Source organism: Balaenoptera ricei, chromosome 1 (genome assembly GCF_028023285.1).
Source record: "Balaenoptera ricei isolate mBalRic1 chromosome 1, mBalRic1.hap2, whole genome shotgun sequence".
Lineage (NCBI taxonomy): Eukaryota > Metazoa > Chordata > Mammalia > Artiodactyla > Balaenopteridae > Balaenoptera > Balaenoptera ricei.
Genome location: NC_082639.1, coordinates 30,381,284 through 30,447,708, shown reverse-complemented (window position 1 = coordinate 30,447,708; position 66,425 = coordinate 30,381,284). Strand labels below are relative to the sequence as shown.

Genomic DNA, 66,425 nt, shown 5'->3' with positions numbered 1-66,425 from the left:
GCCCCTCCCAGACCTAGAAATCGGAATCTGCCTTGTAACAGATCCCCCAGGTAATTCACATGCATGCTGAACGTTTCAGAAGCACTGCCCTCAGCTTTCCTCTAAAACATCAAAGCCAAAACCCAGAATCTTAGAATCAGAGTGAGCTGGATCTTCCTGTATCTCCTGCATCATCTGGGTGATGCTAAGGCATTCCGCTTCTCCGCATCCCTCCTAAAGCCGCTCTTGATGCTTTAGGCAATTAAGGGAGGGAACTTAATAGGAGCTCCAGGGGGTCCTGAGCTTCCACATCTGCAGAATTACCGGTGGGACGGAATTCTCCTGGTACGGATATACTGGTGCGTCCAGGTACAATTCCAGTGTGTCCTTGCAAACATTCCCACCTGGATCTACCCCCATCTGTCTCACTCTGTCCTTTCAAGACTAACAATGCTTTTTTTGAGCTGGAGGTAGGGTATGGGTTTCAAGATGGGGGGGCAGTTACCTGCTCGCAGCCTTAGAAGCAGCCCACCTGAGGCCGGAGACCATAGGTTGGATGAGAAGTCACACTTTGTGATTTTCAGAGTGAGGGTGTGCTGGAGAGAGGAGTCATGTCAGGATTCCTAACCCTGGGACTTCCCTGGCGGTCCAGTGGTTAAGAATTGGCCTTCCAATGCAGGGGACGTGGGTTTGATCCCTGGTCGGGGAAATAAGATCCCACATGCCACGGGGCAACTAATCCCCTGCGCTGAGGGGCAACTAAGCCCATGTGCCCCAACTACTGATGCCGCACGCCACAACTAGAGAGCCAGTGCTCTGGAACTAGACAGAAGCCCACACACCACAACGAAGATCCCACATGCTGCAACTAAGACCCAACGCAGCCGAATAAATAAATATTTAAAAAGAGAAAAAGATTCCTAACCCTACTCCCAGGTTTAGGCAACAATAGCATGTGATGTGTATACTGCTGTTATCTGGCCACAGTGTCATTTGGAAAATGTTAAGTTTTTCCTCTACAGGGTCGCAGACTCCCTCAGACTAACACATTTCTGGCCACCTTACCCAGTGCCAGCTCTGGTATGTTTCAGATCAATCCTCCAGAGAATGCATTTGTTTTCCATTTCAGTATTTCAGGTGATGGGATTGTGTTTTCTGAGTTTGTTTTTTTAAGTAAGTTCCCCCCGCTCCACACCGGTTTGTTTGGTTTGGTTTGGTTTGGAAGGACAGAGAGAATTTAGGAAAAGGGTCAGCTTCCTGGGCCCCAATTCAAGTCCCTGACACAGGGCCAGTAATCCAGGTGCTGGCTTTTTTTTTGCCCCTGATTCCAGCTGTGGTCCAGATTAGATTTAAACGTTGAAAACCCTCATGAACAGTGGTAAGGAAGGAGAAAACAACCAGAGAGAACAGGTCCCATTTTTGAAGGATTAAATGCATTCATTGCAAAGGGACTCGAGTGCTGCCTGGCTAGTAAAAGTGAGCCGGAACAAAAGCCTAGTTATAGCGGTTTAGAGAAAATCTGGAGATTACGTGCCTCAGGGGTTGCTGAGACGGAGCATACCAGAGTTGGGTGCACCTGCTTTGGTGTGGCGTCCCTCCCGGCTCTCCCTAGGGAAAGAGCTGACACAGGGTGAAGAATAAACAGGTTTTGCCTGGAGCCTTGCTTGGCTTCAGCATCCAGTAGACCCTGGGTCAGCAGCCCTGATGGGGAGGGTGGGAGAGCCGCTCAACCTGGGTCCCTACCTTTCTCTCCCACCTCTAGCCTACCAGGTTAGTGGGGAGGAGGATGAGAGACCCAGGCCAGTGGTTGGAGAAGGTGGCTTGGGTCCTACCCTAGAGCCTTCCAGAGCTTAAGTAGGAAATTGCGAAACAGGGCTACATTTTTAAAGAGAAAGTATGTGAAATATGGTTCCTCCCTCGCCTGTTCACTCTCCCGGAGCTTGGTGCAGGGTGGTGGGTGAGATGGATTCCTGGCTGGACTCAGTCCTGTGCGGGAAAGAGGGCAGAGCCAAGCCCCCCAAGGGCCCCTCAGGCCAGGCCACAGCAGCTGCCAGCCTTTGGTTATTGATTATTGTTATTGGGAGGCACTTTTTCCATCTGCGGAGCATCAGCCTGGCCCATGGAGAAGGCCGGCTTCTTCCTCTGGCTGAGTTTCATCTCCTGAAAGGGCTGGCTTCTGAGGGCTCCCTCTGCAACCCAATATGTACCATGGGCTGCTGATTAAGTACTTGGAATGTCTTCAGGTCGAGCCAGGCCTGTCCATAAAATGGGAGGCATTTTGGCAGTTCCAAGGCCCCTGGCACCCAGTCTTGGCACTGGCCCTGCTGTCTTCTTCTAGGAGCTGGGGTGGGCCTCCCGCCAGCATGCTTCCCTGGGAAACATCGAAGTGAGTTAAAGTCAACAATGAGTTCATCTCCAAAAGGAATAAGCCGGCAGCCTTCAGGGCAGGGGAACTGGAAAAGGGGGAACAGGGATTCGGGGGCAGTGGAGGGGGTTAAGTGATGCTGGAAGAGCCAGACCAGATCCAAGCCTGTCAAACAAGCTGGCAGCTCAAGGAATAAAGAAAAGTGCTTTCCCAGGCCAGTGCTGGATGGCTCCCTTGGCAATGGTGGTGACAATGAGGGTGTCACAATCCCAGGGACCATGAGAAGTGTACTTTCAAGGATTGGGAGCTGGAGCAAGACACTGACTTGGAGAGAAGCTGGGGTAGTTGAGTTGATGGCCCCTTGAGCTCTGGCTCTGCTGGGCCCCAGGGCTGCCTGGAGGGCACGTGCCGATGGCCATGTGGGCTGTTGAACCCACTGTCTCATCTTGGAGGATTCAAAGGGGGAGGACTCGGCTGTCAAGGCCAAGAGAGGAGCAGGCTTGTGATCGCAGAACCCAGCATCTTCATCTGAACATCTCTATCGTTACATTCATCTTTGAGGGCTTGACATTTGGATAATCGTTCCTGGTTTGGGCCAGTGTGTCATTTCTGTGCTCTTCACCTGGGGCATGAGGAAACCACATCCTAAATGGCATTGGACTGCTCTCTACTCATTTGATCTGATGCGCCATGGGGCCGGGGAACCAAAGGCAGAGCAAAGCCCAAAGTGAGCCGTACTCTGGGACTGGCCTGAAGCTGGAGCCACCTCTCTTTGACCACCAAGTGGAATCCTGGCCTCTCCAGCCACCTTTCAAAGGCTGGGCTCCACACGGAAGGAGGGGAGCAGACAGAAAAGCATGATGATGGCCCATCAACTGCTTGTGCCGGTTGAGATACACAGAAAACCCATCTGGTTCAGACTTCGGATCTGACCCAGGGGCTGGGAGACCGGCAACAACTGCCTTGAATATGTACTTGGCCTGTCTCCCAAGGGCAGAACCATTGCTGAAGACTGTGTTTGATTTCTCCCATGCCCTCACATCCATTCTCACAAGGTATTTTATTGTATGAGGTATTTGTCGACCATGCATATTTACAATTCTTTTCCCACCACCAAACCAACAAAATGTCCACAGACATTGCATCTCAATTTCTCAGAAACACATTCTCTTTGCATTCCCATGGTTTCCCCTCTCCCCATTTCTCTCTTCTTCTAAAAAACCTGCTTCACCCTGTTGGTGCTTCTGATTCCTCTCCATGTGGACCAACTTTAATGTTTCTGCTCCCCCCAGAGCTTTTCCAGCCCCCTCGCACCACCATCCTGTGTCTTTCTTTCCTTTCGATGTGCAGCCCCAGGTCCTTCACAGCCAGGCCTTGCTCAGTATATATGTCCCCTGTATTTTCCACCACTTGCATTTGTCTTTTGTTATTGCGGGCTACGTGTTTGTCAAGCGAATGCAAAAAAGTGAATGAATGAAAAAGTCTCGCTTGAATGTGTTTACTCTCATATTATTCCTGGAGATCATAGCTATTGATAAGGCTTACTCCTTTTTCCTTCTGGGAGTAAAAATAAGGCCAGCATCAAAGTTCATTAGGGCACTGGACCAAGAGCAACCTGACCTTGATCTCTTTGTTATTGGCCACCACTGGTTGTGGCAACCCAGCTTACCAGAGTCACTTCCCTCCACTCCCATCCCCCATCCCATCTACTCTTCTGCCCAGAACTACTCAATGGTGCCCAGTACCAATGAACTTTCAAATGTCAGTGCCTTTGTCCATGCTGTTCCCTCCCCCTAAAATGTTCTTCCTCCATGCTCTCATCTGTGGAGCTACTCATATTTCATCCCCAGATTGAATCTGTATGTGAAGGTGCTCCCCTCCCTCTGTGTTTCTATGGACTGTCTATACACCTTTATCACATCTAAGTGTCCCCAGCCCAACGTCAGCTCCTGAAAGCAGAGACTGTGGGATTCATTCTTGCATTTCCTGTCCTTTCCCAAGTCTCACGAAGCTGCGAAGCTACGGTTATAGTTGGAGACACACTTAACAATGGCCAACATCTATATAGCACTTACACTATCCTAAGCCCTTTACTTGCATTGCCTCACTTCATCCTCAACACAGCTCTGTGACATGGGTACTTTTGTTATGCCCATTTTTCAGATGAGAAAACTGAGGCACGAAGAGGTAAAGGGAAGTGAGCAGGGACACACAGCTTATAAACAGTGGAGCCAGGACTTGAACTTAGGGAGTTTGGCTGCACTACCGCCGAGCTGTGTAAAAACTCACATTTTGCATGTCCTTTTCCCCACCAGCGTACCATGACACCCAGCCTGTTCAGGTCTCACTTGTTTATCAAGAAGAGGAGGAGGATCCAGGGCATGGATCATACGTGCTCACAAATAACGCCATAAGGTCTTCACGGGCACCCACCAGGCCCTGCCTCTCCCCTCCAGACCCTCATCAGTCATTGCTGTGAAGCTGCTCAAGGCCACCTTACCACTGCATGGCTGCCGGTATATGCACCAGCTTTGGGCCCCGGGGGGCTGCCTCAGGATGCTCCTGAAGCTGCCTACCCTGGGTGCAGACCTTGAAGATCCCAATGCACCTAAACCTCCTTGGGCAAAGCTGAAATTCTTTGCCTCAAGATCACCAAAGTCCATCTCACAAAGACACTGGACAAAGGGGCTCTTTGGATTTCTGCCTGAAGCTCCCTTCTCCTTTGGGCTCCAAAAAAAAAAAAAAAAAAATCCTTGGCCAGTGTCCCTCTTCCCAGACCCCTTTTCTCCTCCATGCAGGCTCCCTGCGCACCCCTCCCCATGAAATGTAAACCTCTGCAGAGAGCCCCCTGCTGGTCCACTAAAGCATCAGCTACACTGAGATGTGTAGGGAACCCCATCTTTTGACTTCCCAGGGCAGAAAAAAATAACTGTAATTCCATGTTGAGACTGGCAACTTTCACTCTCAGAGGGCAATGGCAACCTACCACTCTAGTCGGTTACATGCCTGTTCAATGCACGGAACACACACCAGAGCCCCAGGACTGGGTCATGGCCAAGCTTTCTCTGTAAAGGGCCAGGGAGGGAGTAAGTATTTTAGGCTTTGCAGGGCAGCTCTTCATCTCTGTCATTGTAGTGCCAAAGCTGTCGTGGACCGTTTGTAAACAAACGGGGTGGCTGTGTTCCAATAAAACTTTATTTATGAACTCTGAAATTTGCATTTCTTATCAGCTTCAGGTGTCACAACATATTATTCTTATTTTTATTTTTTTCTACCATTTAAAAATGTGAAGACCATTCTTAGCTCATGAGCCTTATAAAAACAGGCGGCTAGTGGGATTTGGTGGGAGGGCTGTAGTTTGCCTACCCCTGCCCTCAGAAATAAGCTACTTGGTTTATGCCTGGTGCACTGGTGAGGTAAGGGAGGGGGAACACAGCAGAAATCTGAGTCCCCAGGTCCTGGGCACAGTGGCCAAGCATCCTAGGGATTTGCCCAGCTCTGGCTAGAAGCGAAACTGACAGCTCTAAAGTCTCTCAAATAGACGCTTAAAGCATCTAGAAGAGTCCTCCAACCTGGTTACACAGTGAGTTGGAAGGATTGCTTTTTCCTGAGATGAGGGAGTTGGCAGATTTGTCTTTTTCTAATCAAGGCTCTAAAAAAATACAGAAATCAAGGTTTTGACCACTTCTTCCTCTGCTGCTTGAGAAGGTATTTGTCCTAACTTTCTTCCATACCTCAGTCTGGGTCTCTCTCTTGGAAGTAAGATTTTGTTCCCAGTCTAGACTAGAGCAGACAAAGGAGCAAGAGGGATACAGGAGGCCAAGGAAAATCTCAGCGTCCTGTTGGGCAGAAGCTGCCCCTAGGGCAAGGCTGACCTTCTGACAGACAGAGGTCCCCCTGACACATTGGTTTCAGGAGTTGAGTTCAGATTCTTTATGTGACATTATTCTTCTGGAAACAATCTAAGGTACCTGGTCAACATTTTTAAAAAGTGTTTCCCTAAGGAAAAGGGGGTGGTGGGCAGGAGAGGAGGGGGTAAAGAATTACACAGAGATTTAGTCTAATGGCTTAAAAATCAAAAGGATCATTGGACAGATAGCTATCAAGTGTAATAGGAAACACACTGATCCTGGGGAGATGACTTAATATGGGCCCTCCAGCCTCCTTGGAGCTTAAACACTCATCTACGATTTGGAATTATCTTTCAAATTCCCACATCAGTGTGTGTTCTGGATTCACTTCTCAGGACGCAGCCAGCAATCTTGAGTTATCTAAACCAGTTGGAAAATTAGAGGCCACTAATAGCAGCTCATAAAATTGCTTCTCAGATTTTCTTAAGCGGAATATGCTGAGGACCACAGGAATTCGGTGATAGGAAGGAGGAAAATGCTGCTAGTTATTTTTCCAAAGCTTAATCTGGGGATCTTTTTTTTTTATATATTATTATTATTTTTAATTAATTAATTAATTAATTAATTAATTTATTTATTTTCGCTGTGTTGGGCCTTCGTTTTCTATGCGAGGGCTTCCTCTAGCTGCGGCGAGCAGGGGTGAACTCTTCATAAACGGGGGGCGGGGGGGGGGGAACTCCTCATCGCGGTGCGCGGGCCTCTCACTATCGCGGCCCCTCCCGTGGCGGAGCACAGGCTCCAGACGCGCAGGCTCAGTAATTGTGGCTCACGGGCCTAGATGCTCCGCGGCATGTGGGAATCTTCCCAGACCAGGGCTCGAACCCGTGTCCCCTGCATTGGCAAGGAGGCTCTCAACCAGTGTGCCACCAGGGAAGCCCCTGGGGATCTTTTTGAAGAGCTCCTTACCCAGCAATGAGGTGAATGCCAAGACCAAGATAGACTCTGTTTTTCCCACTTAGAAGTGGTGACCAGATAAATCATCCATGAAGAGAAGTTTCTTGGGGTTCCCAGGGGTGAATCTCTCAGCTTTTGATAGCTTTCCATAGCCACCCAGCCCATCAGCTTGCTATAAGCTTGTCTAAAACTTCCCTGGCATCCTAGGTTGAAAACTGAGGGCAGTTTGGTCCATGAAGCTCCAATTGAACACACCTTATTTTTTTGTATCCCCTTGTTGAGGTTATCTGAACAAGGACTGTCTCTTTTTGTTTTCTACAAATGTAACAAAACTCTAAAAACGTATTCCTAGTGCTTCTCTGTTCTTCCAGGATCCTGGAGCCTCTGCATGGGGGCTGGTAACTGTTTCACACTGAGAAGCAGCCACTCCAGGGGCCCAACTCTTGGCCCCAGCAGGCAGGTGTCACTTCATCAGTACTAGCCAGAGAGACACGGGAAACTGAATAGAGAAGGCTCTGCTCTCAGTTCAACCGGGAAGGCTAAGCCAACAAGCTGGCACTAACTAAGAGCAAATGGCCCTACAATGGATCATTGCCAAAGGATAACGACCCTCAGGCTGTAGCATAAATATCAAGGCATTTGGGGCAGAGCCAAGACATATATTTTTAGAGTGCACAAGACACTGCCGCAGCCTTCCTCACCCTGGCTCTGCTGAGAAAAAAAGAGAGGATCTAAGATAGGTGGGAAAGGAGCTGGGTCTTACCAGGACTGCCTTCTAGTCAGCTCATCAGAAAACCTCAGGGGCACTTTGGGGAAAGACTTTGTTTTTCAGATCTCAAACTTCTGTGTACCCAGGAATCATTTAAGAAGTTCTTTAAAATGTATATTATCTGGGCCCCACCTCCAGAGGGCCAGATTTCAGTAGCTCTTGGGTGAAGCTCAAGAGCGCATTTTTTAGAGTTGCCATATGACCCAGCAATCCCACTCCTGAGCATGTATCTGGAGAAAACTATAATTTAAAAAGATACATGCACCTCTGTGTTCATAACAGCACTATTCACAATAGCCAAGACATGTAAACAACTTACATGTCCATCAACAGATGAATGGATAAAGAAGATGTGGTACATATACACAGTGGAATATTACTCAGCCATAAAAAGAACGAAATAATGCCATTTGCAGCAACATGGGTGGACCTAGAGATTATCATACTAAGTGAAGTGGATCAGAAAAAGACAAATACCATATGATATCACTTATATGTGGAATCTAAAATATGACACAAATGAACTTATCTACAAAACAGAAACAGACTCACAGACACAGAGAACAGACGTGTGGTTACGGGGGTGGGGGGGTGGGGGAGGGAAGGACTGGGAGTTTGGGATTAGCAGATGCAAAGTATTACATACAGAATGGATAAACAACAAGGTCCTACTGGATAGCACAGGGAACTATATTCAATATCCTGTGATAAGCCATAATGGAAAATAATATAAAAAAAGAATGTCTGCCCATGTATAACCAAATCACTTTGCTGTACAGCAGAAATTAACACAACATTGTAAATCAACTGTACTTCAATTTTTAAAAAAGTCTGCATTTTTTACCAACTCCCCCAAGTGTTTCTGATGCTGATGGTCTTCCGATCACACTTTGAAAAAACACCTCTTTAGAAGCTGCTGCTACTTGTCTATTAGATCCCAATGAAAAAGTTTTTACAGAATGAAGAAGGAAGTGAGGTCAAGATTCTCTGCTTCCCATGAAAACACCAGTTCATTCTTTCCTATCAGAACTTGGCACAACGTTTGGCATTTTGAACCACCTTTCTGCTCTATTCCTGTTGGGGTCTTCCCATTCACACACACCTGTGCTTACTAGCAGCAAGATTCCAGGGAGTGAGAAGCTAACCCTGGGTCTGGAGGAAAAGAGAAAGCATCCCATCTACATGGTGTGTACTGGGTATACAATGCTTTCATGTACCATAATTCATATGACCACACTGCAGTCTTTCCAGGTAGTTAAATTAATATGTCAGTTTTAAAGCTGAGAAATTATAGGCCTGGAGGTATGTCATGCCTCCTCTGGTCACCATGACTTGAGGAAGGATATGTGTGAAAAATATATTACACATGCGGTAAGCAGGGCAGGCAAACCAAACCAATAACTTTAGCTTGACTTTCCTTGATGAGGCTTTTTATCTGCTGGTGAACTGAGGTTGGTTGTTGGGATCAGCAAATACTGCTGTAAAAGAATTGATGGATCACGTTATAAAAATAGATGGAAAGTTCGTATGTTAAACACAAGCTGAGTATGAGAACAGGAGAGAAACAACCCGCCATATCATCTGGGAAAATGAAACTCCTTGGCAAGACTTCACAACAGCCTGATTCAAAATTTCATAATGAAATTATGTCACTGATCAAAGCCTGAATGAGCTCATGGGCTGATTTTTGCCATTCGTGTTTATTCTGGTTTGAACCAAATTGAGGCATCAGAAATACATTATCCTAGTCTATTCTCCGGAAGTGGGCTATGGCACCCTTGTTTGGGGGACCAAAGGGACAGAGTGAGGCAGAAGAGGACACCTTCGGATCCTCACTGGGTGTGAAGTTGCTTCTGGTCAGCTCTGAGAGACTTCCTCAAACACCATGTCAGGGTCAAGGGCGTTCAAGCAAACTTGTGTTTAAGCTCATGATACTTGCCCTGGGGGCAATAAAAGTGAGTCTCAAGGGACCGAAGGTGTTTCCCGCTCTTGTCTAGGACACGGCCTGGTTTTGCTCTAGAAAGATTGTTTTGGGGTTTGTTTGTTTCAGACTCAGAGAGATAAAGACCCAATCATCCCTCCCACAATTAGAGGACCTCACTTTATACCAAGTTGTTTGTTTTTATGGAACAAGCTACCCCACCCAGGATCCACCTTCTTCTGGCCTAACCACCTCTTCTCTGACCTAACCGGAAGGCACAGTGATGGACACTTCCTGACAACTTGAAGTGCCAAAAAAAGAGGGAGTCTTCTTGGTTGAAACACAGACATCCAGAGACTTGACTTTGGCTAGTAAAAATAGAAACTGCTGGGTCTTACTACCCTCATTCCCCCTCAGGAATGCAGAGACATTCCCATCTGCTATTCACTAAATCTATCCTCCTAAAACTCATGTATTGAAATTCTAATCCCTGATGTGATGGTATGTGTGTGTGTGTTGGGGGGGGAGAGATGATTAGGTTTAGATGAGGTCATGAGGATGGAGCCCCCATGATGGGATTAGTGCCCTTATGGGAAGAGGAAGACACCAGAGCCCTCCCCCTTTCTCCAGCATGTGAGGACACAGTGAGAAGACAGCTGTCTACAAACCAGGAAGAGAATTCTCACTAGGAAGCCAACCATATGGGCACCCTGACCATGGACTTCCCAGCCTCCAGAATTGTGAGAAATCAGTGTTTGTGGTTTAAGCCACTCAGTCTATGGTATTTTCTACAGCAGCCCCAGGTAAGACACCATCTATTCATTCCTTCATTCAGTGAATATTTATTTACTCCTTACTATGTTTAGTAGTAAGGACTTAGCCCTTACTAAGTGCTTTTTGAAGTCTTGAAGACACAGTGGTGAACAAACTTTCAAGGTCCCTGCTCTCAAGAAGCTTACATTCTAGTTTTGGGGGAAGCAGCTGATAAACTTGTAAATAACATAATTTCAGCTAGTAATAAATGCCATGAAGTAAATAAAACAGAATACTGTAACAGAGTAACTGCCAAAGAATGGGAGATTGTGATTTAGACAGATTAGACAGGAAAGACTTCCCCCAGGAGGAAGGGTTGCTGGGTAAAATACAGGATGCCCAATCAAATTTGAATTTCACATAAACAATGAATTTTTTTTAGTATAAATATGTCCCAAATATTACATGGGACATATAATATTTATACTAAAACTTATTCCATTGTTTATCTGAAATTCAAATATAACTGGGCATCCTGGTTTTTTTGTTTGTTTGTTTGGCCGCACAGCACAGCATGTGGGATCTTAGTTCCCCGACCGGGGATCGAACTCTGGGACCCTGCAGTGGAAGCACGGATTCTTAAACACTGGACCGCCAGGGAAGTCCCATGGGCATCCTGTGTTTTTTATCTGCTAAATTTTGCAGCCCTACCTGTAGATGACATTTGAGCTGAGAACTGAATGACCAGAAGGAACTAGCTATGCAAGGTTTAGGGAAATGATGATTCAGGCAGAAGGAATATCCAGTGTAAATATCAGAATAACCAGAGAGTGGAAGGTACAAATGAGGTCAAATAAATAGGCAGGGACCAGATCATTGAAAATTCTGTAGGGATAGCAAGGAGTTTCAGCTTCTCTGCCTCTCTCTCTCTCTCTCTCTCCTTTAAGGCTGAGAGTGATGATACGCTGTTGGAGTTTTCAGAAGGGTGACCAGATCTCATTGGTATTTGGCTGCTGTGTAGTCGGCCACTTTTGGAAGGGCTTAGAGGACAAATTCAGAAGATAATTGAACTTAATCTTCTGTCTTTGGCCTGGGAAGAGGCATCTACATTTGTGGGTGGACCCAACTAGGAGTTCTAGGCCGGGCGTCCAGGGTAACTGGGCGGTTGCTACGGAGGGCAGCTTGGTGGTTGCTAGGGAGGAGAGGGGCGGGGCTCGACGCAGGGCGACGTCTAAGAGGCCGGGGCGGGGGCGGAGCCTGGAGTGCGGCGGAGCCTGGAGTGCGGCGGCGCGCGCCTCGCGTTCGCAGGAAGTCGCGCAGGGGAAGGAAGGGATGCGAGCGGAAGTGACGTAGTCTCATGCACGCGGTCCAGCGTGGTTCGGGCGGGTTGTTTCAGCCCGGCTTGGGAAGTTACGAGATCTTTTACCCCACGTAGGCCGGACCCAACGCTCCGGTCCCCGTCCCGTCGGCAAGATGGTGAAGCCCAAGTACAAAGGACGGAGCACCATCAACCCCTCTAAAGCCAGCACAAATCCCGGTACGGGCGGCGGGGCTCGCGGAGGGTGGGGCTTGGAGGAAGCTTGGAGGGAGAGACACCGGGTGGCCTTGCTTGGAGTGACCTCAAGCAGAGTGGCCTTTGGGGATGAGAAGGGAGAAGATGATTACTTGTTCATAGGCCCTGAGGAGGGCTTAGTCTTGGTCGCCTGTCAAGACTAGATGCCAGGCACCAGGTCTAAAGCCGGGAAAGTGAACACTCAGGCCTGGCAGCCTTGGGGCATCTCCAATTGTGAGGTGCAGAGACTGGGAAGCTCTGAGTTGGAAGGGACACTTAAATTTGACCTCTTCTTGGGTCCCTGTGTGTGTCAGGTGTTGAAGCCCCTCCCCCCAAATAGTTCAGTCTTGTATGAGTCCAGCTCTCCAGCTCAAGGAATTACTAGAAGTACTATAAATTAGATAAAGTCAGACTAAAAGTGATGTAGGCTGACCCAGCTGGCCCTTTACACTTGGCCACACTTGCCTACCACCTTAGCTTTGACCATTTAAATGGGAAAGGGCTAGTAGATTTGGCTCTTGGAGTCATCCCATCCGGTAAAGTGCATAGAAAATGCTACAGATAAGTATGATCGTTTCATACTTACAAAAAAAAAACTTTCATACTTCAAAAACAAAAGATGTTTTTGAAGATGTGTATGAGTTTTGTTGAGGTTCCACCACAGAATGAACAAGATAGCCTTTGGGGGAGTCCCTTCCATTTGGGTTTAGTTAATAAAACATATTAAAATATGGCCTAAAGTTTTTGATTTTAATTAATGTTGAATGTTTTACCTGGACCGCTGATAAATTATTCAGTTTGTGTAGACTGGGATCTGACAGTGTTAGACCTGAAGAGGCCCTTAGAGATCATGATGTTATAGGTGAAGAGACTGAGCCAAAATAGGAGAAGTAGCTTGTCACAGCTGGCACACGTAGTGAGCAGTAGAGCCACCAGTCCTGTGATTTCTGCCTGTTTTCTATTGCATGACTTCAAGACAGATGACTTAAAGGCATCCCCAAATGAGAAGCTAAGCCGGTATTACTATGCTAATTTGTCCTTCTCTTTCTCTCTGAGATGTAAGGCAAGAATTACTACCTATTTTGCTGTTGGTAAAACTAAGATCAAACTTTAGGAAATTAAGAAACTGGTACGTTAGGAACACTTATGTGCCAGAATCGTAGTCTTCGTGATGCTTTGCCTGTAGCAGGCACTCAGTATTTGTTAAACTGAGACCCAGAGGTAGGTGTCTTAGTGGTTAAGAGCACAGATGGTGATCTGATGCTTTTGTTCAAATTCTGGCTCTTGTACAAAAAATCTTTGTACAAGATGCTTGCCTACTGTGCCGCAGTGTCTTAACCTGCAGAATGGGAATAATGCATCCCTCTTGGTAGGATTGTTGTATGGATTACATGAGATGATGCCTGTAATGTGGATAGCACAGTGCCATAATTAGTGCTCAGAAATATTACCTACTATCATTTTCAAACACAGTCCTACGGAGGGTTCCAGATTAGGTCAACTTTGTCATACCATGTAGCTTCCAGGAATGATTTTGTTGGAGCAACACGTGGAGAAAGTGGAGATTTTGCGGTGAGGTGGCAGCTTGCCTGCTTTGAGTGAACTAGTTGGTGTGTTTGAAGCAATGGCTATACTTAGACTTGTTGGCTATCAAACAGTGTGCATTCCACTTCTGTGTTTCCTAGATCGAGTTCAGGGAGCAGGAGGCCAAAACATGAGGGACCGGGCCACAATCCGACGCCTGAATATGTACAGGCAGAAGGAGCGCAGGTGAGCGTGGGCGCTGGTGTCCTCTCCTCTTCCCTTCCTGCCCTTGACTTGTAGCTGACACCTGTTAAGCCTTTGATATTCCCACCCCCACTTTCCCCAGATAGGAGTAGTGTATTTTCAAATACCGTTTTATATGATAAACTGAATTTTGGGTTAAAGACATGCGTAGTAGGGGTTGAAATAGTGATTGTGTCACTGTACTCTACAACAGCCTTGTTCCTCACAGCCTCGGCCTCCACAAATGGCATGTTAAATCTCAAGGTACATATCTGTCAGATAGAAATCTGCTTTTCTTTAACAAAGCACGTAGGATGGTGTCATGAAAGCGGCCAGAAAACTTGTTTTTTTAATGACAAACTTTAGATCACAACATTGTGGCACTTGGAAACTCATCACAACTCAGTTCTGCTGAGGCAGCCTCTACCACAGGGGCTTGCTGAGTGTGGCATTTTGCGACCTGGTCTTATTCAATTTGTTTGGTCTTATTCAATTTGTTTGGTAATTGGATTCTAAAAGATGTGTCTAAAACACAAATGTCAATGAACTTAATCTGCCTTAGTCACCTACTCTGCAGTTTGTTTTAGAATTTCGAGTTCCAGCATAAATCACCCTCTACTTAAAATTCATTTAAACCAGCCTTCAAATAATTATCCAAAAAAGACTCAAGTATGCGGTTTTCTTTTTTAAAGCAAACAAACAGTAAACAGATTTTTAAACACGGTCATTAGTTGTTATTCATCGAGCAAAAATCATTACGTGCTCTGTTGCGAAAGGTTAAGTGGCTTTGGGGCAATCTGTTTTGAATGTAAAAGTACTTTTTGTTTACCAAAATCTGTATTTCATGATCACTTAAAACTGGAAGGAGAAAAAAAAAAAAGAGGTCCTTTTGATGGAAAGCGTATTCTGTAAACCCAGCTTTGCTGTAGCCTTTCTTCTGTTGTCAACCCAAATCTGTTATTTCCTCAATTCAGGAACAGCCGTGGTAAAGTGATTAAGCCTCTGCAGTATCAGTCAACGGTGGCTTCTGGCACAGTGGCGAGAGTGGAGCCGAACATTAAGTGGTTTGGTGAGTGTTGTCCTCTGCTACTTTTACCCTAGAAAATGTGTGCTGTATGGAAAAGGGTAGAATGTTCAGGTATCTAAAAGGCAGGTATCTGGGGGCTTCCCTGGTGGTGCAGTGGCTAAGAATCCGCTTGCCAATGCAGGGGACACGGGTTCGATTCCTGGTCCGGGAAGACCCCACATGCCGCAGAGCAACTAAGCTCGTGTGCCACAACTACTGAAGCCCTCGTGCCACAACTACTGAAGCCCGCATGCCTTAGAGCCTGTGCTCCGCAACAAGAGAAGCCACCGCAATGAGAAGCTGGCACACTGTAGTGAAGAGTAGCCCCCGCTCTCTGCAACTAGAGGAAGCCCGCGCGCAGCAACAAAGACCCAATGCAGCCAAAAATAAATAAATAAATTAAAAAATAATAATAATAAAAGGCAGGTATCTGGGGTGAGGGGAACTGCCAAGGACAGTATGAGAAAGGGATGAGATAAGAAGTCCCCACCGTGGGAAAAGTGCAGAGAAAAGACGTGGCGGTGCCTTCCGTAAATGACTTCTTTTTGAAAAGAGCCCATCATTGTTCACCGTGAGTGAACCTCTTAGACAGATGAGATCATCCTTAATGACTAGCATTCATTAGAACGCTCCTCTCCTAATTTCCAGTCACCTGGAGAGGTGACTTTGAGAGGTGCCTTGCAGGTGTGTTTGTGCCTTTAGCCTAAAGTTCCTCTGAAACACTTTTTCTTAGTGGGGTTGTATTTGGACTGAGTGACAATGAAAGGATCTCTCTTTGGTCCTTCCCAGGAATGAATAGCGTATCTCCAGAGGCCTTGGGGAAGCAGGATTTCTTCCTTTGGAAACTCCACCTTCATCTCTGTCGGGGCTTTTCAGCCTTTCCCTCAGCCACTGCCAGCTGTGTGGGCACATCAGATGGTCAGACCGCATTCTTTGCCTGCTGTTTGGCCTCTGTTCTGGGGGGCAGATGGCAACTACCTTTGCACATCTTTTACGTCTCTTGGTGGGATTGGTACCCCCTAGGAAACTGCAGCACAGAAAAGTGTCTGAGAGAACTCCTTCAAGAGGCCTTTAGCATGGTGGCAAGGTCCGGTGACACTAGATCCAGACCTCCTGGGTTTGAGGCCTAGGTCTGCCATTTCTGGGACCATGGTCAGGTTCTTAAGATTGCTCATCAGTTTCTCCATCTGTAAAATGAAGATAAAAACAGCACCTATTTCGTAGGACTGTTGTGGTAATTAAATGCATAAATACTCTTATGTAAAGTGCCTAGAATAGTGTCCGGCAAGTAGTACAATAGAAGCTTTAACCGCTGTCATCGTCACCATCCCCGCCAGCGTGGTCGTCTTCACCTTGAGTTTGGCATTTGTGCTGCAATGCGCTGTTCAGTGAATACAATCTCTCACTTCCAAGGTGTTCTCCAAGCAGTGTTATATAGTTTCATTTTGTTCCCTTGGAGGGCTTTGTTGATTAATAGTGCCTTCAAACCCTTATAACCCTAAAAACCAATGCTATGACTCTTAGGTGCTGTGCTTTGGGATTCTCTGAGTATGCTAACTGATCAGCTGTGATTGGCTCCAAATTTCTTTGCCAGATCTAGCAGGAAGTAGGACATTTGTCAAATCTCAGTTCCATTCAGTGATGTTTATTTTTCAGTTTCATCCAGTCAGGAAATTGGACTTGGAAAACTATTGAAACCCTTTGTGTGTCTGGGTTGGTGGATTAGTTCTTAGTGTATGAGTGCAGGAGAGGCAGTTTCTTTGTTTTTTGGTTTCTGGTTTTTTCCTTCTTTTAAGTTTGAAAATGGCTACGTGGGATGTATGTGTCAGGTGTTTGGGTGAGTGAGGGCAATTTAAAATCTTACCTTTATAGCACAGGGAGATCAGCTTGGTGTTTTGTGACCACCTAGAGGGGTGGGAGGGAGGGAGACGCAAGAGGGAAGAGATATGGGAACATATGTATATGTATAACTGATTCACTTTGTTATAAAGCAGAAACTAACACACCAATGTAAAGCAATTATACTCCAATAAAGGTGTTAAAAAAATAAAAAAATAAAAATAAAAATAAATAAAATCTTACCTTTCACCGTGTCCCTGGGAAGATGGAGGCGGAAGTTGTAAGGAGCTATTTATTAAACAGCAACATTCTTTTGTAAAACAGGAAATACACGTGTGATTAAGCAGTCATCGCTACAAAAATTTCAAGAGGAAATGGACATAGTCTTGAAGGATCCGTACAAAGTTGTCATGAAGCAAAGCAAGTTACCCATGTCTCTTCTCCATGATCGAATCCGGCCTCATGTAAGATGGAGGATGTCCCCGGCAAACCACACAGATCCCTCTCTACCGTACTTTCCTCTTGTTTTTCCATAGAGAATAGTGCCTGAAGCAGTACTGATAAGCTTTCTGAGACGTCCCCTTTCACCTTTGTTAGGGGTCTCACCTTTAGCATGAACCGAATTCTGTCGGAGAAGTTCAGTGGCAATAGTGGACCAAAGCACAGGCTTGGGAGTCAGGCCTGAATTTTAATCTTTGCTCTGTCCCTTACCTGCAGCCTTAGTTAGGGTTCTCTGCGAGCTTTCACTTCCCCGACTGGTAAGTCAAGGTGACCCCCTCCTCGGGTGACTGGATGCAGATGAAACATCCATTAAGGCTCTTGGCACATGGCGAGCACTTAGGCCACCACTTACTTAGACCTAAAGAGATCGTGGCTATTATCAATACTGCTTTTAAATGTTTTTGGTAAGCAAACTTGTTTAAGTGGTAGTTCCATCAAACTTTGGGGAAGCATAGAATTAGGATTGGGTTGGTGGGAGGGAGACTTTCAGCTTCTGGGAGCTCCTTAGAGAGTCTTTTCAGCTGAAGGAAAGGGTGCCAGTCAGATTGGTTGTTAATCATTGAAGTTAGAAGTGCAGTAAAGACTGAATCTGGCTTGAGTGGAATTAGTTTCACACGGAACCAAAGAAATGGCCTAATGCCTGCCTGCACATTTTTACTTGCTTTGAATAGTAACTCCCAAAAATGTACATAAGTACAGCACAGAGCTTCAGTTCCAGCATGAGGAGGGGAAGAAAACACTGACATGCATACATGGATTAAACAGTTCAAAGAAAAGTGTTTACTTGCAGAACAAAGTAAAACCCAAGGCCTGGTTATTGCCTCAGGTTTTGTCAATTATGCTTTGTTTTATGACAGACTAGAAGAATGGCACCTATTAGTGGAGTGACTGTTTTCTTTCAGGGAAACACGTGAGTGTAATTCATGAACCACAGACAAGTTGCTCATTTCCTTTGTTCTCTCTGTCCTCCCTAAAGCCATCTTTTAACAAACTATTGAATCCTGTTTATGAGAAGAACAGAGAAGTTCTATTATGGATTTATTGCTTTGTTGCCCATGGCAGTTGTTCAGTGCTTCTAAAATTCAGTGCTTAAATGTCTGATACATAGAATGAAGGGCCCACAGCTGCAGCAGTTTGTATTTTGGTGCAGACGGGTACTCAGAGTAACTGATGAGTTTTCTGCTCTGTCCTTGAAGAAACTTTACCTGTTTTATTTTTAGTGCAATATCTACTACTCGTTATGAAATCTGATTCTGAGATTTGCTGCACGGTGGAGTCAAATCAGATACGCTTTTAACTTTTACACGTTCACCTGTATGTGCATTACAATTACTATGTTTCTGTAGCAGTACTACAGTGGAAATACTTTAACTTATATTGTCTCTGTATTTTAGTGTATAGACATACTACTACCTTGTACTTACTAAGGTACAGGTTTATAGACACAGATCCAGGTATAGTGTACGTTATAGGTTGAGAGATTTTCAAGGATAATTTTGATCATAATTTTCCCAGTGACATTAGAACCTAGTTCTAATGTAAAACGCGACTGTTCTGTTCGGGGATGTTCCCTTGTTGGAGCGTAGTGAGTAAAACTAAACTGAGAGATGGGTTAGAGACTCTGATAATAGCTTAAGGATCTTTAGGAGTTGAAGAGGTGTCTGTCAAGTTCAGAAGCCACTGGGTTGTTCTCTCTTCCGCGTTTTGTAGCTGGTGCTTACAGAGGAGCCTGTACTGGGGGGCAGAGGGTGTTTGTTTTTTTTGAGGATATTATTCTCTGCCGGCTGTTAACATACTGTTACGTGATAGATCCTAACTCAGAGTCTGACTTTCATCCTGATTCAAAAATTCCTCTGCCCGTAACTCCTTTACAGGCACGTCAAGTTCTAGTTAGGATCAGGTTCCTTTTATCACATCTAAACTCTTATTTTGGACTTTTGCTAGATGTTTTTCATCTGAAGACTTCGCATGTGCATTTAATAAAAACGTTACCTAAATTAGGGAAAATGTTATCTGAAACTAAAATGCATCTTACAAAACAAAGCAATTCCTTTTAGCCATGAAAGAAATTAACTTCCAAGAAAAAGTTGGCATTTACAGTTGGTTTAAAAAAAAAACACAAATTTGAGCATGATCGTCCTTGACAAAAATCTGTGAATTTGGCGAATTTTATGCACTTGTTTGAAAGCTAAAAAAAAAACAAAGGTCAGAAAAAAGTTAATTTTCAGCGTTGTAGCCGTAATTACATTTGACTAAAGTTTATGATAAATGAAATAAAGCAGAGTTTTTGGCAAGTCTTACACACAACTATTCATATTTGCTTTGACTATTTGTATTTTGTATTTCTCCAGGAAAGCTTTCAGAAGAGGGGAACAAGTGCGTTTGCTATTTAAATAAGGATTTCTGTTTTGAAGTCAGGCTGCATTCGTGTTGTAGGTTTTGGTATGGGTTGAGCTTTGCAAAAATGAAAGCAGAAAGCCTTTCCCAGATAGGTTTTGAACTTTTTGCTTTTTCTCAGTGCTTTGCTTAGTGTTACCTATAATTCTCCTTTCTCTTTAGAACTCAAAGGTGCACATCCTTGATACTGAAAGCTTTGAAACTACATTTGGCCCTAAAGCACAGAGGAAGCGACCAAATTTATTTGCAGGTGATATGCAGTCACTTATAGAAAATGCAGAAATGTCCACTGAGAGCTATGACCAGGGGAAGGATCGTGACTTGGTAGCTGAAGATACTGGTGTGAGGTACAGTTTTAAAGTTCATGCACATCTCCTCATTTGCTCTTCTGCAATAGACATCTTCTTTACAGTTATTTACCTGCCAGAAGCTCGGTGATTTATCTCATAGATGGAGATCTTCCCTTAGACTAGAAAAATTAGTGAAACTGGTTGGGGCCAGACTGAAGATAATTTAAGGTGGCTTGTTTACTATTGGTCTCTTAATTCCCCCCCAAATAAAAATAAATAACACTTTCTTCATAATAATAACAGTATATTCTATCATAGACAAATTTTTAAAATATAGTTAAATTGGAAATACAACAAAAAGAAAATAAGCACTCATAATTCCACTACTTATGTTAAGCATTGTTAATATTTTGGTGAATATCAGGGTTTACTCTGGACCACTGGGGGTGGGGGGAGCTCATTGATATCCTTTGAGGTTTCTGTGACCCTCTGAAGAGAATATGGAAAATTTATGTACATGCATAAAAGAAGTGAGTTTTGTTGTTTTTAGAGAAGGGGAGGAGAAGAAGGATCCATAACTTTGATCATACTTTCATAGGGGTTCATACCCAAAAGGTCAAGGGTCAGTTAAGGATATATATGTATATATATACATTATTCTGGACGTTTTTATTTATAAGTACAGTACTTTAAGACTGTATTTTAACTTGCTTTTATTTTAATGCATTTTTCTAAATTATTAAGAATATATTTCCATGTCAGTCCTTAGTCAACAGCAATATAATGTTTCATGTCAGAGTAGGTTTTTGTTGTGGCCAGTCCCATGGTTAGACATTTATGCTGTTCAAAGTTTTCCCCTATGGTAAACAACTCTAGGGTAAAACATCAATGTGACTAATTCTTTCTCATCCTTAATTGTTCCCCAAGGATAAATTCTAAGGGGAAATGACGTCGAAGAATATGCAGTTTTTTGATAGGCGGCTGCCTTATTACCCTCCAGAAAGGGTTTACCAGTTTTGTTCTCCTGGTTCTCCCTCATGTGTTCCTGAGGTGCCCTAGCGGAGAGGTGCTGTCCCCTGCCTGCAATGCCACTACCTTGGTGCTGTCCTCAGTCCATCGCTAGCCCTGGGCCTCCTAGAGGTCAAGTCAAGCCGCTCGAGGCCAAGCAAAAAGAGGCAGCGAGTTCATTTATTCTTAGAACTATTTGGACTTTGTATGCGTCTGCTGATTTGAGTTTTTTCCACCTCCAAAGGGTACAGTCGGCAGTGGGGGAGAAACAAAACTATTTTTGTTCCAGGGACATTGGGTAAATGTCTTTGAGGCTAATAAATAAGCAGATTCTCAACCTTAATCAGGAAAGTTTCACTCTTCATGGGAGCTGTGGAGTGTGGATTATGATTCAGATTCCTTTTCATAATTCTCTGTGACAGACTGCCTAATTATGGTTGCTTTTGTTTTTTTAATTAAATTTATTGTGGTAAAATATACATAACAAAATTTACCATTTTAATCTTTTTTAAAAATTATTTATTTATTTTTGGCTGTGTTGGGTCTTCTTTGCTGCGTGCAGGCTTTCTTTGGTTGTGGCGACCAGGGGCTACTCTTCATTGCGGTGCTTGAGCTTCTCATTGCAGTGGCTTCTCTTGTTGCAGAGCACGGGCTCTAGGTGTGTGGGTTTCAGTAGTTGTGGCACACGGGCTCAGTAGTTGTGGCTTGCAGGCTCTAGAGCACAGGCTCAGTCATTGTGGCTCACGGGCTTAGTTGCTCTGTGGCATGTGGGATCTTCCTGGACCAGGACTGGAACCCGTGTCCCCTGCATTGGCAGGCGGATTGTTAACCACTGCGCCACCAGGGAAGTCCCATTTTAATCATTTTTAAGCATCCAATTTAGTGGCATTAAGTACATTCACATGGCTATGCAACCATTACCACTATCCACTGCTAGAATTTTTTCACATCATTCCAAACTGAAACTCTGTACCCATCCAGCACTGATTCCCCATTCCCCCCTCTCCTCAGCCCCTGGCAACCACCATTCTGTTCTCTGTCTCTTATGAGTTTAACTTCTCTCTTAAATAGTACTTCATGTAAGTGCACTTGTACGGTATTTGTCCTTTTGTATCTGGCTTATTTCATTAGCATAAGGTCTTCAAGGTCATCCATGTTGTATCGTGTATCAGTACTTTATTTGTTTGTATTGCTGAACAGTATTCCGTTATGTATACGCGACATTTATTTTTATTCATCTGTCGATGGGCATTTGGATATAGTCATTTTTTAAATTAAGTCTAATTTTGGTCCGTCTACAGCTAGTTGTTTTTTTTTTGTTTTGTTTTAATTTTTATTGGAGTATAGTTGCTTTACAATGTTGTATTAGTTTCTGCTGTACAACAAAGTGAATCAGTTATACATATACATATATCTACTCTTTTAGATTTCCATCCCGTTTAGGTCACCACAGAGCGTTGAGTAGAGTTCCCTGTGCTGTACAGTAGGTTCTCATTAGTTATCTGTTTTATACATAGTAGTGTATATATGTCAATCGCAATCTCCCAGTTCATCCTACCCCCCCTTCCCCCGTTGGTAACCATAGGTTTGTTTTCTACATCTGTGACTCTATTTCCGCTTTGCAAATAAGTTCGTCTGTACCATTTTTCTAGAGTCCACATATAAACGATATTATACGATATTTGTCTTTCTCTTTCTGACTTACTTCAGTCTGTATGACAATCTCTAGGTCCATCCATGTCTCTGCAAATGGCACTATTTCATTCCTTTTTATGGCTGAGTGATATTCCATTCTATATGTGTACCACATCTTCTTTATCCATTCCTCTGTCGATGAACGTTTAGGTTGCTTCCGCGTCCTGGCTATTGTAAATAGAGCTGCAGTGAACATCGGGGTGCATGCTTCCTTTCGAATTATGGTTTTCTCTGGATATATGCCTAGGAGTGGGATTGCTGGGTCATATGGTAGCTCTATTTTTAGTTTTTTAAGGGACCTCCATACTGTTCTCCATAGTGGCTGTACCAATCTACATTCCCACCAACGGTGTAGGAGGCTTCTCTTTTCTCCACACCCTCTCCAGCATTTATTGTTTATAGATTTTTTAATGATGGCCATTCTGACCAGAGTGAGGTGATACCTCATTGTAGTTTTGATTTGCATTTCTCTAATAATTAGTGATGTTGATACTAGTTTTGATACCGCTTTCCCTTGGCACATGGTTTTTTCCCTGAAACATCCTTGTAATCTTTATAGTGCTTCATTTGCTCACTTTGGGTCTTTTCTTATTTAGAAATGAAGCCCAAGAAGAGATATATAAAAAGGGACAGTCTAAAAGAATATGGGGTGAACTCTACAAGGTAAGACTTTAAATTCTATCTCACTGAATGGTTCCTTTGGCTTTCATGATCTTATATGAGAAAACTGACTTGGATCTATTGAAGCTCTGTCAATACAAATTCCACCTCCAGGATGGATATGGCCGTGCACATACTACCATTGTTCTAGATAACTGCATTTTTTTATTACTCATATAATAGTAACAACCACATTGCATAGATTCACATATTCTCTGTTAATATTTCTTTGGATTACCTGCTAAATGATATTCTTGTTGAGATTCATTATACATGGTTAGAGCTGCATGAGAATTTCTGAGTTACTTAGTCCAGCCCTCTCATTTTACAGATGAGAATTCAAGTCTAGAAAGCTTGAATACCTTCCCCAGCTTACCCAGGTAGTTAGTGCAAGAGGCTTTGTGTCTCCTGAGTCCTGGTCTAGTTCTCTTCAGCCGGCTGAGTTTTAGGTCCACACTCAAATAATATTCTCGGTAACGAAGACTTTCAAGCATAGTCACATAATCAAATAGTAACTTGATAGGAAACTAGTACCATGAAAGCAAACAAACTTTTTTAGTTTTTTTGTAAAATACTCAAAACCTATAACATGGAAACTTAGAGGTCTAAGAAGTAAATGAGGGACTACCCTGGTGGTGCAGTGGATAGGACTCTGCACTCCCAGTGCAGGGGGCCTGGGTTCAATCCCTGGTCAGGAAACTAGAGCCCACATGCATGCAGCAGCTAAGAGTTTGCATGCCACAACTAAGGAGCCTGCTGCAGCTAAGGAGCCCTCGAGCCGCAGCTAAGACCCAGTGCAACCAAATAAATAAATAAAATATTTTTTTAAAAAAGAAGAAGTAAATGGTTCTACTCACTAATGCATAGCAGTCGTGAAATAGACCGGTTTCATCCAAGCTAGTTCTATTTGGAATTCAACAAGTTTCAGATACCCACAGGATGAAAACAATTTTTCGAGTACTGATCCCTGGGCTTTGAGATTAGCTACCACCTGCTCTCCTCATAAGACTGTTGAGAGGTTATCTCTATTGTTGCTTTATTTTTCCCAGGTTCCCTTAAATGTCTTCTCTCTTTCATTTTGCCCTTGTACTCCTGTAGCAAGTCACTTTTGCCTCTTTGAATTTGCAGGTGATAGATTCATCAGATGTTGTAGTTCAAGTTCTTGATGCTAGAGATCCAATGGGTACCCGTTCCCCTCACATTGAGACTTACTTGAAAAAGGAGAAACCCTGGAAACACCTCATTTTTGTTCTTAACAAATGTGACCTTGTTCCAACCTGGGCAACGGTAAGTACAGTTGCTAATGCAAAACAGATGACCAAGGCCACACGGCTTGTGCAGGCTCTGAGTTACCCATGAATAAGTCAGTGTCGTGGTCTCTAGGATTTGGGGCAGCAGTTAAGGTGTTGCACTATTGAGGGTGTAGTCATTCAAGTGTTCTCATCGAAAACAAAACTAAAATGGGCTTCATTGATGATGGGCAGTTACCTTTTTTTTAAATTTTTTTAATTTATTCATTTATTTCTGGCTGCGTTGGGTCTTCGTTGCTGTGCGCAGGCTTTCTCTAGTTGTGGTGAGCAGGGGCTGCTCTTCATTGTCGTGCGCATGCTTCTCATCACGGTGGCTTCTCTTGTCGCAGAGCATGGGCTCTAGGCGCGCGGGCTCCAGTAGTTGTGGCATGTGGGCTCAGTAGTTGTGGCTCGCAGGCTCAGTAGTTGTGGTGCATGGGCTTAGTGGCTCCGCGGCATGTGGGATCTTCCCGGACCAGGGCTCAAACCCATGTCCCCTGCATTGGCAGGCGGATTCTTACCCACTGCACCACCAGGGAAGTCCTGGGCAGTTACCTTTGACCCTTGGTGGTTGGCAGTGGGACAGCTGCAGTGCCCATAGGATGAACGGTGTGCGCCCTTCAGAAGGGGCGGCTGCCGAGGCCCCAGGTCTGTTTCACATTATGTTAACATTAGTTGCATTTAGTAGCAATGAAAGCATTTTTGGAATATTGTTTTGTGTTTATAAGACAAAAGACAGGCTTCCCTGGTGGCGCAGTGGTCAAGAATCTGCCTGCCGATGTAGGGGACACAGGTTCAAGCCCTGGTCTGGGAAGATCCCACGTGCCGCGGAGCAGCTACGCCCGTGTGCCACAACTACTGAGCCTGCATGCCACAACTACTGGAGCCCATGGGCCTAGAGCCCGTGCTCTGTGACAAGAGAAGCCACCGTGATGAGAAGGCTGCGCACCGCAACGAAGAGTAGCCCCCGCTCACCACAAGTAGAGAAAGCCCCTGCGCAGCAACAAAGACCCAATGCAGCCAAAAATAAATAAATTAAAAAAAAAAAAAAGACAAAGCGTCAACAGTCATACTTGAAAAAAATATTTCAAAGAATTACAGCTAACATTTTCCTTAGACAACTGTGTATTTGAAGTACCATCCTGTTATTCAAGCTCTGGTTCTTCCTATGTTGTAAATAAACAGCTCACAGTTTACCAACTTCTTTTCTTTTCTCCCTTTAGAAACGATGGGTTGCCATCCTCTCCCAAGATTACCCGACACTTGCTTTCCACGCAAGTCTTACTAACCCCTTTGGCAAAGGAGCATTTATTCAGCTTCTGCGGCAGTTTGGAAAGGTATTGCGGCCTGACCTGTCCCCCCTGCAGTTGGACAGCTGTGGGTTTGTGTGAGAATTTCTCTTCCCAGGGTGTGTCAGAGTTACCAGCCTCACCTTCCACATCTTCTCGGTAGTGAGGACAGTGTGTTCTGGAGATGTGAACACTCACAGAGCCTCAGGATTACAAGGGATTCTGAAATACTCTCTAGCTCAGCCTGTACCCCCATCCCTGACAAACGTCGCTTCCCTTTCTGCCGTGTCCCTGGCACCGGATGGTCCACCCTCTGCTCGGTGATGACGACGGGCCCCCTCCCCACACTGTGTCCCCACTCTGGGCTCCCGGGCTGTGCATTTCTCTTCCCTCTGCCTGGGAGGCACCCTGCCGAACTCCAGCCTCGGATCCCTGGTCAGGTGCTGGTTCCTCAGGGAGGCCCTGAAAGCACACGTTCTCGAAGCTTCATGTTCTGTACCTGCAACTTTGTATTTGTGTGTTCATTTAATCTTACCTGGCTTCTAACAAAGGACACCTGTCCTCTGTCCCACCCTTCCCCACTTCCCAGAAGGAGCTCGTCCAACTCGTAGCTGTTACTTCTGGTATTTTTTCCATATTTTTTATATATGCTTATGAATCTGTTTCTTCATCTCACACCCCCCTCAGTTTTACGTATTTGTTAAGTTCCTACTATGGAAAATGAGGGTTAGATTTCTTAGCCCCGTCCTCCCTCTCCACTCCCTCTGTCCTTGTACGACATTTGGCTAAACTGTTACTCATTTAGTGTTTAGGTTATTGTGACTGAAGTGTCAGTCCTTGCTGATCCACGGTGCTATGACTGTACTTCCTTTCTAATAGGACCCTCTGTTTTATCTGGTGTTAATTAGCTCCGTTTTATTTGTCACCGACATATCACCAAATCCTCTGGTAGCGCGGGATCTTTCGGAGAGTCTGGCGCCTCCCTTGCAGGTGCAGCGGCTGCTCCCCGGGCTGCTGCTGGGTCTTCCTGGGGTCTCCTGTGCCCGTCATCCGAATGCGGGATTCCCGTGGCTGTTCCCTGTGTTCTCCTTGTTCACTGGATCCCTTTTCTTTCTTGGTTTACTCCTTCCTTTTTTGTTTTTGTGTTTGTTTTTTTTAAATTTACGTATTTATTTATTTTTGGCTGTGTTGGGTCTTCGTTGCTGTGCTTTCTCTAGTTGTGGCGAGCTGGGGCTACTCTTCGTTGCAGTGCGCGGGCTTCTCATTGCGGTGGTTTCTCTTGTTGTGGAGCACGGGCTCTAGGCCCATGGGCTTCAGTAGTTGTGGCACGCAGGCTCAGTGGTTGTGGCTCTCGGGCTCTAGAGCACAGGCTCAGTAGTTGTGGCGCACGGGCTTAGTTGCTCCGCGGCATGTGGGATCTTCCCCGACCAGGGCTCAAACCTGTGTCCCTGCATTGGCAGGCGGATTCTTAACCACTGCGCCACCAGGGAAGTCCTGCTCCTTCCTTTTGATGGAACATGTTTTCCAAAAGCCTTCTGAAAAGGAGTGCTTAGAAGGAACATTTTTTGAGACCTTGCATTCTGTAAATTTCTTCATACTACCCTCACACCATTTCTTCTTAGAATGTTGAAGACACCACATTGCATTGTTTTCTGGCTTCCGATGTTGCCATTGAGAAATCTGAGACCGTTCTGACTCCTAATCCTTTGTGGCTGAGATCTTTTTTGAAAAAAATTCCTGTTTTACAATGTCCCAACGATGTGCTTTAAGGTGGGTCTTTTATTGTTCAGTGAGCTAGGCATGGATGGGACTTTTAGTCTGTTATTTGTCCTATACTGTTTTTTGGAAACCACCCCACGCCATGCCCCCCATTCATCTCTGTTCTTGTTCAGGAATTTGGTTTTATCTCCTGGTTTAATTCTTGAATTTTCATTCTTTTTTTTCTGGCCTCGCCTCGCGGCTTGTGGGATCTTAGTTTCCTTACCAGGGATGGAACCCGTGCCCCCTGCAGTGGAAGCGCAGAGTCCTAACCAGTGGACTGCCAGGGAAGTCCCAATTCTTGAATTTTCTTATCTTTTCTTTGTTTCAGTACATTTATGACATTTTACCCTATTTTCTGGGAAGTTTCCTTGACTTGATCATTTAGCTGTTCTATCGCAAGATTTATTTTGCCTCTCACTTTTTTTTTTTTTTTTTTTTTTTGTTTGTTTTCTTTGTTTCTATTTCATTTATTTCTGCTCTGATCTTTATGATTTCTTTCCTTCTGCTAACTTTGGGTTTTGTTTGTTCTTCTTTCTCTAGTTTCTTTAAGTGTAAGGTTAGATTGTTTACTTGAGCTTTTTCTTGTTTCTTTAGGTAGGCTTGTATAGCTATAAACTTCCCTCTTAGAACTGCTTTTGCTGCATCCCATAGGTTTTGGGTCGTTGTGTTTTCATTGTCATTTGTCTCTAGGTATTTTTTGATTTCCTCTTTGATTTCTTCAGTGATCTCTTGGTTATTTAGTAACGTATTGTTTAGCCTCCATGTGTTTGTCCTTTTTACGTTTTTTTCCCTGTAATTCATTTCTAATCTCATAGCGTTGTGGTCAGAAAAGATGCTTGATATGATTTCAATTTTCTTAAATTTACTGAGGCTTGATTTGTGACCCAAGATGTGATCTATCTTGGAGAATGTTCCGTGCGCACTTGAGAAGAACGTGTAATCTGCTGTTTTTGGATGGAATGTCCGATATATATCAATTAAATCTATCTGGTCTATTGTGTCATTTAAAGCTTCTGTTTCCTTATTTATTTTCATTTTGGATGATCTGTCCATTGGTGTAAGTGAGGTGTTAAAGTCCCCCACTATTATTGTGTTACTGTCGATTTCCTCTTTTATAGCTGTTAGCAGTTGCCTTATGTATTGAGGTGCTCCTATGTTGGGTGCATATATATTTATAATTGTTATATCTTCTTCTTGGATTGATCCCTGGATCATTATGTAGTGTCCTTCCTTGTCTCTTGTAACATTCTTTATTTTAAAGTCTATTTTATCTGATATGAGTATAGCTACTCCAGCTTTCTTTTGATTTCCATTTGCATGGAATATCTTTTTCCATCCCCTCACTTTCAGTCTGTATGTGTCCCTAGGTCTAAAGTGGGTCTCTTGTAGACAGCATATATATGGGTCTTGTTTTTGTATCCATTCAGCCAGTCTATGTCTTTTGGTTGGGGCATTTAATCCATTCACGTTTAAGGTAATAATCGATATGTATGTTCCTATGACCATTTTCTTAATTGTTTTGGGTTTGTTTTTGTAGGTCCTTTTCTTCTCTTGTGTTTCCCACTTAGAGAAGTTCCTTTAGCATTTGTTGTAGAGCTGGTTTGGTGGTGCTGAATTCTCTTAGCTTTTGCTTGTCTGTAAAGCTTTTGATTTCTCCATCAAATCTAAATGAGATCCTTGCCGGGTAGAGTAATCTTGGTTGTAGGTTCTTCCCTTTCATCACTTTAAGTATATCCTGCCACTCCCTTCTGGCTTGCAGAGTTTCTGCTGAGAAATCAGCTGTTAACCTTATGGGAGTTCCCTTGTATGTTATTTGTCGTTTTTCCCTTGCTGCTTTCAATAATTTTTCTTTGTCTTTAATTTTTGCCACTTTGATTACTATGTGTCTCGGCGTGTTTCTCCTTGGGTTTATCCTGTATGGGACTCTCTGCGCTTCCTGGACCTGGGTGGCTATTTCCTTTCCCATGTTAGGGAAGTTTTCGACTATAATCTCTTCAAATATTTTCTCTGGTCCTTTCTCTCTCTCTTCTCCTTCTGGGACCCCTATAATGCGAATGTTGTTGCGTTTAATGTTGTCCCAGAGGTCTCTTAGGCTGTCTTCATTTCTTTTCATTCTTTTTTCTTTATTCTGTTCTGCAGCAGTGAATTCCATCATTCTGTCTTCCAGGTCACTTATCCGTTCTTCTGCCTCAGTTATTCTGCTATTGATTCCTTCTAGTGTAGTTTTCATTTCAGTTATTGTATTGGTCATCTCTGTTTGTTTGTTCTTTAATTCTTCTAGGTCTTTGTTAATCATTTCTTGCATCTTCTCAATCTTTGCCTCCATTCTTATTCCGAGGTCCTGGATCATCTTCACTATCATTATTCTGAATTCTTTTTCTGGAAGGTTGCCTATCTCCACTTCATTTAGTTGTTTTTCTGGGGTTTTATCTTGTTCCTTCATCTGGGACATAGCCCTCTGCCTTTTCATCTTCTCTATCTTTCTGTAACTGTGGTTTTTGGTCCACAGGCTGCAGGATTATAGTTTTTCTTGCTTCTGTTGTCTGCCCTCTGGTGGTTGAGGCTATCTAAGAGGCTTGATGGGAGGCTCTGGTGGTGGGTAGAGCTGACTGTTGCTGTGGCGGTCAGAGCTCAGTCTTGCCTCTCACTTTTAATTTGTAATTTCTGAAAGCTCTTGTTTATGAATTGCCCTGCTCCCTTTTATAGCCTGTTCTTGTTTCACGGATGCACTGGCTTCTCTGTCTCTGAGAACAATGATAGTGGTATTTGGAAATTTTCCTCTACGTTTTCCTACATTGACACTGTTTCCTCCAAGTTGCTGTTTTTCTGTCTTTTCTACTAGAGTCACACTTCAGATGTCTGGTTATTCTTGGTTCTCCACTCATTTAAGAGTGAGCCACCAAAAAAAGGCTAAATAGACTTTATGCAGGGGGTGGGCTTGTTGAATGAGAGATTTCACTGTAGGTGACTGGGCAGAAACCCAGTATTTTGTTGGGGGACACTCTAGATGTCAGTGTCTGTAGGGTGGGTTTTTTGTTTGTTTTTTGTTTTGGCCGCACTGCACGGCATGTGGGATCTTAGTTCCCCAACCAGGGATCGAGCCCGTGTACCCTGCAGTGGAAGCGTGGTGTCCCAACCACTGGACCGCCAGGGAAGTCCCGTCTGTAGGTCTTTACTCCTGGGCCTGTGAGTTTCCCTAGAAAGGAGTCTTCCTGTCTCCAGCTTGGGCGTATATAGACCTGGCTGCCAGGGTTCTGGGAACTCAGTGGGAGTAGGAGCCTGGGGTTGTACTATTCAATATTTAGACTTTCAACTAATCACTCTGGGAACACTTGCTTTCAATTACTGTTATCTCTAAATCTAGAGTCCCTTTCAGGTCTGAAAATTAAAGATATTTTCAGACATGCAGGGTTTCAAAAGAGTCATTATCTCTCCTAAGGCTCTGGGGTAGAGAAGTTGGGCACCCATGCCAGGCGAGGGAGGGGAAGGAGAGGTGTGACTATTTCTACAGACGGTCCACTGGTCAGTCTTCTGGATTTCAGTCCCACCCTTAGAGGGGTCTGTACTGCTGATTCCCAAGGTCTTTCGTGATTCATTGGCAGTATATTTGCTGCATTTTTAGTTTTTCTACCTTTGTAGCCATGTAGCTTTCATATTTTGTAGTGGGCCAAGTTAGATACTACTTTTTAACTGCTGGTCTTCTGTTAACATCACACATTAGTTTGTTCTGTCTCATCTCCAGCGCATGCTTTGGTTTTATATGTTTGGCTCTATGGGTGTGTGTGTGTTAATTCCCACGGCTGTGGTTCCGGTGGAGTTCGTGGAGGGAGTGAGGTGGGCAGGGGTGTGCAGTCCACCGTCTCTAGTCAGAAGTCCCCACCCGTTTGTAGACTCTTCCTGAGCTCTGCCTCTTTGAGACTTTCACCCAGTGATCTAGCTTTTGAAGCTGCCTTTCTTTTCTTTTGTTGTTTAGTTTTAGCAGTGAAAATGCAAAATATGTTGTGCAGAGAAGAGGAGGGATGGGTCTTGGGATTGCCGGTTGCTGCATCTGCTGAGGTTCTCTTCCCTGAAGACATTTTATCAGTGGATGGTGTTCTTCTAAACTGATGACTAACAAGCTATTTCTTCCTTTGTTTCTCAACCTACATACTTTTAACCTTAAAACATTCAAGAATAATTGCACATGAGTGACCGAGGAGCTAGCTGACTCACCTCTGATTTATTAATGAGTATGTGTATGCAGCCCACGCAGACTGTGCAGGTGGGGTGTGTCTGGGTTTTAAATCAAGTCGTAGCAATAGTTTTGTACTGTATTCTTTATGGTAGCAAAGTAACACAACCTGTTTGTCCCATGGGATGTTCACTCTGCGTGTATGTGGTGTGTATTCTTTTTTTTTGCACAGTTGCACACTGACAAGAAACAGATCAGCGTGGGGTTCATTGGCTATCCAAATGTTGGCAAGAGCTCTGTCATAAACACACTGCGCTCCAAGAAAGTTTGCAATGTGGCCCCCATTGCAGGTGAAACAAAGGTATGTCTGGCTCGAGGGGGTCTTATTTACTTTGACTTATTTTATTTCCATGGAGGGTGATAATTCAGGACATGGAGATGTCTATCTGCTTCTCTTGGATGAAGATCACCATTGGGAGTTTAGCCTCCATATAATAGTTGGCAATGTCCTGGAGCTGTTTCTGCCCGTTTTGATAAGGCTAAGAGTACTTTGTGTGCCACTGCCTGGCTTTGGCATGGTTTGGTATGTGCCACTTGAGTCTGTTTTAAATTGTCACTCCAACCTTCTGCTTTGATAAACAAAACTAACCCAAGAATATTTGGTGCCTGGGTTAAGAAAGAAAACTCAATTTTAGGGTAGATTCTGTTGGTTGGGGGTCCTACCCTGGAACACAGGGTATTTGGGAAGCACCATGGTTCTGCTGAAAGGAACAGGGGGGCCAAGCAGTATTAATCTTCCAGGAGTACTTTTAAAAATCAGAAAAAGCTTTACTGGACATTATTGCACAATACTAGATGGAGATCCTGCCTCTGCATTATTTTTAGACCCTTAGCTGTTGGAAACGATAGTTTATGCCTCGTGGAAGTGCCTCATGCGCGGCCCAAAGAGAGGAGGGGCTTTGGAGCTTCATTACCCAGCAGGTTGCTCCTCTCTGACCCCTACCCCCCTCTCTAGTTTCTTGAGCATCAGGGGTTTGTGAAATCGCTTTCAGGGATTGACCTGGGGAAGTCTCTGCTTTTTAGGTCTGGCAGTATATTACCTTGATGCGCCGGATATTCCTTATCGACTGTCCCGGTGTGGTTTACCCCTCTGAGGACTCAGAGACGGACATTGTGCTGAAAGGAGTGGTGAGTATTTTGGTCCCGAGAGGCTCTTTGTTTGCCTTTTGGGGCCAGCGCTCTGTGGGGAACTCTGGATACCTTTGCTTTTTACTCATTCAGCAGACAGTTTGGGGTCAGCCTGTCTGACCAAACTTGAGGAACATGACACTGAACAGGGCAGTCTCTCCATTCCACTTAAGCCTGTTTGAGGAGTTAGTGGAACCGTGGGCATATCTGGTCAATGTCATCCCACAAAAGAGTTTGTCGTTTACACACGGGCTCCAAAGGGAAGTAGGGCCTGTTTATGTTTAGTGATAATTCATCTTCATGGGTTTATGGGTTGAGTCATTTTGGAACTCGGTCATTTCCTCACTTGTTTCTGAAGACGACCGAGAGCTTTAAATGGTTCCACTTAACCTTAACCAGTGCTTCTGGCTATACATCCTGTGCGGTTCCTCCCCTTCTTTCTTAAACTATTCCCTTCTCTTTGTGTCCTGGGATGGGTGGACTTTTAACCATTTCTGCAAGTCAGTAGCACGAAGGGTTCCAGTTTAAACTACTTGCGGAAGTGACACCGTCAGTTTGTGGTGAGCCGGGGTTAGAGCTGAGTTCTGGGCTCCGCGGCTGTGGTCGGCTTTCCATGGCACTCCTTTCAGCCAACTGCATCTCGCCACCGCCAGGACAAGCTCCTGCCAGGCCCCGCTTGCTTTGAGGCATTGAAATCTGTTTTCAGATATGGTTACAGAGAACACTAGGAACTTCACTCCTTCCATAATCAAGTTTGTAAGCAAGAGCTTTCCTATGAACATTTAGGTTCAAGTTGAAAAAATTAAGACTCCTGAAGACCACATTGGTGCTGTACTTGAACGAGCAAAGCCAGAATATATCAGCAAGACATACAAAATTGATTCTTGGGAGAACGCTGAGGACTTTCTTGAGAAGCTAGCTTTCCGGACGGGGAAGTTACTGAAGGTAAGCCAGGATTTGCGAGAATTCAGACTGGGACGTGCTGCAGGTGTGTGCGTGTGTGGTGTGGACCTTTTTTATATGCATGTGTGAGCAGTATGAAGTGCGAAACTGGGCAGGTAGATGGTGCCAACTGGGACCGCCGCCATGCTTCCAAACCAGGAGGTGGTTGTGTTGTTTGAATTTAATTGGGCCTCTTCCTGCGACATTTCAGGGTGGAGAGCCTGACCTGCGGACTGTGGGGAAGATGGTCCTCAATGACTGGCAGAGGGGCCGGATTCCTTTCTTTGTCAAGCCGCCCAATGCAGAGTCCCCTGTAGCCCCCCAGGTAAGAAAAGGGTGGACCCCTCTCTCAGGAAGCATGGTTAGTGACCTGGGGGTGGTGTGTCTTTGGACCACCGTCTTCTTCCTTTAGGGTAGAACTTTCAGCTGCAGTGTCTCCCATCCCAGGGTGCCACTGCTGTGACCTGGTTGGGGGGGTGACCAGGAAGTAGATGTATGATAGAAGCCTGAGTATAAATGCCAGTTTTCAGGGCCTTGAAAAAGGAGGGCTTATTCAATGTGAGTGCTCTTGTGGTTTTTGTGTCTTTTCTTCTGCTTGAAGAACAGGCATTTCCAAGATTCTTTTGTTTCATAGACATTACGCCCAGCCATGTGCCAGGAACTGGGAGCATAGGAATAATTAACATGGTCCTTGCCCTCAAGAAGCTCGTGGTCAGGTGGGAAAGGAGAGTGGTACAGTGGATGCTCAGGGAAAGTCTTAGGTTTGGGGCCTCTGGGCTAGATTGAAAAGCTTCCCTACTGTTGCATGTCCCTCCCCCCGGCAGTGGACTGCTCAGGGCTCCAACTTTGGCACTTTGCCTTTCTATTTCTAGGGTCTTTTTCAGAGCTCAGCCAAGTATCTTGAAGAAGTGGCTTTAAGTTCTGCTTCCATGCTAGTCTTTTGGGTCCATATTTCCCTGGTTTTCTCTCACTGGGCTCCATTCCCAGAGTTTCCATTGTCAGCTATAAATTTCCAGTTGAATATTTTCTCCAACATTTCAAAATCAACATATCTGAAACTGATGTTACTCAACCTTTTCCCTTCTCCCCACTAAAACCACCAAACAACCAGTACTGCGGGACGAGGCCCTGCCCTTCTGCACGTACACACACACACGTGCACACGCACGCATACACATGCCAGTGGAGGAGTATTTGGTGTTTTCTGATACCAAATAGCTTTCATTCTTCCATACCCGTTATGCAAGCCTCTGACACCAACTGGGTGTCCAGTAACTGCCAGAGTTAGTGCAGACCCCACAGGTTAAGGGCTGAATCCCACAAGACTACCCCAACTTCAGATGCCAGCTGCAGATGGGGTTCTCAGGCTACCCACACTTCTACCCAGCTGGCTACAAATTCAGAGGTTCCCAGGTTTGATAATTTGCTGAAAGGACTCACGGAACTCAGGAAAGTGGTTTGCTTATGACTACCGGTTTATTACAAAAGATACAAGTCAGGAACAGCCAAATGGAAGAGGTGCATAGGGCAAAGTATGGGGTAGATGGTGGTGTGGAGTTTCCATGCCCTCTCCAGGCAGGCCACCCTCCCAGCACGTCATTGTGTTCACCAACCCAGAAGCTCCCCAGAGCCCATCCGTCCTTAAGGGTTTGTATGCAAGGTGTGTAAGTTCAGCCTTCATTACGTAGGCACGTTTGACTGGGTCATCAGCCACTGGTGATTGAACTCAACCTCCAGCCCTCTCAGCAAGTGCTTGGGCTCTCCGGTGACCAGCCCCCAGTCTGAAGCTAGGTCCCACCACAGTCATCTCATTAGCATAACTTTGGGGGAGAGGGGCTTATTACGAATAACAAAAGCAAGACACCCCTGTCTTAACCTGGGAGATTCCAAGGGTTTTAGGAGTTCTTGTGCCAGGAACTGGGGGTCAAGGACCAAATGCGCACTTTTATTGTCCTACAGGGAGACACGTAGTAAGATATGGATGTAACGTACTGATTGCTGTGAGGGAGGCTAAAGCAGTGTTAGGGGTTTGTGGGAGACAGAGCAGTGCCTCGTACGTGGGGTGGTCAGGGACGGCCTCTGAGGAAGTGGCCTTTTAGGGGGGGCCCTAGTGATGGGAGGCAGGAGCTCCGCAGGTGTCACGAGAGACGAGCGTTGCAGGCGTGGGGAGCAGCGCACCCGAGGCGGAGCGAGCCTGGTGTGTCGTGGCTCCGGGAGGACGTCGCGGGCGGGCCACGTGGCCGAGGCCTCTGACCCAAGGAGGCCGCCTCTGCGCCCGTGTGGCCCTGTGCGGGAACGGCGGCCTTGCTCTAACTCTTCCTCCACGTCTGGTCGTTAAGTTGAGATAGTCAGTGTCCGTCGTCCCCCGCCCCCGCTCCGTGACTCTCCTCCTTTCCTCTTTTTGGTGGTGGCAGCAACCCCCTTGAGAATCCGAAGGCTAAAAACCACCTTACCAGAAAAATGTGCGGAAACGTACATACGAGTTTTTTGTATAGTTTCCTGAATTTCATGGATTCCCGATGCAGTTAGTGCTTCGCGCAGCCCCCTTTGCCTTTGGAAAATCCCTTGAGTTCCGCGCCTCAGCTGTGAGTGCACAATGGCGTCAGCCGCCAGCCCACACTCCCTCCGCCCCTTCCCCGAAACAGGCCTGGCTAGGCCTGGCCTTTGAGTGTTGGCCGCCTCAGGGCTCGTTCTGAACTCCGAGGAGGTTCCCTCCTCTTTCCTCACACCCTTCCTTCCTTCGAGGTGCCTCCTCAGCACCTCTCCTCTGCCCTCACACTTTCTAAACTAGCGCTGCGTTCGCCCTCAGCATTCAGCTGGACCTTCATTCTTCTGTTACGGTGTGTGCTCATTTGGAATTACACTTTTTTTTTTTTGGCCGTGCTGTGTGTGGGATCTTAGTTCTATGACCAGGGATTGAACCCGTGCCCGCTGCATTGGGAGCACGGAGTCTTAACCACTGGACGGCCAGGGAAGTCCCAAGGTGTGTGCTCATTTGGGATGTGCTTTCTCAGCAACCCCCATTCCTTGCAGTCCCCAGGAACAGTGTAGGGAACCTCCCCTGTCTACAGTGTAGAGTTGACTGGTTTTGATGGCTAAATACTCTTAGGGTTGGCGCATCCTTTGGGACTGTAGCTGTATTCCTCTGATCCTTCCGTGCTGGCTTCAGGGTTTAATGCACATTGACTTAAAATAGATTAACAGTACGACTCAGATGTGCATGTTTTCGATACTTGCCCTTAGTCCTGAGAAGAGGACTGCCTCATTTGAGAGCAGGGTGTGTAAGTTCAGAAATTGAGCAGGGAACTCTGCTCAATATTCTGTAATAACCTAAATGAGGAAAGAACTGAAAAAGAATAGATACATATGTATGTATAACTGAATCACTGTGCTGTACACCTGAAACTAACACAACATTGTTAATCAACTATACTCCAATATAAAATAAAATTAAAAAAAGAAACAAACTCAGTTTTCATTTTCTGATTCCATTTCTCTCCCCACCCCACCCCACCCCTTTTCGGCCTGACTAGCTTCCATCCTCCTCATCTTTGGAAGTTGCCACAGAAACAACCCAGAACAACCCAGCAGAGGAAGTCACAGAAACTGTAGGTGAGGAGTCGGAATCCATCATTGAGAAGGAAAAAGAGGAGCCCGGTCACGGTGGCGCCGATTCAGAAATGCAGCAGATTCTGGCGCGGGTCCGGCAGAACTTTGGCAAAATCAACGTCCTGCCTCAGTTTTCTGGGGATGACCTCGTTCCTCTGGAGATGTCCGATATTGACGAAGAGCTGGAGAGCCTTTCTGCGGAGAGGGAGGAGGAGGAGGAAGAAGAGGAACACCAAGGAGACGAAGAGGAAGAGTCTTACGCAGAGTCCCAGGAAGAACACGCGGGAAACAGCACCAAGGCCGTTATTCAAGCCCTGGATGAAAAGATTGCTAAGTACCAGAGGTTTTTAAACAAAGCCAAAGCTAAGAAGTTTTCAGCAGTCAGGTAGCGTCCTCATCTTCTCACGAATTGCAGTTTGCTCATTCCTTTCCCAGAAACTTGCCATGAGGATTGGAGCAGTGTTTTTGTAGGGCAGGGGAGGGTATTGCCGTTTTTTAGAAGTGATGTGTACGTTTTTCAAATTCAACTGCCTGAAGTATGAGAAGCTTAGTATTGATAGTTCTGTCTTTTACATATGCCCAGGAGCCGCCAAAACAATGTTGCTTCTACCGATGGTGTTAACCACGTGAAGGGGAGCGGGGTTTCGTTAATCTGCGAGCTTGTCACGGTCCCTGCGTCAGCGCCTGTGTGGGCAGTGGGGGGAATGTTGGACGGCTTCATTACTCTATTCTTCCCCTTTCAGAATATCCAAGGGACTGAGTAAAGTGGTTTTTGCAAAATCCGAAGAACAGAGAAGAACAGTTGAAGAAGATGTAGAAGATACAGGTACAGTTAAATGATTTTTGTGATTTGCATCTTTAGAACGTTGGGGAATCTAAGTTTAATCTCCAAAGTATCTCTTGTACTGTCATCCACACAGATATTTATCGTATCTGGCAGGTAACCCTGGTTCCACTTACTGTTTATCACACAAATTCGCTTTTCTTCTTTTTATTCTGCACATGTCTTGGGGTTAAATGGGTGATTTGGGAAAATTCTTCTAAAAAAAGTACATTATTAACATTGTAATCTAAGGGGGTGGGTCCAAAGACAAATTTTTTTCTGGGGGGAGGATGGTTCATGTATTTATTCTTTATGTGGTTGGACTACTAGCTCCTATATTGAGTGTGTTTTCAAGACAAACGCAAACCCCGCCAAGGCCACTCAGCGCCCCCAGGTCTGGCAGCCTCCAGCCTCGTCCTGCTTTACTCTGCTCTGCTCCCCACACTCCCTTCCCACCGGCCTCTGCCTTCCTCCTCCAGCACATCAAGCTCATTCCCACCTTAGGATTCAGACACATTTTGAATAACAAATTCCTGTTTCTTTCCTCTGTGTGTGCTTGTGTTTCGTTTCCAGCACCTACCAAAAAGGGAAAGAAGAGGAAGGCACAGAGGGAAGAGGAGCAGTCAAACAAAACTCGCAGGACGCTTACATCTAAGGAAGTATGTGCTTTGGTCTGAAACATCACCCAGGTGTAGAGAGGGGAAGTCCATTTCTTAAGACTCACTCTTTCAGAAACTAACGGTCTAGAGTTGAAATCAAGAAACCCCAGTCTTAAGTGACCTAGTTGAGGTCAGTGAAACAGGACCAAGGAGTGAGCTGCTGCCTGAAGGTCCTTGAGTTTCTGTCTTGTTTTAGGAATTCCCGATCACTATCCTCAAGCACGTGGACTACTGTTTGGAAGAGTCCGCTGGGTTTAAGTGGCCTCAGGGAAATGACACGTGAGCAGAGCTGTGTAGGCAGACAGATCACCGCCTTCTGTGAAGTTCAGCTCTGTAACTGGGCCCTCCAGAGCTGGAGGGGGCCCTCTTCGGAGGTGGAGAGCTTGTTATCAGAGTGATCAGCCTTAGACCAGAGGACCGCTTGTCAGGAGCTCAGGAGACAAGATTCAAGCGTTGGATGAGGGTTGGACCAAATGACAGTCTGTAACTTGGAGTGGTCACAGGTTACGATGGAAGTGCAGACTTGGGTCTGTGAGGTGAACTCTCCTTCGTTGGCGCTGCTTCCAGTAGTTGTGGGAGCAGCGTGGGAATAGAACACAGAGAAACAAAGGGGCCTGTTTTATGACTTCCAGTGTTTGATTGGTTTTTTTTTCCCTCTTTGTGTGTGTGCGCCATTTTTTACAGCGGAGGCGAGAAGCACGGCAGCAACGATCCAGAAAAGTCGGTGTACGCTACTACGAAACACACAACGTGAAAAATAGGAACAGGAACAAAAAGAAGATCAGTGACTCAGAGGGGCAGAAACACAGACACTAGAAATTGAAACATAAGCAGTAACGTTTTAAAAGTTGTTTATTAAATTCTACAAAAATACGCAGTTAGAAACTCTGTTCATTTTCTTCATGCCCAGTTGGCATTTCGAAGGCCGTGGATGCATCTGTTCTGAGATTTGACAGTTGAAACCATTCACCAGTGCTAGTGAAAATAAAGATAAGCCCCTCACCCGCAAGGATCTCAGTGATGGGGCTGGAACTCAGATCACTGGAACTTCTGACACTTGAATTAGCCCTGTGAGTTCCTCAAGCGTATGGAGATATCTGACAGAAACAGGCCTGAGGTCTAGAAAATGTGGAGTGTGGTATTTCTTTTGTACTGGCAATGAGCAATTTAGAACAGAAGCTCTTTGGAATAGAACTGTAAAAAGAAGATTTTAGGGATGTCATGTGCAGAGCCTAGACTTTAAAATACGAAGAAAAAGCCACAGCAACTTGTGTTGTCCGTCATTGAGTCTGCTAGGGGAACCTAACAGGACATGAGTGCTGTACTATCAAGGAGTCCTGGGACTAGCACATCTCAGTGACCACAGTTCTTTCCCATGAAGATGACAGAGCACAGACAGGCCATTTTAGTGGAATCTTGGGATTAATTCCTCGGGACACCTGGATGAGGGTAAAAGCTGTGACTTCAAATTTGAGATTAGAGTGTAGAGGGCTTGTTTGACTCAGTGGAACACAGCTGTTCTTGTTGGACTGCAGTTCATCCAGTGAGCGTGGAAGCCCTAGCCGGGACGGGTATCAGACCCGAGCACCTCTCCAAGGGAGCACTGAGCACTTGAGGCCTTCTAACCGGGGGAGACATTAGTGCCTTCTTAGTCATGCTAGTTGTGAAGTTTGACTGAGTGATGGCACTCCTTGAGCTGCTGGTATGCCCTGAATCAAGGATTTATGTCACTAATTTAGTCTTCTGGGTCTGTGAAATCAGAAGACCCCTGAACCTCCAAACTGAGTCTAGCTTATGAGGAATAGTAAAATGCAGTTGCCTACAGGCCATGGCCGTCATGAATAATTAGAACTGAGAGTGAGGTTTGGGCTAGTCAGGCTGTAGGGTTGGGTTTTGATTGTCTGCAGAGCAAGGTGAACAAATCAGTGCTGGGGGAGGAGCCAAGGTCCAGGCAGCTCACGGTGGACACCGTGACCTGTATTTCTTTCCAGCACATGTTTACTGTCTTGAAACCCATGGGTTTGACCCTGCCATTGCCTCCTACCCAGGCAGTCCAAAACTAAGGAGGATGGGGTCCATTGACTTGGCAAGCAGCAATAAGATGATACGGTATAAACCGAAAACTCCAAAATGAGGTACTAGAACTGCACTGGAGTAGGGATGATGAAAAGATATCAAATAAGGGCAAGACTGAGGCCAGAGGAGCCCAGATTAAGGGACAAGATGAATTGCAGGGCAGAGAAGCAGCTTTGTGTGGCTGGAAATAAGTGATAGTATGGAGTGACAGTGAGAAAGGAGCTGCTCCACCTGAGAGGGATACAGCCAAAAGGGGTGAATTCTGAGTCTCACTGTTGGAGTTGGCAAATCCCAAGGTTGGCCACGTACAGAGACTTCCTGGACCACACCGCCTTCTGTTGTCCAGCCCGGAGCCTGGCTGCCAGACCGTAGGTGTTGCACAACACTGGGACGGTGGTGTGGCTTCTGACAAATACGTAGGTGGGATTAGGGGAGGGGTGTGGCTTCACTCAGGAAGCTTTTTATTACAAAGGGCTTATGATTGCGTAGTAGTGCTTGCTGAGACCCATATGGAAATTATCACTTCTTTGGTGCAATAATGCCTTCCAGTTGGGCCTGAAAAACAAAAACAAACTCCGTTAATATTTGAAACTTGCAGCCTAACACACATAGCTGGGAGGTGATAAAAGTCTCCGGGAAGAATAATCCAAATGCTGCCACTCCAAGTGTTTTTCCCTTCATTCCCAACTCCATATTTTCTAGATTAGCTGGTCTCTGGCTTGGCATTCAGTCTTGCTGCATTAGGAGAAATCAGAGCTGTCCTGGTTTCCATACAATAGCTGCTCAGTGTATAATATAAGGCATTGAAAAGGAAATTGAATAAAAGTTGTTGAAATAGTGGTTTTTCAAGGCTCAGATTTCAAGCCTGAGTATGTCTGCTAAGTTAAACATTTGGCTCTCTGGTTTGGGAGCCTGGGAGCTCTGTGCTGGGACAAGAGGTTTGGGAAACAGCAGATTTTCAGCCACTGAGACAACCTGATACCCAATTAGAGAAAATTGCCACCAGTGAGTAGGGAGCTGTCCATCTTGTATGTAAAGCTTCAGACACTCGGGAGTTATTTACTCTGCTCCTCTGGCAGCCAGTAAAATAATTCACTGTCATGGTGTGTGAACAGATCTCTAAGTAGGTCTATCCTGCGGACTGCAAACACTGCTTTATTTGCAGTGCAGCTTTGAGCCAATAAAAATAACTCACTTCTAAAGAGTCCTTCACCCTGGGGATTCCAAGGTTGCTTGTAAATGTTAGAAAGATGCCAAGGTATTCTGCTTTGCTCTTGCCGCCAATACCATAGGAGGAACTGAGGAACTTGAGCTTATGATAAAAGAATATGGCAGATAAGGGAGGCAGCTTCAGAGACTGCTAAGTAAACAGATTCACATCTGGCTGTGAAAGTTTCTTTGTTTTGTTAAACTCAGCAACAAGAAAATCTGTGTCATCCTCCGCTAGCAATTAACTCAAGCCCTTCTCTATCTCAAATGCCTGGCCTTGGCTTGTAGTACCAACAAGCCTGCCAATCGCAAGAATGTAAGCTTCTATGAAACTAGGGAGGAAAAGGAGATACATCTAGGGGCCCCTCCTGGCCAGGGCCATGGGAGACAGCCACTAAACGTCAATAGGCCATATATCTAGAGCAGTGGTTCTCAAACTTTGGCAAACATCAGAATGGAGACTGTCGCACCATGCAGTGATTCTGCCCACCTTCACCATTTGTTGGTAAAAAAAAAGTATATTTTACTCTTTTCCACGAAGTTTGAATCCTGTTTTATCTCATTATAATTAACACTTGTTTCTGCAAGATTAGCAAAATGATGACAACTGAAGTTCTGTAATGGGCACATGGATGTGTATTGCATTATTCTACTTTGTGTTTCAAAATTCTCATAATAAAAAGTTAAAAAAAAAAAATCACCTGGAGACCTTGTTAGAATGGCTTGCTGGACCCCAACCCCAAAGTTTCTGATTCAGTAGCTCTGGGCTGGGCCCAGTGATTTGTATTTCTGAAAGTTGCGGTGATGAGGATGATGCTGGTTTGGGGCCCAACCCTCTGAGAACCTTTGGATCAGACAGAGAACCTGGAGCTTCAGAAGCCTGGCCCCCTGCCCAGCCCTTTTCACTAGTCCCCCTCCCTCCCTTCAGCTCAGTTGGATAAAAGTATACCATCAGCAAAAGGGCTTTGATGAAAAGCACCTACAGCTGAGTTCCTCTGACCACACACCTCGGGAAGGTTCCTGATTTGAAATGGTTCTTCCCTCTCAAAGGGCCTTCCCTGCCCGCCCCAAATGCAGGGCCTCGGAACTGCAGGTAGGAAAGCTCTCCCATGAAAGCCGGCTGGAGAGACCCAGCCCACTCTAAGAAGTCTCCAAAGTGCCAGCTGCCATGGGACAGACGTCCCGCTTCTTGACATAGCCACCTCTCCCAGACGATAGGCAGCTTTTATCCAAGGGGAAAAAAATCCTCCACTGGAGAGCCAGCTGAGGTGTCTGTCATGGGGGTTCAGAGCTGAGAATACAGCCTCTCTTCAGAGCCAGATGGAGATGGACAGAGAATCTGGGTAATGATCCCTCACCTCTCCCCGAAAGTCAGCTTCCTTTACTCCTTGGCAGTATTGAAAGTCAGTGTAGGACAAGGAACAAAATGCTTGGCCTGCTTGGCTGGCAGGGCCAGGGGCAGGGATGGGGGTGGCAGCAGCTCCACCTGGGCCTGGCATCGATTACCTTCAGCTGCTGATTAGTCCGCTTCAAGAACTGAATCTCTTCGTTGTGCCTCTTCTCCTCCACCTGTCTCCTCTCACTCTCGCGCTTCTCGATGGCCTCACCTTTTGCCTTCTGTTCGTTCACTTGCCTCTCCAAATCTCGCTTTTCCGTTTCTAATTCTGCAATCTGAGGACAGATCCCCAGTCATGCTGGGACGTCGCCAAGTGGACGGGGTGATGTGAGTGCCTGGGTGGAGGGGACCTGGGACACAGCTGTCCAACCCAAGGCATTGCCAGGGTCTGTACTGCCACCCAGTGGGAGGTCGGTGACTGGCAGGGCATGTCCAAGGGGAGACAACTCTGCCGCGACCGGACTGGCCGGGACACTGAACCAAAGGGTCCTCACTAAGGTGATGGGAGAGCACCTAAGAGGCCGGAATTTGGTGCTGGAATGACAAGCTGTGGCCCTGAGATTGACAGAAGAGTCGAAGAGGGCCAAAGTCTCCTGGTGAACCCACTCACTTTCCTCTCCATGTCTGACTTCCCCTGCTCGGCCTGCAGCGCCTTCCTCATGCCAAATGCCACGCTGCTCTCATACAGGGTCTGGTAGGCAGCGATGGTCATGCGGATCTCGTCCCGGACTCGCAGCAGCAGCAGCCCTCGCTCTGCACAGTTGATGGTAACCTCGCGGATCAGCTCATCTGCCAAGGCACACACATGGCGGGGTCGGAGAAGGCAGGCAGGAGGGGAGATGCACCACACCTACTGCGAACCACCTTCTTACTCGGAAGTCGGAAGGGCACTAGGGTATGTCCTCCTCACTTGGAGACAGGCCTCAGGGAGGGGTCTTCCCATGCAGCCACTGCTCTGAACTTGGCACTTGGGAGTACAGGCCATCAGCAAGCCTGGTTTGGCCAGTGCAGAGGCAGACAAGAGCCCAGGCTTGTCTGCAGCCGTGGGGGCCCTCTCTTCCACCGTTAGGCAGCAACTGGGTGCTATTCAAAGAATTCTGACTTTTTCAGTATAAACATGGTGGCTGTTTTAAAGCAGCTGGAAACTCTTATATGCCCCCTTGGCTGGACTGGTTTGGGGCTGGAAACAGCAGGGTCTAGAGCTTGCCCACCCATCTCCTCCATACATGCTGACCGGGAGGGCAAACCAGAATCACACTCAGACTGAAGGGAGCCTGCTAGCCCCGTGCAGCTGCCTCAGGGTTTGGATGCGGTTTGCATGTCCGAGTCCACACGGGCTGGTGAGACTAGACGGAGGCCCAGTCATCTGACACCAGCACCCGAGGAGGGAGATCTCAAATCCCTGCGTCTGTCGGGTCACAACAAATCACCCTGAAATATTTTTCTGGACCAAGGCCTAATGTTGATGGATGGATATAAATATAGAACATTAAATTTTTCTGATTAAAAAACTAACATATTGGGACTTCCCTGGTGGTCCCACACTTCCACTGCAGAGGGTGCGGGTTCAATCCCTGGTTGGGGAACTAAGATGCAGCAGGTCGTCAGGAACACGGTGACTGACAAGGGGGGGTGGGGGACTGGTAAGAGAGGTGGGCTGGGAGGGGGAAGAGGGCACAGTTAGCAGTTCCTGGGTGGGGCAGGTGGGGGGAGACAGACATTCCAGGATGGGGCAGGCTTCAGCTGCGGGGGACTCAGGGCCTGGGTCTGTGCGAAGGGAAGGGAAGGAGGCAGTAGAGGGTGGTGTAGCTTCCCTCGAGGACCGCTCACCGAAACACTGTGAGTACAGCTCCCGGCGCACCGGGCAGATGCCGGTCTCCCGGGCCTGCCGCTGCTGCAGCTTCAGGTCCAGCTGCTCCTGGAGGTGCACCACATCCATCCTGGTGCTGGGGGTGCTGGACACCTGCTGGATCCATAGCTGCGTGTCCTCCACCCACTCCCTGCGGGATAGACACAGCCAGGCTGAGCGAACCCCATCCAGCAGACAGGGTCCTCAGGATGTGAGCAGAGATGGCCCTTTGCGCTCTCTGCCTGAGAGCAGTGAGGGGCAGCTCTGTCCCCGACCCACCAGAATCCTCCATCTCTTTCTCCCTTGATGAGTGTGTGGCTCCAAAGCCACACCCACTGTGCCACCTCCACGGGGCCCCTATCTTGGGGCTAGGCTATCTTCATTCTCCCATGACCCTCTGTGAAGTCGTCATCCACGGTCCAGATCTTACACTCCTAACATGTTGAGGGCAGATTGATGGTGGTTGTTGCTTGATCTGAACGGAAGGCCCAGCGGAAATTACCACCGACTTGTGGGTAGGAGACACAGGGGACTATAAACCTTGTGCCAGCCAGAAAGAGGTGAATGGTGCTCGCTTCAGCCGCACATATACTAAAACCAGAAAGAGGTGAATGTATGTATTGGGGGTGTGTACCTATACGGGCCCCCCGTAGCAAACCTTGTGTTAGAGACACAGCCACGTTCTGGAATCACAAGGGGGGGCCTGAGGGCAGAACCACCATGCGGGAGAGGATTCCATGCATTGTTGAAAGGGAAGCAAATGAAAAACACCCTCCCCTCCTTTGACCTCCATTTCAGAGGAGATTGCAGTCTGGCTTTTACTGTTTCCCCTCTCCATCATAACTTTAAAAACTGCTGTCAACTTATTACATAAAAACAGTTGATCTAGAGTCTGTGCTCCGCAACAAGAGAGGCCGCGATAGTGAGAGGCCCGCGCACCGCGATGAAGAGTGGCCCCCACTTGCCGCAACTAGAGAAAGCCCTCGCACAGAAACGAAGACCCAACACAGCCATAAATAAATAAATAAATAAATAAATAAATAAATAAATAAATAAATAAAACAGTTGAAAGGCATTGTGATCACAATGATCATTGTGGCTGCAGAAGAAAGAAGCAGGGTGAGGGGATGGTGAAGAAGGGAGCTCTCCTTTTAGAAGGGAGTCTGAAGGAAGGCCTCCTAGAGGAGGACTCAGGACTCCGCACTCCTAAGGCAGGGGGCCCGGGTTCAATCCCTGGGAGCTGGATCCCACATGCATGCCGCAACTGGGAGTTCGCATGCCACAACTGAGGAGCCCGCCTGCCGCAACTAAGACCCAGCGCAACCAAATAAATAAATTAAAAAAAAAATAGATGGTGGAAGCAGCGTAAAAAGCAGTCAGATTTGGAAAATAATTTGAAGGGAAAGCCAAAAGAATGTGATGAAGGACAGGACACGTGATGTGAGAGATCAAAGGGAATGAAAGGTGGCCTGCGCCCCTAGTGGAAAGGAGAAGACTGAGAATGAGCTGGTTGGGGGAAGGAAGACATTGTGATTTAGTTTGGACACGTTGAGTTTGAGATGTCTATTAGACATCTTCATGAAGGTAATGAGGAAGTAGTAGAATATATAGGTCTGGAGTTTAGGGGAGAGGACAGGGCTGCAGAAAGACCTGTGGGAGCAATCAGCATATAAGTGATGTTTAAAGCCATAAGCCTGGGTGACAGCACTCAGGAAATGATAGTAGATAGAGAAGAGGTCTCCCCGCTACCCACATTCCCAGGATCTAGCCAAGTGCAAGCTCTAGAAACTCTAGGATGCTGGGAGGAAATCTCAGTCAAAAACAGAGACAAGGTGCCTCCTCTCACATCCCCAAGTTCAGGGATGCAAAAGCCTGGGCCTCCTCCCAGCCACTGCTTTTTTACCTCGGGGGCAGGATGGCATTCAAGATTTCTTCTGCCTGCTTTGTAGGATCTGGGACACAGGAAGTTGAGGGGAGCTTGGTCTTTGGTGGCTGTGGGACGGGACCTGAGGGTCCGGGCTGCTGAGGGCTGACTTTCAGTGGCCGAGCCTGAGAGGGAGGGACAAGTTGGGGCAGGAGGTGATTCAGACACTCAGCTCCACACACCCTGGCCCCCTGGGTTGCTCCAGCTCTCCTGCACATCCCTCCCCTCTTCCCAGCTCCCTTTCCCCCGTCTTCTCAGCTGAAGTTATGTTTCAGAGCTGAAGGAGGCCACAAAGAATCTTTGGTTCCACCCCAACCTGATGCTTGTATCTTCTTGAAGAAATGTTTCTGGCACAGCTGCTCAGGCCTCTGCTCTAGTGATGGGGCAATCACTCCCAGATCTATTCTTGGGAAAATACAGATCTATTATTGGGGCTACCGTGAAAAAAGGTGAGCCCTATCCATCTCCCTGTGACTTTCTTCCCCATCCTAAATCTGCCCTTTGGGGTCACCCAACATCTGGGCTTCTTGTACAGCTCTCCCACCCTCCTTCTCCGGTCCCAATTCCCTTTACTCCCAGTCACTGCAGCCTCTGTCCCTCGGGACTCCCGATCCTCAAGGCAGGGATCGGTCTTTCCCCATCGGAGCTTCGTGCTCCCCCACCTTCTGAGACCCGTCCTTACTTTGGGGCTCCGTTTCTCCCTGTTCCGGCTCACCAACACCGGGGTGTCATACTTGAGCAGAGAGTCCGCGGGGGGAATCATGGCGGCGGCGGGAGTAGTAGCCCAGCTGTGGCCCTCCAGTCAAGGCCTTGTTTGCCGTCGCCATGGAAACCTCCCCTCCGCCCCCATAGCCTGGGCGGGGCTTCGGGGCGGGGCGGGGCGGGGCCAGCAGCGCGAGAGTTTCTGCTCAGCCTTCGCGGAAAGATCTCTTAGCGTAGCTTAGCAGGCCACTTGCTCACCGGGTCGTCTTGGTACTCTTGGAAGCAGGGAAAACATCAGTTCTGAATTCCTGTGCTGCGTCTAGCTCGTGATTTGAATTAGGTGCAGATCACCTTCGTTGACCCTCAATTTTGTCATCTGCAAAGTGGGAATCATCTGACTCCTCAGCGAAGGGTTGGGGAAGATTCCCAGAGGAAGGCATCTGAAGTTGCCGGGTTTTAAAAAGTATTTGCTTTTAATTAAATGGAGAAATGACAACATAACAGAAAGCGCAAGAACAGAGGGGAAATACTAATGATTTGCCCACGGGCTACCATCTGTGATTGCATTTCCTTCTCTTCTTCTTTCCTTGGTATTCCCAAACGTAAATGTAATCACACACTACACACAATTTTGTATCTTGCTTCTTTCGTTTAACAAGTCAGGGTTTTTTCCATTTGTCATGTAGTTTGTAAATAGCATTGCGAATGGTGACATAACATCTTTCCTATCGCTGGGATGTAGGTTGTCTCTGTGCTCCGTAATTACTATAACAGGGCAACAAACATCCTTGAGAGTAGCTTTTTCCCAAAAGTTTGCTTTTGAAACTTAAATCTCCCGCCTCTCGAGCCGGGTCACTAAGGCCCCGCCCACTCCGGAATCGTATCGCGTTATCTCCGCCGCGAGGGTTTCTGGGAGAGCGTGCACTCGGAAGCGGAAGTCCTAGAGTCAGGTCCGTCATTTCCTTCGGGGATAGGAGTGCTTCGGACATCTTTTTCCTTGGCTCCGTAGGTCTCCTAGTATGAAGGAGGTGAAGAGCGAGCGGGATCGGGGGAGCCGACGAAGGCACCGGGACGGCGACATGGTGGCGGCAGCGGTGGTGGTGAAGCAGGAGCGCCTCAGCCCGGAATCCGTGCCTCCCGTGCACCGCCGCCCGGACTCCTCCGGCGGTAGCCCGTCCCCACCGGCCGGCGAGTCGGGCCGCCCGAGTCACCGCGGGAACCGAGCCCGAGGAGGTAGCCGGTAAGTGAGCAGCAGCCCGGGGTGGACCTTTGGTCGGGTTCATTGAGAAAGGAGGACAGGGCTAGAGCCAGAAACACACCTTGAACGCTGAGCGCTGCAGCTTGGACTTAATCCTGAGGCGATAGTAGTGACCGGTTGTGCTTGTGTTAAGGAACGTTTACTCTGGTACCTGTCACTTGTCTTATAGCTGGGCGTTAAGCGCCTAATGCCTGCTGGACAGGATCTCGCTCCTCCATTTCTGGGTACCCAGCATTTCACCGGGTATGGTCCAGTTTAAGTTGTTCGTTAAGCAATGATCGTTTAAGTTGAAATGAAAGATTTTCCCCATTTGCCTGCAAATGGAGTGCGGGAGTTATCTTTTCAGTTATCTGCCCCAAGAAGTTTACATATCGAGGGCCTAGGCGATCTGTCTGATATTCTGTGGAAAAAATTGTCTCTTGTTAGACTCGTTCATTTATTAATTCATTCGACGTAGTTTTACTGAGTACCTATTATATGCTAAAGACCATCGTCGGTTATAAAATAATGTGGGAAAATATCTATGTAACACTTTAAAAAATATACATGTGTATATGTAGAAAAAAGAAGACCGTCCTAGGTTCTGGGGCGGCAAGGATGAACACCATAGATGATCTCTACCCTGGTGAAACTGACCGTGCTCTAGCTCTGAGACAAAATAACAAGCAAATTAAATTTAAAAAAATAGTTTCAGTTAGTAACAAGTATTAGGGGTAGGTTAAAACAGTAATGTGATAGTGAGAGGGTAGAGGGAAATGGTTCTTCCTGAACCACTCTCTGAAAAGTCCACCATTTGACCTGAGACCTGAATGGTAAGAATAATCCAACCTTGTAAAGATCTGGGCAGAGGGAATAGCCTGTGCAAAGAACTTGAAGTGGAATCAATTGTGTTCCTTCTAGAAATGGGGGTGGGGGTGGGGGTGGATCCAGTACAGGGATCAAGGAGAGTGGTTGGAATGAGGTGGGAGAGGGAGGAGTAGAGCCAGAGGACTTGCTGATTGATTGATTGAGTGAGTGTGATTGTGTGGGAGAGGAGCGTGGGGGGCTGCTGGTGGTGAGGAGAAAAAGAATCAAGGGTGACTTCTAGGTTTTTGGCCTGAGGAACAGGGTGGATGGTGGCACCAGTTACCCAGATGGCAGAGACAGAGGAAAGTTTCTTGAGGGGATGGGAATCTAGAGCTATGTCATCTATGTGAGAAGTTCCAGTAGGCAGTTATGTATGTGGAAGACATTAGGGCTAGAAAAGTGAAGCTCCTTACTCCTTTAGTGTGATCAGCAGAGACCTTCACAAATGTGGTGTTTGTATTAGTAGGTAAGCCTGATACTTGAAGCTAATTTGTATTAGGGAATGAAAACTGAGATAAAATCTGCATGTATCATTCTCTGAACAGGTCTCCAGCCAAAAAGAAAAACAAGTCCTCAGGGAGAAGAAGCAAGTCTCCCCGGAGTAAGAGAAGCCGAAGTCCTCACCACTCAACAGTCAAAGTAAAGCAGGTAAGTGGATTGAGATGTTTTCATACTGGCTCCAAACCTAGAGCCTGTCCCATCGTAGCTAAAGAGTGTTGTGTATGTGTTCACCTGTACTTGCGATGGGCTTTTCTAAAAGCTGGGTTTTTTTTTTTTTTTCCTGCTTGCTTTGTTAAGTTAAACCTTTTATTTTGAGGTAATTGTTGATTCACATGCAGTTGTAAGAAATAATAAAGAAGTGGCTGTTTCTCCCAATGGTAACATCTTACAGAATTATAGAACAGTATCACAGTCAAAACGTTGACATCAGTGCAGTCAAGGAACAAAACATTTCCATCACAAGGATCCCTCATGTAGTCCTTTTATAGTCACATCCAGTTCCCTCCCATCCTTACCCCTCAACTCCTGGCAGCTTCTAATCTCTTCTCCATTTCTATAATTTTGTCACTTCAAGCATGCTGTGTAAATGGAATCTCACAGTACAAGCCTTTAGGGATTGGCTTTTTTCACTCAGCAAAATTCTTCAGCGATTCATTCAGTTGTTGCCTCTCTCCGTAGTTCATTCCTTTTTATTGCTGAGTCGTATTCAGTGGTATGGATTTAACCATTTGCCCATTAAAGAATATCTGGGTTGTTACCAGTTTTTTGGCTATTAGACATAAGGCTGCTATGTAAACATTTGTGGGCAGGTGTTTGTGCGAACATAAGTTTTCTTTTCTCTGGGACAAATGCCCGGGAGTGCAACTGCTGGATGGTATAGTAGTTGTGTGTTTAATTTTTTAAAGAAATTGCCAAACTGTTTTCCAGAGTGCTGTGTTAGTTTGCCAGTTCTTCCATAACAAAATTCCACAGACTGGCTGCCTTAAACAACGGAGCCTATAATTTTCACACAGTTCTAGAGGCTAGAAGTCCGAGATCAAAGTTTCAGCAGTTTGGTTTCTCCTGAGGCCTCTCTCCTTGGCTTGCCTTCTCCACTGTGCCCTCACATAGCCTTTCCCTCTGTGCTCCTATCCCTGGCTCCTAGCTCCTCCTTTAACCACATCAGCCGTATTGGGTTAGGGTCTCACTCATTTTAACTCAAATCAGTTCTTCAAAGAGCTTATCTACAAAAAATTTGGCTACATTCTAAGATGTGGAGGTTGGGACTTCAACATATAAATTTGGGGGCACGATTCAGTCCATAACAGTGGCTGTACCATTTTACATTTCCACCTGTCATGTGAGTGATCCAGCATTTGGTACTGGCACCATTTTTTTATTTTAACCATTCTTACAGGTGGGATAGCAGTATTGTGATCTTAATTTGCATTTACCTAGTGGCTAATGATATTGAACGTCTTTTCATGTGCTTATTTGCCACCTGTATTTCCTCTCAGGTGACATGTGTCTTCAGATCTTTTGCCTATTTTCTAGATGGATTATTTGGGTTTTTTTACTATTGAGTTTTAAGAGTTCTTTTTTAATATTCTTAGTTACTAGGCCTTTTGGGGTGAGTGGTTTGCCAGTATTTTCTTCCAGTCTGTATCTTGTCTGGTCATTCTCTTAACAGGATTTTTCTCAGAGCAAAAGTTTTTAATTTAGATGGAGTCCAGCTTATCTGTTTTTCTTTTCGTAGATTATGCTTTTGGTGTCATGTCTAAGAATTTTTTCCCTGGCCCTAGATCCTGAAGATTTGTTTTTTCCTTAATGTTTTTCATGTAAGTCTCTGGTCTATTTTAAGTTTGTTTTACTATAAGGTGGGAACAATCTTGTTTATATCTATTAAAAAAAATCTTGTTAGGACTTTGATTGGAATAGTGTTAAACTTGTATTTTGGGGTGAGTTGGGTTTTTAAAATTATTATTATTATATTGAGTCTTCTAGTCTATGAACATAGGTGTGTCTCCGTTTATTTAGCTCTTTGATCTCTTTCATCAGTGTTTGTAGTTTTCAGTGTACAAGTCCCATGCGTGTTTTGTTAGATTTACACTTAAGTAATTTTTTTTAGTGACTGTAAGTGATATTTCAAATTTCATTGTTTACTTGTTCATTGCTAGTACATAGAAATATAATTGATTTTTGTATGTTTATCTTACATCCTGTGACCTTACTGAACTCATTCATTTATTTTAGGAGGTTTTTGGTAGATTACTTGGGATTTTCCACATAGATAATAATATCTGCAAATAGGCACAGTTTTATTTCTTCCTTTACAGTGTGTGTGCGTTTTATTTTCTCTTGCTGCACTGTCTGGGACTTCCAGCACTATTGTGGAATAAGAGTAGCGAGAGCAGACTCTCGTGCCTTGCCCTCGGTCCTGATGGACAAGCATTCAGTCTTCTTTTTAAAGAAGTTCTTTGTTACAAAGTGTAAATAGAGACACTGGCATTAAGAAAATGGATTTTCTTATGAATTTGAGAGACTGTGGGCCAACTTTCTGCTACCTAAAAAGATACAAAGCCAGACAGTCTTGATGGTCTGTTGTATGAGTTGGTCAGGCACCACCTTGGCTATCTCAGAATGCAGCCACTGGAACCACAGTACCCAGATCGAACCTCTCAAACCACTTGTAGTTTTGTGTGTGTGTGTTTATGTACAACTTGCTGCTTTTTTTTTTTTTTTTTTTTAATTTATTTTTGACTGTGTTGGGTCTTCGTTTCTGTGCGAGGGCTTTCTCCAGTTGCGGCGAGCGGGGGCCACTCTTCATCGCGGTGCGCGGGCCTCTCACTGTCGCGGCCTCTCTTGTTGCGGAGCACAGGCTCCAGACGCGCAGGCTCAGCAGTTGTGGCTCACGGACCCAGTTGCTCTGTGGCATGTGGGATCTTCCCAGATCAGGGCTCGAACCCGTGTCCCCTGCATTGGCAGGCAGACTCTCAACCACTGCACCACCAGGGAAGCCTGCTACTTTTTTGATTTAATAATTTTGGCATGTTACATTTTGTAGATTTAAGGTGCAAAGCTGTGTTACTTGGATACATTTATATATTGTAATATGATTTCCATTGAAGCAATATTTACCACGTTATATCATTATAGTGCAGTATTACTGTCTATATTCATTATACTGTGCATTAGATCTCTATGGCTTATTTACTACTTGTTACAAGTTTGTACCCTTAAATACCATCAGTCTTATCCTCTCGCCCCCCATCTCCTAGTAACCACCATTTTACTCCCTGATTATATATATATATATATATATATATATATATATATATATATATATATATATATATATATAGTTTGACTTTTTTAACTTGCAGTTCTTTACCTCTGGTTTCTAAATCAGCACTTTACAGTGAATCCTGGGGCTTATAGCATGGAACTGTTTTGTGATTATTGTTATTTTGAAGTGTCTTAGTTTGCTTTTCTATGCTAACTTCCCTCCTGACCTCAAATTATCTCTTAAAAAGCTGATTTCATTGTGTTAATCAGCTAGAAACTTGGAAATGGCTCTCGAGCAAAAGGGTTTGAGGGCTTGACAGGCAGCTGAAAGTCAGTGACTTTCACCTGGATTGTAAGAGTGCACACGGCCTCTGACTTAAGCATGACTTGTACTTATAGATATTCTCTTCTGCACCACTCAGCCACCATTAAAAAAATAAATTTATCTAGCACAAGGAATTATATTCAATATCTTGTAATAACCTATAATGGAAAAGAATCTGAAAAAAAATATACGTGTGTGGGTGTGTGTATATGTATAACTGAATCACTTTGCTATACGCCTGAAACTAACACAATATTGTAAATCAACTATACTTCAATTAAAAAAAAAAAGGAGGGGAACAGGATTGTGGAAACCTCAGAAAAAAATAAACTTATCATTTACTTGTTCATCATAACACAGAATTCTGTAAAATAGAAAGTGAGAGTATGGTTTATGTAGTGTATGGTTACTTCTCTCATTAGCCTCAAAATCGCACCCCTCCCCACAAACAAAAAGATCACCTCACTCCCCAGAAGTAGCCAGTTTAATAGTTTGATATTTATACTTCAAGGCTCTGTTATACTTATGTTATCTTCTTTTCCTTTATGTTTTGGGGGAGATGTGTGTGTGTGTGTTTGTGTGTGTGTATTCTATGCAAAGATGTTCATTAAAAAATATATATTATCCTACTTGACTTATCAATAATTGAGAGTATATGTTGAAATCTTAGTTATTTTGTGTTATCTGGTTTTGTAATTTGTCATATTCTCTCCATAGTGTCTACTAATTTTGCCTGGTATACACTTTTTGGAAACGAAGACAGAATTGCCCATTGGATTTAGCAACATGGAGGTCATTGGTGACCTTGACCAGCAATTTTAGTGGAGTAGTAAGGGTGAAGCCTAATTGGAGGGTTCAGAAGAAGATGGGAGAAGAATTGGAGACCGATTAAAACCAAACTGTTTTGAGGAGTTTTACTCAAAGAGGAGTGAAGAAATAGGGTGGAAGCTGACATGGGAAATGAGTTCTAGAGAAGAGCAGGTGCCTGTGCTGATGGGAATGATCCAGTGCAGAATGGGGAAGTAGATTATGCACAAGAGAGGTGAGAATCACTGGAGTGATATTCTGGTTGAGAGGGAAGCTCCCAGATGTAGGAACTGGCTTTAGGTAGAAGCACAGATAGTTTCCTTATGGTCACAGGAAGGGAAGACAGAGTATATGCGTACAGATACTGATGGGTGGGTAGATGTAGAAAATCCCTTCTGAGTAAATAAGGGATGGGGAAGACCATGTAGGAGATTTGAGGACAGAGAAGGGGTAAAACAGTCATCTGGGAGAATGAATAGATCAAGAAAATGTAGGATGGTCGCTGGGCATCATTAAGGAGACTTGGGGTCATGCTTCTAAGGTAGGACCATTCAGAATGGTTTGTGTCTTTTCTCTAGCCACTTTGCTGTGCTTAATGCTGATTGTGGTTTTGCCAGGACAGTGCAACAGAATGGCATAGGGGCAAAGGATTTGAATATCTCCGCATGGGAGTGATCATACTGCTTGACCATGGAATTTAAGTTAGGAAGGGAAGAGAGCGAGGGACTGTGCAAAGGTAAGAGGATCAAAGGCTTGGATGAGTCTTATTGGGATAAGGATTGTTAGAGTTGGGTAAAGTGTGAGCTGGAAAGATGGGCAGAAGGAGGACTGCTTAAAATTGAAATTATAGAGGGGTTGCAGTTTTGGAAATGAAAAGGTCCGTGTATAACCATGGGGGTTAGTGGCTGAAGAGAAGGGAGGAGACAAATAAGATAATGGGAAGAGAGAAATGCAAAGAATAGAGATGCCAGCACGTTATCGAAATCACCAAGAGTAATGCTGGAGAGGATGACTTGAGCTGGAAGTAAAACTGGCACAAAGTGAGGGGAAGTGACTCAGGATTAGTAAATGACAGCAGCACTGAGAGTAATGGTGACAGTGGTCTTACGTGAGATTCACAGCTGGGTTTTTTGTTTTTTAAAGATTTGGTTTTTTAAAAAATTAATTTATTTATTTTATTTATTTTTGGCTGCATTGGGTCTTAGTTGCGGCATGCGGGATCTTTGTTGAGGCATGTGGGATCTTCATTGTGGTGCACAGGCTCCTCTCTAGTTGTGGCACGCAGGCTCCAGGGTACATGGGCTCTGTAGTTGTGGCGCTCAGGTTCCAGAGTGCGTGGGCTCTGTAGTTTGCGGCAGGCGGGCTCTAGTTGAGGTGTGCGAGCTCAGTAGTTGTGGCACACGGGCTTAGTTGCCCCGCGGCATGTGGGATCTTAGTTCCCTGACCAGGGATCGAACCCATGTCCCCTGCATTACAAGGCGGATTCTTTACCACTGGACCACCAGGGAAGTCCCCACAGCTGGGTTTTTTAGGGAGAAAGAAAAGGGTGGGGCGTGTTCTGGAATTGGCAGTGAGAAGCAAGGACGACACCTGCCGTATGTCCAGACCCAGAGATGGTGGGAGTTGGGGGAGGTCAGAGGGAGAAAAACAGCCACCATTTGAGGAGCTGCAGGGGAGCAGTGTGCTCAGGGCAGAGCCAGGGTTCTGTTAGAGCGAAAGGAGATGGGAACCATCCGGGAAAACGTGGAGGATGTAGATCAGTTTTGCCGAGCTCTCCATTCCAGGGGGCGTAGTGCAACAACAGCTTCAGGAGTTGAAGAAGGGGACAGATTTGGGGACAGAATCCTTGATGGACAGAGCCTTATGGGGATTAGAGTACAAGGGAGGTAGAGGTGATGACCTGGAATCTGTGACTTCTTACAGTGACTCATTTAATCAGGGATAAAGGGCATAATGAGATGAGTTCTGGTGAACTCAAGGCAGATGGTGGTGGCAAACTTGTGAATGTCTTGGGGTAGGAGGGTGGGGTGTCTGAGGCTCCCTGCCTCTTGATACTTGTCTCTGGAGGCTTGGAAGTCTAGGAAAACTGGGTCCTGCTCTGAGCAAGCAGACCCCTACTTGACCCCTATATGTATGGTAGGGAGAAGGCCTTGAGGCCGGGGGTGGGGTTGGCGGGGGAGTGGAGGCAAGGTCTCAGTCCTGGTGCTCAGGGTTTCCTCTCTACCCCTTTCCAGGAGGGGAAGCCTTGCTCATAGTGTGCGGGCGCCCCCCTTGAACTCTAATGCTTTAGTTATTAGATTAATCAGGGTAAGCCTATCTTCGTGTGTTCATTAAATATTTATTTGTTCTGATAATTCCTTGTTAATATCCTTTGCCCATTTTTCTCCTGTGCTGATTTTCAATGCTGAGTCTTTTTTAAGAAACCATCATGTGTTTCTTCATTTTTTTCAGATCTTTAAAAAATATATCTGTTACAGTTGACCCTTGAACAACATGGGTTTGAGTTGCACTGGTCCACTTATATGCACATTTTTTTTCAATAGTAGATACTGCAGTGCTCCATGTCCCCTGTTGGTTGAATCTGTGGATTCGGACCCTTGAATACAGAGGAACCAGGTATACAGAGGGCCGACTACAACTAGTTGGAGTGTTCGTGCCCCTGTGCCCCTAACCCCCTCATTATTCAAGGGTCAACTGTAGTAAATTTTTATAGGTTTCTTTTTTTTTTTTTTTTTTAATGTTTAAAAATTAACTGCTTGTTTATTTTTTTCAGGATAAATCTGTCATGGTACTGTTGCTACTCCTCTTGAGTTCTTATGGCTACACTAATAATAAAATTGACACAAGGCAGAAAAACAGGAGAAGAAAACCCACAAATTTAAAAATATGGAACGCTTCACGAATTTGCGTGTCATCCTTGCACAGGGGCCATGCTAATCTTCTCCGTGTCGTTCCAATTTTAGTATATGTGCTGCTGAAGCGAGCACTATATGTTTCTTATATGTCTTGCATATTTCTTAATTTTATTCTAGGTATTGAAATCAGATCTTTTAAAATTACTATTACATTTTCCTTTTGGGCATAAGAGAAAGCTAGCTTTTTTTTTTTTACGTAATTATCTTGTATTTGACTACTTAACTCTCTCTGTTAGTTCTGATTCTGTATGCATGTCCCTCTAAGTTTGCCTATAGGTGTTCTTGTTTCTTGGGCTCTGAACATGGGTGTGCACCGTTAGCTCTATAGCTGGGCAGCAGCCTAGGACACCTGTTCTGTGTGGTGGCCTTGCAAGGGGACATGACCACCACTGGTAACCTTATTTCTGTGGGACATTTTGCTCTGAATGCCAAAGTCCAAAGCACAAATGACTTTTTGACTGCAGCTGTATTCATAGACTGTGGACTGCCTTTACCTTCCTGAATCTGTTTGAATTTCAGGAACGTGAGGATCATCCGCGGAGAGGCCGGGAGGATCGGCCACACCGAGAACCCTCAGGACAGGAACACAGGCGAGCTAGGAACAGTGACCGAGACAGACACCGTGGCCATTCCCACCAGAGGAGAAGCTCGGTCGAGAGGCCTGGCAGCGGGCAGCCTCAGGGACGGGATCGAGATGCCCAGAACCTACAGGCGCAGGAATCTGAGCGGGAGTTTCACAACGCCCGGCGCCGGGAGCACCGCCAGAAGAACGAAGCCGGCGGTAACGCATCTCAGGACTCACTTCCTCAGCCTGGCCCTGGCAGCAACAACAAAGACAAAGAAGTGCCTGTTAAAGAAAAGCCAAGCTTTGAACTTTCTGGGGCACTTCTTGAGGACACCAACACCTTTCGGGGTGTAGTCATTAAATACAGCGAGCCCCCGGAAGCACGTATCCCCAAAAAACGGTGGCGTCTCTACCCCTTTAAAAATGATGAGGTGCTTCCAGTGATGTACATCCACCGACAGAGCGCTTACCTCCTGGGCCGACACCGCCGCATCGCAGACATTCCCATCGATCACCCCTCCTGTTCAAAGCAGCACGCCGTCTTTCAGTACCGGTAAGTGTACATCTGCAGAGGGAAACTGAAGTGCCAGCAGAAGCCCGGCGTCTCGGTTAGTTAGGATTACTGAGGTCTGTGTGCCTGTGTGTGCACAAGAAGCCCATACCCCTCGTATCTAGTATTAGTCTTAAGGAGTATTATTCATCTAACGAATAATCACTTTATACAAATAATTGCTTACATTTGTATAACAGGCTGGAACTTGGTGTCAGAAATCCAGATTTTGAATCCTGCCACTGCCACTTACCAGGTGTCTGACTTGGGGCGAGCCAGTCTTCTGGGCCTCGGTTTCTACCTACCTCGCAGGGCTGTTATGAGGGTTAAATGGAAATAAAGCTGAGAGTGCCTGGCGTATGTTAGCTGAATCTGTATCTTGACAGTTTCTGTAGTACATCTGTTATTGTTGGATGTTCACAACAATCCAGTGGGGAGGCGAGGACAGGTATTAATACCCCATTTGACATGAGAATATGAAGCTCAGCAAAGCCAAGTGGCTTGCCTAATAAATGATCACTGTAGTAGAACTCTGGCTCAAATCAGTTTTGATTTGAACAATTTTGATCATCTCATCTGTTCCCTTGACTCTGAAGTCCAAATCCACTGGTGTATTCTCATTGGGACAGAAGCTAAAATATGTTGAAATATAGGTAAAAGAAGCACTATATTGATTATAAACAATGCAAAAAGTGTCAAAAAAGATGCAAAAAATGTATTTCTTAACCATGGCAAGAGGCCTTGGATTCTGCATTTTAAGCTTTGATCTACCATGAATCCTCCCCGCCTAGTGACCAGTTCTCACCATTTCTACTTGCTCCCAATTTCTGAATCCATGGCCATGCCTTTCCCTTGACTTCCTAGAGTTTGAACTTGAACTGTGTCTAAGCCAGGTTATTTACATCATCTAGACCGTGTTAGCAAAGAGCTGGATGATCTGAGGCAGGATTTCACTCACAGGTTTCTCTCCTTTATCTCTGCTAGGCTTGTGGAATATACCCGTGCTGATGGGACAGTTGGCCGCAGGGTGAAGCCCTACATCATTGACCTTGGCTCAGGCAATGGAACGTTCCTGAACAACAAGCGAATTGAGCCCCAGAGATACTACGAACTGAAGGAAAAGGATGTCCTTAAATTTGGGTTCAGCAGCAGAGAGTATGTTCTGCTCCACGAATCCTCTGACACCTCTGAAGTAGACAGGAAGGAAGACGAGGATGACGAGGAGGAGGAGGAAGTATCTGACAGCTAGCAAACTGGAAAACAAGCCAAACTCTCGAGAGACCTTTTCTCTCTGCGAAAGCTTTGGGATTGACTCAAAGGGCACCGCCGTGCTCTCTGTAACGCCTCTTATTGCCTTAAGTCTTTCTTCTGTTGCTGACCAGCTTACGTTTCAGTGTAAGAAAACTGACTTGTGTTCGGTTGAACTTTCTTCTGTGGCACGTCAGCCACATGCCGTGGGCATTTGTTTTCTGAACAGTCTCACCAACACATCGTGTTTTAGTAGAAGCATCGTGGCTTGAGTTGGTGCTTTCAGAACTACTGTGCAGGAAACTATAAAGCCCTGGTTGAAGGGGAATTGTGGCTTGCTTTCTTTGTACAGTTACTTTATTTATATCGTTGTTAAGCTTTGTGGACCGGGTTTGTTTTTGTCTTGGGGGCAAAGCCCTGAACAGAGAATCTTATTCAGCTTTGGTTATCACCAAAACAGCCTCCAGAGTATACCAAAGCTTTGACCTGGTTGAGCTCTTGAGTCATAGAAATTGATTTTGCACTTCGTTGTTTGGGGGTGGGCTGGGGGGTGGGGGAGATTTACCACATGACCTCATTATTGACTGTTGGACTTAAACGGATGCTTTGTGGAGCCTGCTTAAGCTCATGACTGTACAGGAAGGTCATGGCCACTGCCAGTGGGTGCTGATAACATGTCACAAGAGGCTGAAATGGGTCGTGGATTTGTTTCTTGTGAGAGAACTCTGATTTCTCCATGGAGCATGTACAGAACAATTTTGATCTTCAACTTTGCATTTTTATTTAGAGGTTATCTCCATTCTTCCTTCTTTGAGAAACACACTGTCATTTATGTGGCAGGGTCTTTGCTTTATTCTAACAATGTGTATGTGTTGTGTGGTTTACATGTTTTCATCTTTTTAAAAAAACGTTCGGAGAGGTTGTATTTACCTGGGCAATTGGGAATTGCCCAATTTCCTAATTTTCCACCAGAGGAATATGTGTAAGTAGAAAAGTCATAACTGCTTACATCTATTTTGTGTGTGTGTGTGTGTGTGTGTGTGTGTGTGTGTGTTTGTGTATATGTATATATTTAAAAAATTGTGTGTGAAAGAGTTGCATATTGATTTTCCTATGAGAATGTTTTGTGATGTAAATGTAATACTGCATTATAGGCAAAGGCCTCCCTGCATTTGAAGAGCAGGTTTTCATTTATATGTATTTTTGGAATAAAAAATAATAAAACTTGTAAATATAGCCCCCTTTCAAAGAGTACTTCTTTCCTAGCACAGAGGACCTTGTGTTCATAGGTATATTTGCTGCTAAAGAAATCTTTGTATCAATATTTTGGAGGTAAAAGTAGACAGTTGTGGAGGGTGCCCTGGGGGTGATAGGACTCACCCTGCACTGGAATCCAGATCTACAAATTTCAGCGAGTAAACGGTGGTCCTGTTGAAGCAGCAGTGCTTTCTGAGTTGGCAGTGAAGGGGTTTTCCTTCCCAGAATAGTCAAGAGTTGGGGCAGGTTATACATAGTGGGCCTCATACCAGTTGACCCCTGTCCCTGCTCTTTCACCCTCAGGTGGTGATGGGGGGTGGGATGGGAGGAAGGAGAGATGATGCAAGTCAGTGCTCCTGCTAACTGTTCCTCTTGGGTGGAAACTAATGACATTATTAGATGGTCTTCCTTACCATTGTTTTTCCACTAAGGTCTCACATACTTAGATGTACTCAGGGTTAAATGTTGACTAGTGTGGGGAAGGGCTGCTGACTAATGTTTATTCAAAAGAAATGAAAAGATTCCCCTTTGGGGAATTCCTTGGAGGTCCAGTGGTTAAGACTCACACTTCCACTGCAGGGGGCACGGGTTTGATCCCTTCCCAGTGAACTAAGATCCCACAACCTGTGTGTCATGGCAAGAAAAAGAAAAAAGATCCCCTTTGAAGAGTGAACACTTAATAAGGTTAATTAGGTGAAAGGTTACATGAGGGAAGAAACAATGTAAGAGCAATTAGCATCCTCACCCAACGTGCCCTGGCCCCTGGAAGCACATATTACATACGTGCATGTCTAAAATGTTGTGTTTTGATGAGTTTTTCTCTTGATCCAGGCTGATGGTTTTCTCTTCCTGGGATGAGGCGCTAATCTGGCATCTCACTCCAGGGCCTCCGTGTTCAATTTGTGTAACTACTGCTTCCTGGCAGCCTTAGGCTTGGCTTCAAGCACCATCCTGCTGAACACTGTGATAGATGACCACTTTGCCTACATTTTTTTAAAAAATAAATTTATTTATTTGTTTTTGGCTGCGTTGGGTCTTTGTTGCTACACGCGGGCTTTCTCTAGTTGTGGTGAGTGGGGGTCTACTCTCTTCGTTGCGGTGTGCAGGCTTCTCATAGCGGTGGCTTCTCTTTTTGTGGAGCACGGGCTCTAGGCGCGTGGGCTTCAGTAGTTGTGGCACGAGGGCTCTAGAGCTCGGGCTCAGTCGTTGTGGCGCACGGGCTTAGTTGCTCTACAGCATATGGAATCTTCCCAGACCAAAGCTCGAACCCGTGTCCCCTGAATTGGCAGGCGGATTCTTAACCACTGCGCCACCAGGCAAGTCCTTGCCTACATCTTCAATAAAAGGTCCCAGTTGTGTAGTAGACTTTTGCTTCCTGGATTAAGAGATTCTTCATGCCAAACATTGATATATGGGCCGGTGTTCCCCGCCCACACACACTTTTTTTCTTTTTAAGAGGGAAAGAAAAGATACTACTCATCTCCAAAGCCAAATATCACCAGCAGACTTCTCATTTGAAGTTGACAAAATCCTAAAATTTTCTTCTTGAATTAATTCACTGCTTAGAAACTGATGTTCATTTTAGCTATTTGCAATTGCTTTATTACCCACCCTTTCTCCACCCTGGCTATCTTGTCTGCAAGTCATAGCTGTTAAAATCAAGCGATCTGCAAAACAGCCCTTTGCTTCTGAGCCCCTCCCCCAAATCCTCTGTGGTGGCCCACAGTTCTGCCGAGGTATGGGACAGAATCTTCAGATTTTCCCCAGGAGCCTCTTCCCAGTCATTTTCTCATTCCCTCTTTCTGACATTGACAAAGGATAGCTCATTAAGAGCAACTGGTGATCTAACTTTTAAATACTTTTATTATATCCTGATGATAAGGGAAAGCAGAGTAATCAATTCAGATAACTGAAAAAAAATTTTTTATGTTATTGTATTGAAATGCTAAAATACAATACAGCTTGGTTTTTAAAGGCTTAGAACATACATAAATATAAATATATTTATTTATGATTTGATATGGTGCACAGATGGTTATATTTTTTAACATCCTTCCCTTTGTGGAAATTAGTAGTGGATGTGAGGAATGAAATGATGCCATGTTCATCAGAGCCTGTGACATGCACATAACATGCCAGTAATGCCTGCTTGTGAAAGAATGTTCTGATCCCACAGTGTTCCTGGGTGTGTGAGTTTATATCAAGTGAAAGGGCTACTTGATTTATTTATTTATTTATTTTTAATTAATTAATTAATTTATTTTTGGCTACGCTGGGTCTCCGTTGCTGCGTGTGGACTTTCTCTAGTTGCGGCGAGCGGGGGCTACTCTTCCTTGCGGTGCGTGGGCTTCTCACTGTGGTGGCTTCTCGTTGCAGAGGATGGGCTCTAGGCTCACGGGCTTCAGTAGTTGTGGCTCGTGGGCTCTAAAGTGCAGGCTCAGTAGTTGTGGCACACAGGCTTAGTTGCTCCGCGGCATGTGGGATCTTCCCGGGCCAGGGATGGGACCTGTGTCCCCTGCGTTGGCAGGCAGACTCTTAACCACTGTGCCACCAGGGAAGTCTCGGAAACAATTTCAAAAGACAGTTGATTTGTTCATATTTACTCTAAAGTTAAAGTGAATTAATCCAATCAATCAATGGTTACATAAACTTACTATGCTAGCAATTGGTTTACAGCTGTGAGAAACGGAGCAGTAATTTGGAGGTGCGCTGCACCTTTTGCAAGAGATGGTATTTGTGTTTAGTTTTTATTTGTATCTTATTGAAATAGAGTTGATTTACAGTATGTTAGTTTCAGGTGTACAGCACAGTGATTCAGTTATATACACACACACATATATATATATATTTTTTTTCAGATTCTGTTCCCTTATAGGTTATTACAAAATATTGAGTATAGTTCCCTGTGCTATACAGTAGGTCCTTGTTGGTTATCTATTTTATATATAGTAGTGCGTATATGTTAATCCCAACCTCCTAACTTATCCCTCCCTCCACCCTTTCCCTTTTAGGAACCATAAATTTGTTTTCTATATCTGTGGGTCTCTTTCTGTTTTGTAAAATAAGTTTATTTGCATTTTTTTTTAGATTCCACATATAAGCGATGTTACATGATATTTGTTTTTCTCTGTCTGGCTTACTTCACTTAGTATGATAATCTCTAGGTCCATCCATGTTGCTGCAAATGGCATTATTTCATTCTTTTGTGTGGCTGAGAAGAGATGGTATTTGAAGTATGCCTTAGAGACTAGGTAGATTTTTTTAAATTTATTAATTAATTTATTTATTTATGGCTGTGCTGGGTCTTCGTTTCTGTGCAAGGGCTTTCTCTAGTCGTGGTGAGCGGGGGCCACTCTTCATCGCGGTGCGCAGGCCTCTCACTATCGCGGCCTCTCTTGTTGCGGAGCAGAGGCTCCAGACGCGCAGGCTCAGTAGTTGTGGCTCATGGGCCTAGTTGCTCCACGGCATGTGGGATCTTCCCAAACCAGGGCTCGAACCCGTGTCCCCTGCATTGGCAGGCAGATTCTCAACCACTGCGCCACCAGGGAAGCCCGAATAGGTAGATTTTTGAGCCAGTAGTAGAGGAGGACATCGTTTCAGACTGAGCAGGCCAGAGGACCACAGGACTGGAGTGGAATATGTGGAAAGGATTCTATAAAATTGTTTACCTGAGTTTCCCTCAGCAAGGCAGTGGTAGAGCTAGGATGGAAATGGCCTCAGTCCTAGTTCAATGGTCTTTCATCTGAATTGTTCCCTCTCACCTCCCCAGTGGAGCTTCGTGGAGAGTTTTGAGGAGGGAAGAGACAGCTGGTTCATGAGACTTCCTGATTCACAGGATGTTCAAGAAAATCCTAGTGAGTGGGACTTTCACGGGTAGGGTGTGGCTTAGGCAAATCCTCACCTCACCTAGTCATAGTCAGAACTAGTTGGAAATCATCATGTTGATTCAGAAAAATCGACAAATATTTAATCATTGGGAGCCTAAGAATGCATGTACTGAGACCTCTAATAAAACTGGCCAATGTCTAGGAACACTTTCTGTGTACAAGGCACAGTTCTGAGCATTTTACATGTTGCACAAATGCATACATTAACTCATTTCCTCCTCATAACCTTATGAGGCAGGCTTCTATTATCATTACATTTTGCAGATGCCAAAACAGGCAAATATTTCTAGACAGAGACTAGCACTCAGAAATGCCTAAGGTGATAAATGAGGCTTTGGAAGCACTTGAAGTTCACTGGGGGAAAGAGGGTGATTGAGACTTCTGGTTTCTATTAATGACTGACTAAGTTATTTTTATGAATCCTCCTGCTGAAAACAGCTAAAATATCTGGATAAAATATAAATTAAAAAATTTCTGAAGGCATCCAAGAACTGACAAGTAAGTAGAGAGTTATCAGGCCAAAAGTGAAGATAACAATAATCCAGAGAGAAATGGAGCACAGATGCCTGGAAACCACATTTGATATAAAGACAAACCATATTTGATTCTAGCAAATCAGACCTTACCCTGGATTGAATGGGACAAAAATCAAAACCCAAAGCCCACATACAATGAGTCTAATAGAACATGTTTCCCACAAAAAGCTGGCATGCCAGAGAGCTATACCTTTCAGAATAAGAGTGGAACA

General features: G+C 45.3%; 3 protein-coding genes and 1 non-coding gene across 4 annotated transcripts; 2 read left to right on the top strand and 2 right to left on the bottom strand.

Moving 5' to 3' along the window:
* The first annotated feature begins 11,919 nt into the window (after window positions 1-11,919).
* GNL2 (G protein nucleolar 2) lies at window positions 11,920-40,136 on the top strand. The gene is made up of 16 exons (XM_059919264.1): window positions 11,920-12,129; window positions 13,830-13,914; window positions 14,886-14,980; window positions 17,141-17,280; window positions 19,877-20,061; window positions 23,304-23,370; window positions 24,496-24,654; window positions 25,880-25,993; window positions 32,110-32,238; window positions 32,961-33,065; window positions 33,852-34,010; window positions 34,219-34,332; window positions 37,541-38,001; window positions 38,360-38,442; window positions 39,013-39,098; window positions 39,783-40,136. Exons 1-16 carry the CDS (start codon window positions 12,066-12,068, stop codon window positions 39,912-39,914), a joined length of 2,178 nt encoding a protein of 725 aa, XP_059775247.1. The 5' UTR covers window positions 11,920-12,065; the 3' UTR covers window positions 39,915-40,136.
* DNALI1 (dynein axonemal light intermediate chain 1) lies at window positions 39,933-48,378 on the bottom strand. The gene is made up of 6 exons (XM_059919272.1): window positions 48,235-48,378; window positions 47,532-47,677; window positions 45,610-45,779; window positions 44,390-44,568; window positions 43,890-44,054; window positions 39,933-41,729 (listed from the first exon to the last, which is right to left on the bottom strand). Exons 1-6 carry the CDS (start codon window positions 48,313-48,315, stop codon window positions 41,694-41,696), a joined length of 777 nt encoding a protein of 258 aa, XP_059775255.1. The 5' UTR covers window positions 48,316-48,378; the 3' UTR covers window positions 39,933-41,693.
* Window positions 48,379-49,227: 849 nt separating this feature from the next.
* Window positions 49,228-61,809, top strand: SNIP1 (Smad nuclear interacting protein 1). Its single transcript, XM_059897091.1, has 4 exons — window positions 49,228-49,494; window positions 50,904-51,006; window positions 58,690-59,288; window positions 60,270-61,809. The coding sequence occupies exons 1-4, from the start codon at window positions 49,274-49,276 to the stop codon at window positions 60,532-60,534; spliced, it is 1,188 nt and encodes a 395-aa protein (XP_059753074.1). The 5' UTR covers window positions 49,228-49,273; the 3' UTR covers window positions 60,535-61,809.
* Window positions 58,136-58,242, bottom strand: LOC132355183 (U6 spliceosomal RNA). Its single transcript, XR_009499558.1, has one exon. It is a non-coding gene; the product is annotated as a U6 spliceosomal RNA (small nuclear RNA).
* Window positions 61,810-66,425: the final 4,616 nt, after the last annotated feature.

Excerpts from the sequence above, each read along its gene's own strand:
- GNL2 (XM_059919264.1), top strand. The coding sequence starts at position 12,066 with ATGGTGAAGCCCAAGTACAAAGGACGGAGCACCATCAACCCCTCTAAA. Across the intron at positions 23,371-24,495 it reads TATGGGGTGAACTCTACAAG|GTGATAGATTCATCAGATGT; the intron begins GTAAGACTTTAA and ends TTGAATTTGCAG. Across the intron at positions 25,994-32,109 it reads TTCTGCGGCAGTTTGGAAAG|TTGCACACTGACAAGAAACA; the intron begins GTATTGCGGCCT and ends TTTTTTGCACAG.
- DNALI1 (XM_059919272.1), bottom strand. The coding sequence starts at position 48,315 with ATGATTCCCCCCGCGGACTCTCTGCTCAAGTATGACACCCCGGTGTTG. Across the intron at positions 47,678-48,234 it reads GGGAGAAACGGAGCCCCAAA|GCTCGGCCACTGAAAGTCAG; the intron begins GTAAGGACGGGT and ends CCTCCCTCTCAG. Across the intron at positions 45,780-47,531 it reads AATGCCATCCTGCCCCCGAG|GGAGTGGGTGGAGGACACGC; the intron begins GTAAAAAAGCAG and ends TCTATCCCGCAG.
- SNIP1 (XM_059897091.1), top strand. The coding sequence starts at position 49,274 with ATGAAGGAGGTGAAGAGCGAGCGGGATCGGGGGAGCCGACGAAGGCAC. Across the intron at positions 49,495-50,903 it reads CGAGCCCGAGGAGGTAGCCG|GTCTCCAGCCAAAAAGAAAA; the intron begins GTAAGTGAGCAG and ends TTCTCTGAACAG. Across the intron at positions 59,289-60,269 it reads CACGCCGTCTTTCAGTACCG|GCTTGTGGAATATACCCGTG; the intron begins GTAAGTGTACAT and ends TATCTCTGCTAG.